At 43.5% G+C, this 72,089-nt stretch overlaps 2 protein-coding genes and 1 long non-coding RNA gene across 3 annotated transcripts in view; 2 read left to right on the plus strand and 1 right to left on the minus strand.

The window, feature by feature from the left end:
- Positions 1 to 1,542: 1,542 nt before the first annotated feature.
- Positions 1,543 to 31,545, minus strand: LOC139359390 (E3 ubiquitin-protein ligase KCMF1-like). The gene is given in 8 exon segments (XM_071082030.1): positions 1,543 to 1,925; positions 1,928 to 2,166; positions 6,952 to 7,234; positions 10,305 to 10,483; positions 12,919 to 13,016; positions 21,933 to 22,072; positions 28,929 to 29,096; positions 31,512 to 31,545. Coding segments are annotated over 8 exon segments (1,161 nt in total). The 3' UTR covers positions 1,543 to 1,905.
- A 1,109-nt stretch (positions 31,546 to 32,654) lies between these two features.
- On the plus strand, positions 32,655 to 40,623 carry LOC139359361 (uncharacterized). The gene is made up of 3 exons (XR_011615279.1): positions 32,655 to 33,016; positions 40,045 to 40,207; positions 40,343 to 40,623. It is a non-coding gene; the product is annotated as an uncharacterized lncRNA (long non-coding RNA).
- A 25,620-nt stretch (positions 40,624 to 66,243) lies between these two features.
- Positions 66,244 to 72,089, plus strand: part of LOC139359541 (TBC1 domain family member 3B-like) — an 11,055-nt gene continuing 5,209 nt past the window's right edge. Inside the window, exons 1-8 of the mRNA XM_071082660.1 lie at positions 66,244 to 66,341; positions 67,301 to 67,454; positions 67,732 to 67,804; positions 67,967 to 68,049; positions 69,340 to 69,379; positions 69,868 to 69,948; positions 70,399 to 70,506; positions 70,836 to 70,945. Of these exons, the coding sequence (XP_070938761.1) occupies positions 67,405 to 67,454; positions 67,732 to 67,804; positions 67,967 to 68,049; positions 69,340 to 69,379; positions 69,868 to 69,948; positions 70,399 to 70,506; positions 70,836 to 70,945 (545 nt within the window). The 5' untranslated portion in view covers positions 66,244 to 66,341; positions 67,301 to 67,404. The remainder of the gene's footprint in view (positions 66,342 to 67,300; positions 67,455 to 67,731; positions 67,805 to 67,966; positions 68,050 to 69,339; positions 69,380 to 69,867; positions 69,949 to 70,398; positions 70,507 to 70,835; positions 70,946 to 72,089) is intronic.

The following is a 72,089-nucleotide window of genomic DNA, read 5'->3' on the forward strand; positions in this document are numbered from 1 at the left end:
TACTGGATTAGAGATATAAAATCTCTGAGTAATGGTTAGGTTAATCCACCAACACCAAAGAAATTCAAGTGGTCAACAGTCTTGAAAATGCTTTATTGAAATGTGTGACTCAGTGCAGATGTGTTTGAAAGACCACAGCTTGAAAACTGGTTTTTGAAACTTCTCAACAACCAATCGAAAAAAAAATGAAAATCCCTACTGGGCTTGACTTCTAGTGTAACCAGAAGCCTGGTGTGAAGTTTTCCTTTAAACATTTTCCATTACAGAAACTAAAGAAAACAAAGCTATGATTGGAGTTTGAAGTTTCAGAGGAGAAGCAACAGTTTTTCAGACATGTAGGGTGACTTCTTTTTCGGTTACATTTGGATGAACATGGACTTCACAGTTCTCGGAAGAACAGCGGAAAGGTGTTCAAGTCTGTATGCTTGTCATGTTGAAGAAATGGAGATACACGGACAGGAAAGGAAAAGGATGACAGGAGAAAGAGAGGAGACTAAGAAAAGGGCTCAGAGAAAACAGAACTGGAATGAGACAGGATTAGGTTAAGTCTGGTTATAAATTTATCAGAAGCTGTGCGCACCTTTTTTAAAAGTCCTAAATTTACATTCCAAAAACTGCCCTCCCAACCCCCAAACCCGCTGTCCCTGCCTTGGAGCTATTGTGAAAGTCTATGCACAAAAACCGAAACAGGAAATCAAAAATAACCCAGCCCTTCCAAACCCCAAAACAAACCCAAAAAAAGCTGTACTTTTTTTTACACATAGGATTGATAATATAGGCATATAGGTGGCATGATTCAATTGAAAGGCTTTACTTTTTATGCCAGAAAAAAAACCCAATAAATAAAAGGTGCTAAAATTAGCATTAAGAATTTGGTTGTAATCTATTGACAAATCTGGGAAGGCAAATCCTCAAAGCTCCCCTGATACTGATCTGTCTCAGCCAACTACAAAGCAAATACATGAATAACGCAAAATATGATTGAGAATGTGAGATTTTTAAAAACAAAGACAACATAATTCAGGTTAACTCTGTTGAACAGTCAATAAATGAAATTCATCTACACCTGAATAAAACATACTTAACAATTGAAAAAATTTTAAACAACCACAAAAAGTAAAAACTTTAAACAAACATGAACAGGATTTGTTTTTAGGGCACACAAAGGCCCCTGCAGCAGCTTCCAACGGTAGCTTTACTGCTGTGTCTTCTACAGATGAGTTAAAGAGACAGGCTGAGCCCCACACAGGCAAGATGACTAACAGGGAGACAGGACAGTCACACAGGGCGGAGTGCCACACCCGGCTACCATCCCCAGATTCCACTGCAGAGCTGGCTTTGTGCGTAGGAGGCACACAAAGAAAGGTGATTCAGGCAGACGTTATTCAAAAGCTACTTCGTAGTATAACCGTTGAATAATGTTTGGGAAAGCTTTGGGCTTTGTATTTTTTTTTTTTAAGTTTTACTCCTTATATTTAATTTTTTAAATAACAAGGTCACTAAAACTCATGCACGCTGCAAAATACCTCATGCAGTAAGTAGTTAAGGTAAACCATCCAAGCAGTTTTTATTCACTAATATTCATAAATACACACAGCAGCTTCATTAGAGATTTCAATTTTCCTCTTCAGTTTGAATGTGGAGTATCAGGAGAGCCTTTTGCAGGTCAAGGTACAGGAAGCAGAGATGACCCCTGCACTGCTACCTACATTTACCTGCTAGAAGTAAAAATTAGTTAAGTGGAAATGATTATCATATATATTTTCTCTCTTCCTTTTGAATGTACACAATGTAACAAGAGTGACAGACCTGAAATTACAATCACCAAACAAACCCAAGATAGTTGTTGTCCACTTTCATTGGCAAATACAGCACAGAGGACATTGTCTGTGAATTGGGATGTCATCAAAGAGGAGGTGGTGGAGCTCATTTCCTTTATTACTCTCTTTTAAATGTAGGTTTTCTAAAGCAACATCTAAAGGCATAATATCTACACAGCCCATAGCACCAAAATCTGCCATCTCCCCCCGATCATCCTCGTCTGAGGATGAGCTCTCTTCACACACTAAAGTGGACAGAAGGAGCTCTTGGACAAACAGGCTGCGGTCTGCACGCTCTCTTTCCATGGACTGGTGCTCCGTTTCAGACATTTTAGGATCATTCAACCTGTGTAAGTTAAAAAGAAAAGACCTTATTGTTAAAAAGTCAATGAACAATGGCATGGCCAATTTCTACAGTGCTCTCCACTGTGCAAGTTTTACAGTTGGCAAAATTCAGAATGAGACATTGCTGGAATATCTGGCTCTAATTTATCCTTAATTGTGTTGAGACGAATTCCCCACATTTGTTGCAATACTGTTACCTGGAGGTGCAAATCTATGCTTTAATTAGACTCAATGAGAAAAAAAAATACATTTAGACTTTTTCCACTCCAGAGAAAGCTAGGTGAAAATTTTCTAAGGAAAACAGGATTTCTTACAGATTAGACGCTTGGGAAAGTGTCTAACCAGAATTTCATCTGGGGGTAAATACAGGAAAATAAAACACAAAAACAAAATCTGCAGTGAACAGAATATTCAACTGAAAAATATCCAAAAATTTCCTCTGACTGTTCTCTATTACTCTATTTAATTCTTCCTGGTATATGCAGAAGCTAGAGAGGGCAAGAAAACACATACAGCCTCCTACAGTTCTTCTACCAAGACCTACCGTGTAGCAGGGCAGACGCAAGGTCTACCTGCCTGACTTGCTCCCCTGACGCATGTACTTATGAGATCTGGGCTATGCTGGGAAACCCGGCTCATATGCACAGAGACTGGACAGATGTTAAGAGCTGAAAATTCTACTTATCACTTGTTACTAAACTTGTTAAATTACTTTAAAATGTCAATCTCTGGCCGGGTGCAGTGGCTCACACCTGTAATCCCAGCACTTTGGGAGGCTGAAATGGGTGGATCACCTGAGGTCAGGAGTTCATGTCCAGCCCGGCCATCATGGTGAAGCCCCTTCTCTACTAAAAATACAAAAATTAGCAGGGCATGGTGGTGCATGCCTGTAATCCAAGCTACTTGGGAGGCTGAGGCACGAGAATTGCTTAAACCCGGGAGCCGGAGGTTACAGTGAGCCAAGATCGTGCCACTTCACTCCAGCCTGGGCAGCAGAGTGAGACTCTGTCTCAAAAAAAAAAAAAAAAAAGGTCAATCTCCAACAAAAAATGATATAAAATTCTGCTTAGTTTCAGTACTGGTTTTCTCTACACTTTCAGTGGCAAAGAAAGGGAAACGAGCAGAAGCAACGGGGCAGCAAAAGGAACAAAGAGGGAGAATATGGGGACACTGAAAGGAGGCCCGGCAGGCATACATGACAGGTCTTCTCCCTGAGTACCCAGAGGCAGCACCCTGAGCCCAGAGACAGATCTATTCTACGCTGCCCTACTGCCTGGCACCTGCTCCCTGCTGTTCTCCCAGCACTGCAAGGCCCATGCCACCACGGACGACACTAACGGCGGGTCAGGCTCTGAGTGCTCTTTGAGTGCATTAGCTCATTTAACTCTCTGAGTTAGGGACTATTATTATCAACATTTTACAGGAAGAGGAAACTGAAGCAAAGGTTAAGTAATTTGCACAAAATCTCATAGGTGCTAAGTTCAAAACCACTAAATAATTAGGTATCTATGACTCAGAAAACAAAAGATCAAATTTCAGAACTGAAAGAACGCAAAAATATCTGAAAGGTAATTACAGAAAAGCCATAAAATCCACATTGAAAGGAAATGACTGATTACATTTATGGTTAAAAAAAAATTAAGGCTATCATAAGAGAGTATCTAATGGAATAGAAGATTGAGTAGACTACACGTTTTCAACCCAAAGCTATAAAAATATTACGAACTGAAGTCATTCCATGTTCTTTGGAAAAGGTCTTTGGTAAAGAAAAAAAATTTTAGAGAAGTTAAACCTTGTAACAGAAAGATAAAGAACGTAAAGAGGACTACCCACGTAACAACGAGGCGAACTAAAAACATACAGCCTGTGGCCTTCAGTCCTCGAGAGAACATGCAGTAACAATATTACTGTTTGTTTTTCAGGGAAATAACTGAGAAGATACCTCATTCCTGAGAGGCAGGTAAAGTCTGCATATGAGGTACTGGTACTAGGTCTTGACTTCCTGATGAAATATAAAATTTAGGATATAAATGAAACTGCAAGGCTTGCGAGGATCTTCAAGTTGGGGTTAGCAAAATGAGCTGGTCCCATTGTCAAAAGATGAGATCTGGCCAGGCACGGTGGCTCCAAAGCTGTAATCCCAGCACTCTGGGAGGCCGAGACGCGCGGATCACGAGGTCAGGAGTTGAGACCAGACTGACCAACATGGTGAAACCCCATTTCTACTAAAAATACAAAACATTAGCCGGGTGTGGAGGTGTGTGCCTGTAATTCCAGCTACTTGGGAGGCTGAGGCAGGAGAATCACTTAAACCTGGGAGGTGGAGGTTGCAGTGCAGCCTGGGCAACAAGAGCGAAACTCTGTCTCAAAAAAAGACCGATCTGACTTACACACTCCAACAATCACTTTCTAAAAGGTCAACTATCTTGGACTCCAAAGAAACTGTGACCTTACCATCAGTTCCAGGGCAACATCAATAGGAACTGCCCCTGGTCAAAGAAAAGACCAAAAATAAGGCTTGGGCCCTATATATATCACATAAGAGCTGAGTGACCAGAGACCAGGATCTCTCCTGAATACACTGCAGCCGTTCTCCTTGCCTTGAAAATTCACAATGCATGTTAATACATTTGAAGTTCTGAGAAGCCCAACAGTAAATAATCTCTTTATTCTTCTTACTTTGCTTTCTCTGACCTTATTAATTGGGGGTGGAATAACATAATTACATATATTCCTTAGAATATATGAAGTTAAGAGAGTATTTCTGGGGAAATATTGCCTTAAATAAATCATATGATACAATAAAATATGTGGAAAGTGGTTTGTAAATTACATGGTACCATACAATGTACAGTATCAGATGACAGAAGGGGAATTTCAAGAAGCTACAACCAGAATTCAGGGAGAGCACTCAGAGATCACTCATACCATGCTCTGAGAGTTGGGTGTGGAATAAATGCACAGACAAGCTCACTGAGTAGTTTGGGTCTTAAAAAAAAAAAAAAAAAAAAAGAGGATAAGGCAAGGGTGGACAGGAAGGTGTCTTTTCCAAAGGGCACTGGCAAGACGTTCCACCCACAGTTCTGTGAACTCTCAGTAGAAATGCACACTAGTAGATCTCCTTTTTGAGGCAGGAACTTAGATGTGGTATGCTACGGACCTGCTGCTGGTCAGTACCTATCGGTAAGGCTACATGGCAGCAGGTAGCTCCATCTGTGGCCCTGTGGTTCTCTTACATTAAAGCAGCATTATCTGCTAATAACCAGGCACAGTTACTGACCTAGCAGAGGTCATTCAAAGGTAAATTACCCATTTACATGTTTTTTCTTGGTTTCATAACAAATAATAATGAATACCATTAATTGGGCCTTTACTATAGGGCAGACACTGAGCCAGACCATACACATACGTATCAGTATTCCATTTCATCCTCAAAATAATTCTCTCTCTAGAGGCAAAACTTCTGGGATACTGATGATAAAACTGAGGTTTGGAGGAGTGAAATGACTTGCCTGAGGTCCAAAACTTGCAAGTGGCAAAGCTGGGGCTCTAGTCCAGGGATTTTCAAGCATTTTTTATTCTGCACCCACACTATGTTATTTATAACTATACACATGCACCACTGGATTAACAGAGGATGAGATAAAAGAAATATAAGTAGAAATTATAATATTTTCTTCTAACCTCCCAATGAATTGTCATACACACTGCATTTTGGAGATAATGATGTATTACACAAACTCTATTCTTCATCTTACAGTTCTTTCTTTATATTCCTCTCTGCTCCCTTAAAAGCCCAAATTAGTCCAGGTTCATTATCTGTTGAGGCTAAGTCTCCACTCATCATTGCTCTTTTTAAAATTCTTTATGTTCCTGAAAGTCACATAAAATGCCTATGAAGTTCTGGCAGACAAATACATACAGCTGCTAACAGTTTCAGAAGCGAACAGGAACTCCATCCAGTAGAGCAGTTTACTGTTGTACTGAATATTATTTATACCATGGGAAGTCATTTTTTTTAACAGTTACTTTTGTGTGCCAACCATAAAAGTTTAAATCTAGCTTTTTTAGAAATTCATAGGAGAAAACTGTCACTGTATTATGAAATCCTTCTTATACCTTTTAATATTTCACAGTAGATTAAAACTGGCAATAAAAAGCAATGTTAATTATGATAAATGCACCTAACATGAACCATATATATATAATGATATAGTGTTTAATGTTTTATGGGTACTATGGCAAAACAATTCATGTTATATGATGATATATACCTTGAGAACAAGAAGACCAGTTATTTTATTTTAGAGACAGGGTCTCACTCTGTCACCCAGGCTGGAATGAATGGCATAATCTTGGCTACTGCAACCTCTGCCTGCAGGGCTCAAACAATCCTCCCGCCTCAGCCTCCTGAGTAGCAGGGACCACAGGTGCGCACCATCACACCTGGCTAATTTTTGTAGAGAGAAGATTTCACCATGTTGCCCAGGGTGGTTTGGAACTCCTGGGCTCTGGCAATATGCTTGCCTTGGCCTCCCAAAGTGCTGGGATTAGAGGTGTGAGCCACTGAGTCTGGCCCAGTATTCTTAATTTATTTAAAAGAATTACTATGTTTCACATTCTTGGGGAAATACTGAATATGCAGTTTTAATCAGAGATTTGTGAGTTTTAATCAAACACAGAATTTTAAAGAAATATATATGCACGAAAGAGAAAAGATAATTCCAGATTGTAGTGGCAATAAAATACTACTTCCCAAACAAAATTCTATCAACAAATGAGCTACCTTGTTAAAAGAAACTGGGAATTCTGGAGAGTCTGCTGACTGCTTTCTGTATTAGCTATGTTGGTTGTTGCTGTGGATTGTGTGATTGCAGTGGTGACACTGCTTGCGTTAGTACGCCGGGTTGCGTCGCGTGCGGTCTCCAGTTGTTGCCGTGCTGCCTGGGCATGCCGCCGTTCTAGCTGCAGCTGCATCTGCAGTTGTTGTAACTGAGAAGCGGAAGGGCCAGAGGAATTAAGCTGTCCTCCTGCAGAACGTCTCACTCCTGATAACTGAGATAAAAGCTCTGCCAATGGAAATGAAGACAATTAATGTCTGCTTAATACTGAGGAAAACAAAACGCTACAGATCACTCTTTGACTGGAACAACATCAAAAGCATTGTGAACAGGAGGTAACCACAGCAGCATACAGTTTCAGTGAAGAGCTGAATACCTTCTAGAATGCCTCCTGGAGGCAGGAGTTACTGTGTACAGAGAACGCAAATGCATACGAATATCAACCCAGACCCAACTATGTTTGCTTTCAGTAAAACTTAAATTGTCTTTAAAATTATCTGCATAATAGACTGATTTAGTTAAGCTTTCTCTTAGTATTTAATGAAGTGGTTTATCTGCGGGCCCAATTATAATATAAGCTTTCTCAATATGTGTTTCATGGAAGCAGGGATGAGGTCTACTGTTGACTATATTCCCAGCTCTCAGAACAGGGCCTGATATAGCAGGAATTCAAACATTTACTGAATGACTGAATGAATTATTAGGATGTAGCCCAAGAGGCCTGGATCATTTCTGATAGTGGCCCTTGAACACTCGCCTCTGGCTTCTCCCTCTAGTACCTTCTGGTACTGCTGTTTCAGAGTACCACTGCAGTAGGTACCACTAGCAGTGCTCAGCAAGGCTGACTGGCTCCTGAGAACCTGTTGCATCTGACTGTACAGCGTACTTAGTGGCCTGTTATGATCCAGACTGTCTTGTGTCCATAAGGCTGTACTCATTAAGAGGTGTAAGCCTTTGTCCATGCACCCTCATCTATGTAAGGTGCAGTGAAATGCCTTCTTCCAAGTGGAGGGTCTACCTCGCTTATAGGGAACCGATGATTGCCTTGCAGACACTCTTAGGCCAGCAAAAACTCTTTATCATTAAAACTCATTAACAGTTTCTGTTTTCTTGTTCACTGTTGCTTTATCCCAGGCTTTTGATAGCACTCTTATACCACTCTTTCATGGAATATACAGTCTATCACTAAAATAAACTAATTTTCACTGACAGAAAAAAAACAAATGAAAATTTCTCAAATTTGAATTTTGCGCCCAGAAACTACTTTAATTTTTAGTGTCTGCCACCAAAATAGCAGGTAAATATTCCCTTTGGATGAAGAAATATTTTTTAAATCCCCCAAACTCAGTTTGTTAGGCTTGTTTTTGTTGTTGCACACCCAAATGTTCAAAGCACATTTGGAATTAAAATTTTATATGGTATATCTAACTTTTTAATAACATGATAGGTGTCACATTATTCTTAGGTTTTTTTTTCTTTTTTAAATTTTTATTTTAGATTTGGGGGTACATGTGAAGGTCTGTTACACAGTTAAACACATCACGGGGGTTTGTCGTACATATTATTACATCACGCAGTACCCAATTAAGTCCAGTACCTAACAGTTATCTTTCTGCTCCTCTCTCTCTTCCCACCCTTCCCCAGTGTCTGCTGTCTCCTCCTTTGTGTTCCTAAGTTGTCATTTAGCTCCGATGTTCTCAGTTTCTATTACAGATTTACACTTACCAGTGTGTCAGGTGTTCTGCAGGGCACCTCATGGCTTCCAGGTAGGTGCACACTTCACCACATGGACACATTTCAGAACTGTTGCTTTAAATGTGTGCACACGTCCCACAGTCTTACCACTTGTCTGCTTGGTGTGTCTTGCAGATTGTCAGGCTACAGTGATTTCTTATATTTTATTCTGACCCTGTGTTCTGCTACCAACTTCCCAGGTTTGTCATGTACTAGACCCAGTGACATGGCCAGGTTCAAAAACTATGTTTTTTTGTTTTTGTTTTTTTTTAACATTTTCCCCAAGCTATTAAACATGTACCTTTCAGTATGTTCTACCACAATACAGTTCTCAAATCAAGATCAGGACATTAAGTCTTACTTTCCTTTCTTCCATGAGAAGAGCTTAATTTTTTAGTCTTGTCAATTAGCTATAGATAACAGTTCTGCAATGTGTCCATGTGGTGGAATGTGTACCTGGAAGCCATGAGGCGCCCTGCACAACACCTGAGATAGGCATAAATCTGTGATAGAATTTTACACATAACATGTTCTTAAAAATGTTAGCTATACCTTATAAAACCTTAATTTCAAATGTGCTTTGGACATTTGTTATGTGTACTTATGGAGGTTTAACCATGAAATTTTGGAGGTATTCAAACTGAAATCTTTTATGATTTCCTTGGGCTTCAATAGAGGCCACAAATACAACATAAAACCATTTTTTATCATCTTATGTCTCTAAGAACAGGAGTCTCCCACTCCCTTTACCTGCAGGAGACATGTTCCAAGACCCCCAGTGAATGGCTGAAATGGGCATCTGGATAACACAGAACCTTATATGTTTTTTCCTATATATACTTATCTGTTGTGCTAAAGTTTAATTTATAAATTAGGCACAGTACGAGATTCACAACAAAATAGAGCAAATCTAAAAATAGACCATGAAAGTTATGTAATGTGGTCTCTCTCCCTCTCAAAGTATCTTACTGTCCTGTACTCACCTATTTTTCGACTGTAGTTGGTTGTGGGTAACTGAAACCCGGGAAAGCAAAACCACATATGAGAGGGGGACTACTGGACTTAAGCGATGCCAGAAGAGTATGAATTACTTTATGTTAAGTATCTGCTTTGAACACATTTTACACTTTTAAAGTATTTGGCAATTTTGTGAAGGAACATGGCTTACGATCAGAGAGGTGAGGCTAAGAACACAAATCTCACAATTTTTTTTTTTTTTTTTTTTTTTTTGAGACAGGGTCTCACTCCATCACCTAGGCTGGAGTGCAGTGGTGCGAGCTCGGCTCCCTGGAACCTCCACCTCCCAGGCTTGAGTGATTCTCATGCCTCAGCCTCCTGAGTAGCTGCGATTACAGGCGCCCACCACCACATCTGGCTGATTTTTATATTTTTAGTAGAGATGGAGTTTCACCATGTTGGCCAGGTTGGTCTTGAATTCCCGGCCTCAAGTGATCCACCCGCTCCCGCCTCCCAGAGTGAGCCACCGCACCTGGCATCACAAAAAGTTTTAAAAGGAGCTCCTCCTTCCCCTGCCATTTCCCTTATGAATGTGAAACTAACTTACCAGCTATAGGAGCCATGGCTTCCCTATTGCTTGGAGAATATGAACTCTGAGAAGAAGAAAGTCCACCAGTAGAACTGCTAGTAAAGTGCATGTTTGATCTACGAGCACGCGGACCTCCTAATCCCCGGCCAGGGAGAAACATTCTACGTACATGTCGAACACCACTCGATTCATCATAACCCAAAAGTTAAGAAAAAAATGAAAATATTTCACAGAAAGAAAAAAAAAAATCACTTGAGCCCTTGCTAGACAGATATAAAGACTTCCTGAATTGTAAGCATTTAAAAACAGCACATTTAACTTAAAGTGCAAATGTCCCAACTCTATCTACGAGGGAGGTCTATTAACCCTAAAAAAAAACACTCAAATATAAGGCAACATGTGAGTGTGTGTGTGTGTATTGGCTGTGTGAGGTAAGAAAGCTTCTCTATATAGCTCATGAAATCTCAAATACCACCTATAATGAAAAAGGAACAATATTGAATTTATATTCAGCAGATCAAAGATTTCTTTTGGATTACTAGTTTTAATCTGTTTTCAAGCTTCTTTCCAATGCTGCTGCTAAGCAGAAAACAGATTTGCATTTCTTGTGTAAGACACACAGACAGATTAACATGACATTTATCACGAAGTCAAATTCCCAGCAGCCTCAACCATCTTACATAGCTGAGTTTGAGTCAAACTGAAAAAGGTCCTGAGTCGCAAATAGCTGTCAAAACTCATGAAAACAACCCTACGTTTCCACAAAGGCAAATGAGAGGTGGGGGAGGCCAGATCATATAGAAGAGATTTTTCCTTTAAAGCACCAAACAGACCAGCTTCATAATGCAGATTCTTTTTTTTGCTGGCTTCTCAGTTTTTCAGCTGATGGTTCTGGAGTTATTTAAAGGACCAGATGGGTAGCTCCAGGAGGCCTTCAGGAGTCACCGTACATGCAGTGTTCCATCATATTAATGAGGATGGTTTGGGTTTTAGAGAAAGTGATGCGATCATATTTATATATTTGATAATTTATATATTATGATTTTTTATATATATATATATGTATTTTGAGACAGGGTCTCACTTTGTTGCCAGGCTGAAGTGCAGTGGTACAACCATAGCTTACGGCAGCCTTGAGCTCATGGGCTCAAGCCATCCTTCTACTTCAGCCTCTTGAGTAGCTGGGACCACAGGTGTGTGCCACCATGGCCAGCTCATTATTTTGGTAGAGACGGGGTCTTCCTATGTTGTCCGGGCTGGTTTCGAACTTCTAGGCTCAAGTGATCCTCCCACCTTGGCATTTCAAAGTGCTGGGAGTGTAGGCATGAGGCACTGTACCCAGCTGGTGACAGTTTTAGACGAACAATTCATAACCTGAAACCAGAAGCAAAGACCACAAAATTAATCACTCTGGTAGGCCAGTAATCTCAGGGAACAATGCCAGCAACTGTTGAGAGATAAGGAAGGGAATGAAGAAATAAAATCAGGAGCTGGGCGTGGTGGCTCACACCTATAATCCCAACACTTTGGGAGGCCGAGGCGGGCGGATCACTGAGGTCCGGAGTTCAAGACCGGCCTGGCCCATATGGTGAAACCCCATCTCTACTAAAAAAAAAATACAAAAACTGGCCAGGCGCAGTGGCTCATGCCTGTAATCCCAGAACTTTGGGAAGCCAAGGCGGGCGGTCAGGAGTTCGAGACCAGATTGGCCAAGAGACCGGCCTGGCCAATATGGTGAAACCCCATCTCTACTAAAAATACAAAAATTAGCTGGGCATGGTGGCGGGCACCTGTAATCTCAGCTACTTGGGAGGCCGAGGCAGGAGAATTGCTTGAACCCAGGAGGTGGAGGTTGCAATGAGCTGAAGATCGTGCCATTGCACTCCAGCCTGGCCGACAGAGTGAGACTCAGACTCAAAAAAAAAAAAAAAAAAAGAAAAGCAGGAAAGGAAATGTAAAGCTGGAGCTGACCTTACGCTATCCTACTCAGGAACTGGGCAGGAAATGGCTCTTTTTGGAGAAGGAGACCCCAAAAAGGAAAGGAACACTAAGATGCACACCTGCCCCCACCATCTCACCACTCCACACCCACAACAGGGTAAGGCAGCAGAGCAACAGAGAGGGAAAGCAAATAATGCCTCTTGATATTTAACTAATTAAATTTTAATTTGGATTAACATTTTCCGCTTTCCATCCTGGAAGACATAATCTGGTCAAACTGCCTTAAAAAAAATCTAATTATAGTGAACTAAAGATGAAGGACAAGTCAACTTTCACTTAGTGAAAATGGTTCATGCAACAGTGATAGTATATAAAAAGAGAAATCAATTGCATCTCAACACTGAGTCACTTTTAGGAAAAGTTCAAATAAGTAAAAATAATTTGGAGATTAGTTTTCCTCTTTTGGGGGATATTATCCTTAAAAATAATCAAAATGACAAGCTGGATGCAGTGGTACTTGTGTGCCTATAGTCCCAGCTACTCAAGAGGCTGAAGCAGGACGATCACTTGAGCTCAGGAGTTTGAGACCAGCCAGGTCGACACAGCGAGATCCTGTCTCCAAAACAAAAAATCAAAATGACAAAAGTTACAAACAACTCTTTTCCTTGTCATCTCTTAAAAGGATATTCAATCTCTAGGGGCTCTGTGTTCACGTGTAAGATGAGCTGCACAGTCTTCCGTGACATGATTAGGATCACCTCCAGGTAACGCTGCACGTATTGGACAAATCTGCAATGGAAGTAAAGAAAGCAGCTTAACAAATGAATGTCAAGAAGACACCTTTCCGGACGAGGATTCTGTTGTTTTACTATTATCAAGTTTTAACCAATAAAAAACTCAGCAGATCCTGAATTAGTGAAAACCAGTAGAAGCCTAAGCAAGAACGGTTCACACAAGGTCCCTCAGGGTCAAACACAACAGTTTCAGACACACCAAACTTGATCTCTGGCAGGGCCTTCTAACAGCCTGCCTGATTCATTCGTATGGCCTAGCACAATAGTTTCCATTAAAAAAACTTTAAAAATATGCTATTCAGTGCACATTTATGTTTAAGTCCAGTCTTGAATGGTAAAGACAGATACAAGCCTAGGGCACACTTCCCCAAAGTAAGCTATACTTGAGAGACAATTCCCAAATAAGACAGCAGAGGTCTGATTAAATGCAACTGTGCAAACATTCAACAGATATGTTGAATGTAAGACAGATTATGATTACTGATAATATGCAAATGTGGTCTATAAATTTATGAATGTGACTTCCAAGGGGCATATTGTATGGAAGTCCATTTTTTAACCTTATTTCCCAAAGAAATGGGTGGTAGGCCATAAGCTTGTAACCAGGTCAGGCTCAAGGAGTAGAAGCTCAACTTTCCATGGGCCTTTTGGCAAGAGACAGGAGAAAGTAGGAATAAAATGATGTGTACACAGTCACGGTTTGGGGAGTCGGTGACAGGTTGGGAAGGCGGTGTTTATAGTTAACAGAATTGGTGAAACAGGGAAGGAGAGGGGAAGGATAGAAAGAATGAGGAGCTTTTTAAAGAGGAAAGGCCCTTTCTCTTCCGAAATTCAAATGGGCAGATAATGTTCTAATAATGGTAGCCAAGACTTGAAGTATGAACAATTTCAATCTTAAAGAACAGGGCCAAGAAGAAAGGTCTGAAGCAAGGGGCATGACCAAAGGGAGCCCCAGGAAGTGCACAGTTCAAGTGGTAGACTTGTGTCTTTATAAATAAATAAGAAGGTTAAAGACAGGATATGTGATTCATCTTGCTAGTACTTGAGCCAAAATTCTTTCACCTAGGCAAAATCTAGGCAATTGGTCAGCCTTATTATCTGCTGACAGCACATTGGGAGTTGGTGGTAGTGCTAGACATGAGGGGAGATGGGAGGGGTGAGACTTGGAAGGACAATCCTGGGGTATGGAGGGAAAACAAACTGCTCTGATTCCTGGAGCCCAAACAAACATAACTTCCCATCATCTAACAACCAGACAGCAGAAGTCCCCTGAGAGTTCAACTCTGATTTGGTATCAGTCTCTCTTATGCCTAATCAGCTGTCCTGATTATGTGACTCAGGAGTCTGAGAAATATCCTCAGGAAAACCTAAATATGTTCATGAGAAATAACATTTAAGCGTGACAGTTTGCAAAAGAACTAGAGAGGTCACAATGGAATGTGATGAGGCAAATGAGAAAAAGAAGTAGATAGACCTGTCTATGCCTTTCTTAAAAGATGCCAAGGAAGGTGGTCAGATTCTTTCCTCTGTCAGTAAAGTAGCTGTATGTGTCACAAGTTTACAGATTATCCACTCTCTCTTTACTAGGAATTTAACTTCTGCTATCTGTACCATTCCTGTACTCTGACATTACCTGGTTATGTCTGATATACCTATTTTACTTTCATGTGCTTCTGGTCTTACCTAGCTAAACTGTAAACTCTTTGAGAGATGCAGCACAGTATGATTTGTCTTTGGTTTTAAACTCCAGACAGATTTGCTTTAAAAAAAAAAAAAAAAAAAAAAAGACCAGCAAGGTTTAGAGAAACAGAAAACAGGTTCCAGTTATTTAAAAATAAAACAAGCTACCTTAGAGACTCATCATTTTGAAAAAGTTAACAAGTGCTGGGTTATAGTCTTATTACAATATTATAAGTCTCTATAAGATTTTTATTTAAAGAGAAAATAACCACCAAAAGGAAAAGGCATCTTTCTTCTAAGATACCTTCCTTTATATTGGCCTTCGGGTAAAATCTATAAACAACTTGAGCTATCCAGAGATTGCTGCAGAGGCTTCGGTACTTGAGGGGACATAAAAATGTTGGTAGATGAGAAAAGTCTCCACAAGGATATAAATTCCTAGAAGGAAAACAGAATGGGAAGCAGAGATACCAAATGTACTAAGAATGTCCTAATAAGATAGATAATTTAACAAGTAGAAAAGTACCTTTGAGAGGAGGATATAAAATAAAGCCAAGATCTTTCCTTATTGTGTATTGACTTTGGTTCTATACTCACAATCTTTTTTATTTCACTGGAGTAACTATGTTAAGATGGCAGGATGAAGGTATTCAGAACTGCTTCATTCATAGAGAAATAATATAAAACCAACCAACCAACCAACCAACCAAACTTCCATAACGTCTAGGGATAAAGAATTACTGAGGATAAGAAATTACTGTGGTGGGAGGATCACCCAGGTTGACAGCTAGCATAGAAAATCAAGAGGCTAGGCAAGGCGTGGTGGCTCATGCCTGTAATCCCAGCACTTTGGGAGGCTGAGGCGGGTGGATCACGAGGTCAGGAGTTCAAGACCAGCCTGACCAACATGGTGAAACCCCATCTCTACTAAAAAATACAAAAATGAGCTGGGCGTGGTGGCACATGCCTGTAATCCCAGCTACTCAGGAGGCTGAGGCAGGAGAATCACTTGAACCCAGGAGGTGGAGGTTGCAGTGAGCCAAGATTACACCACTGCACTCCAGCCTGAGCAACAGAGACTCCATCTCAAAAAAAAAAAAAAAAAAAAAGGAAAAAAGAAAATCAAGATACTAGGTTTAGAACCAAGTGGAAGATGTTGCCACACTTGGGTCACATAAAGTGAACTCGGATGAGGACTTGGAAAGGAAAACTAAGCTCAGATGCTGATGTGACCTCAGAGGCCTGGTCATCTTTTAGGTTTTACATTTTATATTTAGCAAGCTAACTCACGCTTTAAGACAAAAACGCTTGTTCTTAAGACTGTGTTTTCTGAAAGGAAATGAAGGGAACAAGAAGAAGAAAGAAAAAGGAGAGCAAAGCGAGGCAGGAGAAATGGAAAAGAGGTGGTGGGGAGTGGGAGGAAGCAAGCCACTGTGCCACTCATGGCCACAAACACTTCTTAGTTTTGAGTGTGTCTTTCTTTCCACATCATGGTGCCTAATATCTCTTACAGCACAGGAAAACTCAACACAAGGGTAATTTTAGGGTACTGACCCTAAAATTATGACAGCTTGTCAACATTAATATTTATCATACTTCCACTGCCACATGATAGAGTACTATCTATTATTCGTACAGGAAAATTCCATATAACACACAAGCTTAAAATTGTAACAACTTATCAATTAAGATTTACTTAACTGGCTTAAGTCAGTATTTCTTTAATTTGGCTAAGAATATAAATCATCGCCGGGCGCGGTGGCTCACGCCTGTAATCCCAGCACTTTGGGAGGCCGAGGCAGGTGGATCACCAGGTCAGGAGACTAAGACCATCCTGGACAACACAGTGAAACTCCGTCTCTACTAAAAACACAAAAAACTAGCCGGGCGCGGTGGCGGGCGCCTGTAGTCCCAGCTACTCGGGAGGCTGAGGCAGGAGAATGGCGTGAACCCGGGAGGCGGAGCTTGCAGTGAGCCGAGATTGCGCCACTGCACTCCAGTCTAGGCGCGTCTCAAAAAAAAAAAAAAAAAAAAAAAAAAAAAAAGAATATAAATTATCAGGGCCAGGCGCAGTGGCTGACGCCTATAATCCCAGCACTTTGGGAGGCCGAGGCAGGTGGATTGCCTGAGGTTAGGAGTTTGAGACCAGTATGGCCAACATGGTGAAACCCCGTCTCTAATAAAAACACAAAAAATTAGCTGGGCATGGTGGCCGTGCGCCTGTAATCCTAGCTACTCAGGAGGCTGAGGCAGGGGAATTGTTTGAACCAGGGAGGTGGAGGTTGCAGTGAGTCAAGATGGAGCCACTGGATTCCAGCCTGGGTGACAGAGCAAGACTCCATCTCAAAAAAAAAAAAAAAAGAAAAAAAAAGAATATAAATCATCTGGAGCAATTGTTAAAAATACAGTTTCCTAGTTCTGGAAAGAGAGGGATTTAACAATCTATTTTGACAAAGGTCCTGGTTGATTATTAACAAACTACGTAAGTTTGGCAAATACAGCGATGATATTCAAAAACTGTATTTACTCTGTTATACGAAAACACCAAATGTTATTGTTACCTAACATAACAAAAAAATTTGGATTCACAAATGTCCTTGCCATTCTCAGTGTCGTCTCTGCTATTGCTTGAGTTTCCTCTTCTCCTTCACCATGCCACTGAGGGTCACCATCAATCTTGCTTTTTATCTGTAGCCCCTTTGGAAGCCTTTACCAATTGAGATAAGGTCCCATTCCAAGAACATACAGAGTCTCCATTTTTCCATGTGGTTCCAGGGCATGACTGCCAGCCAGCAACCAGTTAGGGCACATTATATAGCACAGTTGCCAATGTCTTTAAAACATACCTTCTGAAGTCGTTACTCCACATATAAACACCGAGTCACTGCTGAATGCACAGAACTTCTCCTCTGTGAAAGCACCTGAAGTCAGCATGCGTGATTTTTTTTTTAAACAACAGTTCCACACATTCTTCCCCATACAGTTATCAACCATTCTAAAGCAAGTTTGGATTTCCTCTCGCCTCTCTCTTGAACTAATACAACCACATCAGACAGCATTCTCTCTCTGGGTACTATGCACAGCTTTAAAAACTATTCTTTATAACCACCTTCCTATTTCTTGTTCAAGGATCTATACTATGAAATCCAGGTAAACTGGTAAAGTTAAAGTTCTGACTGTTAAATTGTATAATTTTGTTACCATGGAATAATCCATTAAGCATTTACTGAGTCCCAAATCAGAACTAACTTAACACTTTAGGTTAAAACATTATCAAGAAATGAGCATAGTTCCAGCCAATATTAAAAGTTCATATGAATTTCATCTCTTTTTAAAAACTGGGGCCAAAATTGGGGCAGGGCACAGTGGCTTATACTTGTAACCCTAACACTTTGGGAGAATGAGGCAGGGGGATCACTTGCAGACAAGAGTTTGAGACCAGCCTGGGCCACCCAGTGAGACGCAGTCTCTACCAAAAATTTTTTTTTAAAAATCGGTGTATATTTTTCATTATTTCTTCAAACTGGGGTACAATTCATGTCTCTGCTTTTGAGCGGCTCTTAGAACTCAGCTACAGAAACACCCAGGCTTATTATGCCAAGGGATTTTCTGATCACCTGCAACGCAATGGGGGGAATGGGGTTTAAAACACTTTCTCCACAGAAGAGTAATGACCCAAAAAGAGTCATCTGAATTTAAAGCCAACACACAAAACCTGTTGACACGTGTTATACTTTAGTGCTTATACAAAAAAAAAAAAAAAAAAAAGAGAAGACAGACATTCTATTGAGCTAACTAACTGCCACGGCCAATGACAACTTCAGGCTTTTGGATCTCCTTCCCAATTAAAAGTATTAGTTTATCCTACAAAATCTGCAGATACAATGAATACAAGACAGAAACTGAAGTTTTGCTTTGAGAATATACATAAAGGACTAGTGGATGATCTATGCTACATGGTCAAGAAACTCCTTTTGGGCCTTGTAGAACCGTCTAGCTTGTAGCTACCTGCACCTTGGCCATCCATTTTGCCAATATAAATAAAGGTCCTTTCAAGAGTTGAGTGAGCGCACTGTTCAACTAGATTACAATCTAATTTTCTGCTGCTGCAGTGAACAGTTAATAAGTGTTCAATTATAAGTGAAATTAACTTACAATTGTGAATTACTTCATATTAAATGATTTTCCCTCTCAATTCCATTCTCCCATAATGCTGAAGTTAGATTTGTCACTGGCTTCTAAAGAGCAGCATCTACATGTAATTTAGGAAGTCCTAAAAAGCAATTATGTTTTACATTTAAACATGGTTCTTGTACAAAAATTTATGTGTATGACGACATCTTGGGAATTCACAAAACTTGAAAGAGTATTAATATAATTTAGCTATACTGAAAAATAATTCCCAAGAAATCAGAAAGCAGCTCACAAAAGGGCTTGCGCTCCTGTGAGAATCTAACGATGTAGCTGATCTGACAGGAAGTGGAGTTCAGGCGGTGATGCCCGCTGGCCCACCGCTCACGTCCTGCTCTGTGGCTCGGTTCCAAACAGGTCATAGACGGGTATTAGTCTGGTCCTGTCTGTGGCCCAGGGGTTGGGGAACCCTGGTCTAGAGGACACATGCAGGTAACGTGGGGCAAAGCAAGACAGCAAACAGAGCATTCAGAAAGGAACATGTTAAGAGGAATAGAAAAGGAGATATAGCAAATTGTTGTGTAGATATAATCCCCCAAACCAAAATGATGTAAATCACTCTTGAATTCCCTAATTCAAAAATGCAAAACATTGAGGGGTGAGAGAGGACACACAGTCTTATCACCTGGACAATTACATGTAACTGTAGCACACTGGAGTTGATAATATGTTTCACATATATACAGAGAGGCATTCAAAACACTTAACAACTGGCATGGCATAGGCACCAATCCTTCAGAATGGACACTAGTCAGCATGCTACACTTGACTGCACCTGCTGAATGCCAGCCCTGCCTCTAGGACTTGACCCACATGACCTGAAGGAATCTTGTACTTTTATATTAAAGATTCTTATCTGCCTGCCATTTTTCACTTTGAAGTGTCTGGGCATATGGGTGGAAAGAGAGGTAGATACATCATTCATGCGAAGATTAAGGGTTAATGAGGAGAGATAAATCCTTAAAATATTCCACAAAAGCCCATATGAAAATAGAGTGACAACTGCCTTGGGCTATGTACCAAAAGCCTGGAAACTTAATGAAGGCATAAACACAACTGACAAGAAACAGACCATGAAACCATTTGCAGGTGGTGGGTATTTAATTTTCAAACTACGTATCAGGTATGCCAGAGTGTAAACAACCAATTTTGAGTATTTACTTTCCGGGGGGTGGGGGTTGGGGAGCAAACCAACCGGAGGCACGGAGGCAAGGTTATGGAAAACTGGGTTGTCTTGCCTTGTGGGGAGATGAGAATACTATACTAGGGACTACTGGCTGATGATAATAATAATATCTATTATTACTTGTTATATATCATTATATATATTTATTAATGATAATATAATGCTATTTATATATTACATATAATATATATAATAATACACAATTTTTTTTGGAGACAGGGTCTTGTTCGGTCACCCAGGCTGCAGTGCCACGCAGTGGCACAATCATGGCTCACTGCAGCCTCAACCTCCTGAGCTCAAGCAATTCTCCCACCTCAGCCTCCCAAGTAGATGGGACCACAGGCATGTGCCACCACGTCCAGCTAATTTTTAAATTTTGTGGAGACAAGGCCCCACTTTGTTGCTCAGGCCAATCTCAAACTTCTGGGCTCAAGCAATGCTCCCGCCTCAGCCTCCCCAGTGTTGGGATTACAGGCATGAGTCACTGTGCACAGTCTGATAATGATTTTAAGGATGCCTAAATTACAATAAGAACTCCATGTTTATCTTATTGTATTTAGGTAAAGGACCCAAACTTAACAGAAATTAAATCAAAGAAAAATGATTCCAAGTTTTCCACAACAACCAGCATGGAGATGCAACTGAGTCAGGATTCTTCATACGGGTATGTGGGACTGTACCAAAAGGAAGCAAAGTCACTTTACAGAATAAAAAGAACAAACTAAGAATAGTAATAAAATGTGACAACAGTAGTCTGAGGCTCTCCTAGGTGCAAGATCAGAGCATTTCTGAGCTGTTAAGACGGTAAAATTTGGCTTGATGTCTATACAAAATAAATTTACCTACTGCTTGATACATGTTATAACAACTTCAAGCATCAAACTAGCAGTGTCAGTGGGAATAAAAGTAACCCTATATTATATGCATAGCTGTAGCAGAGTTAAGTAGAGACTCTGGAACCCAGAGGGACACTAGCTGAGTCCAAACACCTGCCCCTACCCCTGCCCCTTACTAAGCTGAATGTCCTTGAGCATGCTACTTTATTTCTCTGGGTTTCAATTAATTTGTTTTGAGTACATTTAGGGGTTTATTAGTTGATGGAATATGCAATTACTTGTGCCAAAATTCTCCCAATTCAGTATCTATAGTTCCATATAAAGCCTTCACTTTACCTATTATTATCAATGGTAAAGAGGTGGGGGAGAGACTCTTAGGTGTACTTTATCATTTCTTGAAGGTGGATGCATGCTGACTCAGATGTCAAGTAAAAAAGCCAACAGGCTTTCAAGGTAAGACTTTCTTTGTGTATTATTCTGGGTCCATGGCCTTTAGCCACTGGAAAGATCAGGATAGGAAGAACTTCTAGGGACCCCAGAGCTTGACCTAGGAGGCAAGAGATGTGATCTGATGAAAACCAGGTAAGATCAGCGATATGCTACAATGAGATGTGACAATGGATTATTATGATACTACCAAAGGTTTTTAAATTTCCTTGTGAAGTTCCTTGTAGAGGAAAAGTTAAGCAGAGAGCAAGGATACTGTAACAAGAGATGCACTGCAGGTTGCCGTCCTTTTAACCTTTCACAATGCATTGAATAAAGGGCTCCTGAATTTGGTCAAGACTCCATGCTGTGGTTTTAGCTACAGGTTAAGAAACCCAGTGTGAACAGTAAGATGCAAAAATGCAGCCTCCCATGATGTATAAAATTTGCTGTTAAAAGATGATTTTAATAACTATGCAAATGGTATCATTACACTGAGCAGGAAGTAGATGACAGTGACCTAGCTTTATTCATGTTAGAAATAATGCACTTTACAACATCATTTTAGTCATAAGGCTGCTGCTTCACTTACCACTTCTGTTGATGTTTCTGCATGTTCAGAAGTAACATGTTCTTGAAGAGATGTCTCCGTACAGCCCATTTTTCCACAATAGGGACAAGTAAAAGACTGTGGCTGCTCTACAGAGAAAGCTTCCCCACCATAGTATAAATCTGAAAAATAAAGTAGAATTGCATTGAGGAATATTAGTCTTTAAACACATAAAAATGTAATAAAGAAAGTGTGGGCCAGGAGCAGTGGTTCCTGCCTGTAATCCCAGCACGTTGGAAGGACAAGGCAGGTGTATCACTTGAGGTCAGAAGTTCGAGACCAGCCTGGCCAACATGGTAAAACCTCGTGTCTACTAAAAATACAAAAATTAGCCAGGCATGGTGGCAGGTGCCTGTAATCTCAGCTGGTCTGGAGGCTGAGCCAGGAGAATTGCTTGAACTTGGAAGGCGGAGGTTGCAGTGAGCCGAGATCGTACCATTGCACTCCAAAAGAAAGTGTGCCTAAAATATTCGACAACCTCACGTGGTCAAGGAATGCTTAGGTACCTATTTACATTTGTAATATCCTGATTCCCATGAGGACTCCATGTTGTTCCTCCAAAATTCCTTCCCCAGATAGCTACTATATATATAGCCTTAAGAGAGAACGAAGCAAACAACTCCATCCTCCTTCACTTATTTGAAACATTGGTCATTTTACATCTGGCTCTAATTTTATCGTAATTTATTTTTTCCTTATCTGTATACACTGTGGCAACACTGATATCAACAGAAAAAATCAGGAGGGTCTACCAAGAAACAAGGACAAATGTGCTCAGAGGGAAAGACAGACAACCATGATCGATACGAGAACTGCCAGATGTAGTTAGCTGTCTATAGAACACACTGCTCTCAGAGCATGGAGGATAATGCTAACTTAAGATACTACCAACAACATTAAAAAGGTTTTTTTTGAGACAAGGTCTTACTCTGTCGCCCAGGCTGGAGCACAGTGGCATGATCACAGCTCACTGCAGACTCAATATCTGGGCTCAAAGGATCCTCCTGCCTCAGCCTCAGACATAACTGAACTACAGGTGTGTGCCATCACACCCGGTTAATTAAAAAAAAATTTTTTTTTGGCAGAGATGGTGTCCCACCATGTTGCCTAGGCTGGTTTTGAACTCCAAGTCCTCCCACCTCCACCTTCCAAAGTGCTGGGACTACAGGCATGAGCCACCACGCCTGGCCTGTCACAAAATATTTCGCCCAACTGGTTTACTGGAAAACTAACCAGTAGTCTGTGGGAATAATTTGTTCACCTCATAAGTTTATCTCAAGGAATAAACCTATTTTTTCCATTAGGTAATTGCTATGGTTTGAATATGGTTTGTCCCCGCCAAAGCTCATGCTGTGGCTTCGTCTCCAATGTGGTGGTGTTGGAAGGTGGTGTCTTTAGGAGATGATAAGGTTGTTAAGAGCTATTAATGCCTTTCTCAGGAGTGAATTCTCGCTCTCTCAGGACTGAATCAGTTCCCTTGAGAGTGAGTTACTTTAAAGTGAGGCTGTCTGTCACTTACAACTGTTTGGTCTCTTTACACATGCCCACTGCCCCTTCTGCTTCTCTGCCATGTTATGACACAACTGAGCCCTCACCTGAAGTCCACCAGATGCAGATGAACCATCTTGGCCCCGTTAGCCTCCAGAATTGTGAGCTAAATAGACCCCTTTCCTTTAGAAATTATCTAATTTCAAGGATTTTCTTATACTAAGAGAAAACAGAGAGACAGAAACATCAAATAAGATGGAAGTATATTCAGTATGTTATGCCACCACAAGGAATTATTTAATTATTTAGCATAAAACAAACACCAAATTTAAGAGAGCTTTTGTAAGAAAAGAAAATGGAAGAAAGTGTTCATTACATGATAGATTTGTTCATATTCACTTTTAGGGAGATTTAAATGATCATAAAAGTTTTAGGTATCATGTATATATTGACCATTTATTAGGTGTACAAGACTTATCAGGTGGATTTGGAGTAAGTGCGGATAAATATATTAAGAAGAATAGAACTTCCTCATCTGATAAAGGGCATCTACCAAAAACTCAGCAAACATCATTTACTGGTGAAAGACTGGATGCTTTCCCCTAAGATCAGAACAAGACAAGTGTGTCCACTCTTGCCACTTCTATTTAGTATTTTACTGGAGGATCTATCCAGAGTAAATGAAAGGTATCCAGACAGGAAGAAATAAAATGATTTTTATTTGCAGATGACATGACCTTGTGTACAGAAAGTCCTAAGGAATCCACTAAAAAAAAACTCTTGGCGCTGGGTGCTGTGGCTCACGCCTATAATCGTAGCACTTTGGGAGGCGAAGCAGGTGAATCACTTCAGGTCAGGAGTCTGAGACCAGCCTGGCCAACTAGGAAAACCCCATCTCTATTAAAAATACAAAAATTAGGCTGGGCGTGGGGGCTCATGTCTGTAATCCCAGCACTTTGGGAGACCAAGGCGGTGGATCACCTGATGTCGGGAGCTCATGACCAGCCTAGCCAACATGGTGAAACCCCGTCTCTACTAAAAATACAAAAATTAGCTGGGCGTGGTGGTGCACACCTGAAGTCTCAGCTACTCAGGAGGCTGAGGCAGGAGAATCACTTGAACCCAGGAGGCGGAGGTTGCAGTGAGCTGAGATCGTGCCACTACACTCCAGCCTGGGGAACAAGAGTAAAACTCTGTCTCAAAATAAAATAAAATAAAAATATAAAAATTAGCCAGACATCGTGGTGCATGCCTGTGGTCTCAGCTACTTAGGAGGCTGAGGCAGGAGAATCGCTTGAATCCAGGAGGCGGAAGTTGCAGTGAGCCGAGATGGCACCACTGCACTCCAGCCTGGGCAACAGAGGGAGACTCCGTCTCAAAGAAAATAAACAAACAAACAAACAAACAAAACCCTCTTGGAACAAATAAAGAGGTTCAGCAGCACTGTGGGATACGAGATCTATAGGAAAAAAATCAATTGTTTGTCTATATGGTTGCAATGACCAATTCAAAAATAAAATTAGAAAACAGCCGAGCATGGTGGCTTATGCCTGTAATCCCAATGCTTTTGGAGGTAGAGGCAGGAACCACTTGAGCCCAGGAGTTTGAGACAAGCCTTTGCAACGTAACAAGGTTTCACCTCTACAAAAAATTAAAACTTCAGTCTGTTGTGGTGGCATGTGCATGTGGTCCCAGCTACTTGGAAGGCTGAGATGGGAAGATCACTGGAGCCTGAGAGATTGAGGCTGCAATGAGCCATGATGGCACCACTGCACTCCAGCCTAGGTGACACAATGAGAACCCATTTCAAAATAAATACATAAGCTAAAAATTCCATTTAAGACAGTAAAAGAATACAGATGCTCCTTGACTTACAATGGGGTTATATCCTAAAACTTGATGAACCTATTTTAAGTTGAAAATGCATTTAATACACCTAACCTACCAAACGTCATAGCTTAGCCTAGTCTACATTAAATGTGCTCAGAACACTCATGTAAGCCTACAGTTGGGCAAAATCACCTAAAATGAAGCCTATTTTATGAATTTATTGAAGACTGCACTGAAAATGAAAACAGCATGGTTGTATGTCTTTAAAGTTCTGTTTCTACTGAACATATATTGCTTTTGCACTACAAGATTAAAAAATCATAAGCTGAACCATCATAAACTGGGGACCATCTATTCTTAGGAATAAATTCAATGGAAGTGCAAAACTCATACTGTGATAACTGCAGAAGTGTGTCAAAAGAAATTAAAGACCTACATAAATGGAAACATATCCCATGTTCATGGATCAGCAGATTTAGTATTATTAAGATGGCAGTACTCTCCAAACTAATCTACAGATTTGACATAATTCCATTCAAAATCCTAGTTGGCTTCTTTGTAGAAACTGACAAGCTGAATCTAAAATACAGAAATGAAAGAGACACAAAATACCCAAAATAATCTTGAAAAGAACAAAGGTGGAAGACTTAGTCTTCTTGATTTCAAAGCTTACTATGAAGCTACAGAAATCAAGACAGTGTAGTACTGGCATAAAGACAGACATATAGGCTTGGCACGGTGGCTCACGCCTGTAATCCCAGCACTTTGGGAGGCTGAGGCGGGCAGATCACGTTGAGCTCAGGAGTTTGACACCAGCCTGGGCAATGTGGCGAAACCCCATTTCCACAAAAAATTAAAAAATCAGCTAGGCGTGGTGGCTTCCACCTGTGATCCCAATTACTTGGAAGGCTGAAGGTGGAGGATTGCCTGAGCCTGGGAAGCAGAGGATGCAGTGAGCCAAGATCACACCACTGCACTCCAGCCTGGGTGACAGAGTGAGACTCTGTGTCAAAATACAGACAAAAACACCAGGCATATAGATCAATGGAATAGACTGAGAGTCTAGAAATAAACCCTCATTTACAGTCAACCTATCTTTAACAAGAGTGCCAAGACATTGCATTAGATAAAGAATAGTCTTTCCAACAAAAGATATTGGGACAACTGAATATTCACATGCAAAAGAATAAAGTTGGCGCTTTACCTCATTCCATATATAAAAATTAATTCTAAATGGGTCATATATCTAAATATAAGAGCTAAAACTATAAAACTCTTAGAAGAACACATAGGTTTAAATCTTCGTGACTTTGAATTAGGCAGTGATTTTCTAGATACAGCACCAAATGCACAACAAATGAAAAAATACATAAATGGGACATTATCAGAATTAGAACTTTTGTGCTTCAAAGCACACCACCAAGAAAGTGAAAACACAACCCACAGAATGGGAGAACATTTTTGCAAATCATCTATCAGATAAAAACACTTATCTATGGAATAAAAAACTATTACAATTCAATAACAAAGACATATTATCCAATTAAAAAATGGGCAAAGGATCTAGGTATTTCTTCACAGTAGATATACAAATGGCCCATAAGCATAAGAAAATATGCTCATAATTTATATTTCAGATAAATATAAATCAAAACCACCTGAGACACTACTTTACACCTACTAGGATGGCCGAAATAAAAAGGACAAAAAGTGTGGGGCTAGGTAAGAAATTATAGCATGAAGCCAGGTGTGGTGGCTCATGTCTGTTATCTCAGCACCCTGGGAGGCCCGCAAGTGGATTACCTGAGATCGAGAGTTCAAGACCAGCCTGGCCAACATGGTGAAACCCTGTCTCTACCAAGAATACAAAAATTTTCTGGGCATGGTGGCAGGCACCTGTAATCCCAGCTACTCAGGAGGCTGAGGCAGGAGAATCGCTTGAACCCAGGAGGTGGAGGTTACAGTAAGCCGAGATGGCGCCATTGCACTTCAGCCTAGGCGAGAAGAGTGAAACTCTGTCTCAAAAAATAAATAAATTAAAAAAGATTATAGCATGAAACATTTATATATTTTCTTACAATGTCTTCTAATCAACTGTGGAAACAACCTTTTTTTTTTTTTTTTTGAGATAGTGTCTTGCTTTATTGCCTAGGCTGGAGTGTAGTGACACAATCAGGGTTCACTGTAGCCTCAACCACGTGGGCTCAAGTGATCCTCCCATCTCAGCCTCCCATGTAGCTAGGACTACAGATGTATGTGTGCCACTACATCCAGCTAATTTATTGTATTTTTGAGGGGTAGGTGCAGAGACAGTTTTCGCCACGTTGCCCAGGCTCGTCTCAAACTCCTGGACTCAAGTGATCTGCCCATCTAAGCCTCCCAAAATGTTGGGATTACAGGTGTGAGCCACCACACCCAGCCAACAATCTGCTTTCTGGTCATTACAAAAGTTATTACTGCCAGGCATGGTGGCTCACATCTATAATCCCAGCACTTTGGGAGGCCAAGGCAGATGGATAACTTGAGGTCAGGAGTTCAAGACCAGCCTGGCCAACAAGGTGAAACTTCACCTCTACTAAAAATACAAAACAATTAGCTGGGCACAGTGGCACACACCTGTAGTCTCAGCTACTCAAGAGGCTGAGGCACGAGAATTGCTTGAACCCAGGAGGCAGATGCTGCAGTGAGCTGAGATCTGGCCACTGTATTTCAGCCTAGGTGACAAAGTGAAACTCTGACTTAAAAAAAAAAAAAAAAAAGGTATTATTTGTGTGTTAATAGCAAGAACAAAAGACAGACCATATTTCTTCTTTACTGAAGCACTCTTCTATTTCATACCTTGTCAGTGGTGTGTATTTCTGAATGGTTTTTTTAAACAAGTAAACTATGATTAAGACGAACAGACAGAATTACTTGGTATATAAAAGTAAGGCTGGGTGCAGTGGCTTATGCCTGTAATCCTAGCACTTTGGAGGCCGAGGCAGGTGGATCATGAGGTTAGGAGTTCAAGACCAGCGTGGCTAACATGGTGAAACCCCGTCTCTATTAAAGATACAAAAAATTAGCCGGGCACGGTGGTGCACGCCTATAATCCCAGCTCCTCGGGAGGCTGAGGCAGGAGAATCGCTTGAACCTGGGAGGTGGACGTTGCAGTGAGCTGAGGTAGGGCCATTGCACTCCAGCCTAGGAGACAGGGCAAGACTCCATCTCAAAAAAAAAAAAAAAAAGCCGGGCATGGTGGCTCACGCCTGTAATCCCAGCACTTTGGGAGTTTGAGGCGGGTGGACAGCCTAAGGCCAGAAGTTCGAGACCGGGTCTGTTCAACATGGTAAAACTCTGTCTCTACTAAAATACAAACAAATCAGCCAGGCGTGGTGGTGTGCGCCTGTAATCCCAGCTACTTGGGTGGCTGAGGCAGGGGAATTGCTTGAACCAGGGAGGTGGAGGTTGCAGTGAGCCAAGGTTGCGCCACTGTATTCCAGCCAGGGTGACAGAGTGAGACTCCATCTCCCAAAAAAAAAAGATAAGATTTATTTCATGTTTGATGAATCTGGGGCCTCATGGTATGCTGCTGGGGAGTTTTAGAATACTTCGCCTTTCCTTCTTCACACGTACATACAATTCTAAATGATGTAATTCATTAAATTTTTAATTACTTACCAAAATCTACCCTTGTTAATATGCACCGCATTGGGTGGTCAGTTGTATGCCTTGTTGTTGTTGCACCACTTTCATAACAAGACGCACAAAGATCGTAATCGTAGCAAATTAAACACTTATATCTGCGACCTCGAAAATTTCCTTTTAAACATGCATCACAGCTGACACCTATAAAAAAAAGAAATATCTTTCGTTACCAGTTATAAAGGCCACTCTTGATTTCATTTTTATGAATGTTTCAGGTGTTCATTTAACCCCACATATCCTTTCCAAAATGACTAGAAATGACTTAGTAAAATGATATGGGAATTTTTAGCCATGTGCTGGATTCATTACTCTGATTTATATACTCCAGATGAAAATAATTTAAAATGACTGATACAGGCTGGGCACGGTGGCTCACGCATGTAATCCCACTACTTTGGCGGGCCAAGGCGGGTGGATCACTTGGGGTCAGAATTCCAAGACCAGCCTTGGTCAACATGTTGAAACCCCGTCTCTACTAAAAATGCAAAAATTAGCTGGGCTTGGTGGCGGGTGCCTGTAATCCCAACTACTTGGGAGGCTGAGGCACAAGAATTGCTTAAACCCAGGAGGTGGGGTTGCAGTGAGCTGAGATCGCGCCACTGCACTCCAGCCTGGGCAACAGAGCAAGACTTTGTCTCCAAAAAAAAAAAAAAACCAAAACCAAAACCAAAACTAAAAGCAAACAAAAAACCACTTAAAATTAAATAAAGTAAAATGACTGACACAATGTAATCACCCTTTTCCCCCCTTAAAAAATGCCTTGATATAGGCCAGGCATGGTGGCTCAGGCCTGTAATCCCAGGACTTTGGGAGGCCGAGGTGGGCGGATCATGAGGTCAGGAGATGGAGACCATCCTGGATAACATGGTGAAACACCGTCTCTACTAAAAAAAAAAAAAATACAAAAAATTAGCCGGGCTTGGTGGCAAACACCTGTAATCCTAGCTACTCCAGAGGTTGAGGGAGGAGAATCGCTTGAACCCAGGAGGTGGAGGTTGCAGTGAGCCGAGACCAAGCCACTGCACTCCAGCCTGGGCAACAGAGTGAGACTCCATCTCAAAAAAAAAAAAATTTGATAAGCCAGCAAGAAGGTAAAAACCAAGATGAAGAGGGACTGGTGACTGACTGGAAGCACTAAAGAGGGCTTTTCACAATGAGGGTATTTGCCAAAGCAGGTAAAAATCTAAGTTTAAGTTCTACAGCATTATAGGACAAAGGCCTACTAAAGGTGGGATAATTAACAGAAGATTCCTCATAAAACCAAGATCCTAATATACTCTCACAATGCATGGGTGGGCTAGAAATCCTCCCTAGGGGATTACAAAAATTACCCTAGTGAAAGCCCCCAGCCCTGGGGGCACAAAATAACAACAAAAAGCCATAACCACAAACCAGTCCTCATGGGTTTATAGCCCAAATTCTATCAAATGGTTCCAAAGACCTTGGGAAGAATTTTAAGTGGTCTTAAATTAGAATTGACAGCAAGCATCTGGCATATATTAACATCCAAGGAATAAGTTCATAATTTAAATCATAAAATACAGAAAAGCAAAGCACCATCAGAAAGAACTAACAGGAGCAGCAGAATCAGTCCCGAGTTCGTATCAGAACTGGATATCAAATAATTCTTAACCTGTTAAAAGAAATAACCGGGTGTTGTGCCTAACACCTGTAATCCCAAGCACTTTGGCAAGGCAAGGCAGAGGGATGGCTTGAGGCCAGGAGTTCAAGACCAGCCTGGGCAACATAGAGAGATCCTGTCTACAAAAACATTTAAAAATTAGCTGGGCATTGTGGCCTGTGCCTGCAGCCCTAGCGACCAGAAGCTGGAGGAACGGGAGAATGGGGAGTCACAGTTTAGCGGGTAGGGAGTTTTGAAGTCTGGGATAATGGAATAATTCTGGAGATGGACAGTAGTGATGGTTCCAAGAATGTGAATATACTTAATGCTACTGAATTGTACACCTAAAAGGGCTTAAAATGAATTTTATGCTATGTATATTTTACTGTAATAAAAAAATATGCCATTTGCAACAGCATTTTAAAAAAGTGCCTCTGAAAAAATCTAACCAAAGATAGGTAGCCTTTTATGAAGCAAATGAGTAAAAATGTATTCAAAGACACTAAAGGACTTTAAAAAATACAGATACCAACTTCATGGACTGGAAGGTTCATAATAAAATGTCAACTGCTTTGTAGATTCAATACAATTATAACTAAAATTTAAAAAGAATTTTTTTGTGGGACATGGTAAGCTGACTCAAACGCTGATGGACAGTCAAGATGCTCCCAAGAAAAACGAGATAGAGGGACTTGTTTTATATATATATATAGAGCTACACTAATAAATAATAAGTAATACAATAACAAATTATAAAGCTATAATAACTATAATAAGAAGGAATGGCACCAGCATAGAGACAAACTGGCCTATGGAATAGAATGGAAAGCCCAGAAGCAGAGGTTGAAATCTGTTTTACCACAGCAAGGTCACTAAAGAACACTGAGAAAAGAAGGGAGTGGACAATAAATAGTGCTGAACAGGTGATTATCTACATGTGGGGAAAACAGAATTAGATCTCTTCGCCATATCCCGTACACACAAAAAATCAATTCCACATGGTTTAAAGACAGATTCAAAAGAACAATGAAAAATATCTCTAGAAGACCATATACAGTATTTTTATCAGCCTAAAGTAGAAAACAATTTCTTAAATCTTTCTTTCTCTTTCTCAAACACACACACACACAGTCCAAATCAAAAAGTAAGAGATAAATCCAACTATGTTAAGAGTTTGTCTTGGTCTTTTAACAGCCTACACTGATTGGAAATACAAGGCTCAGAAACTGGTGATATGTACAGTACACATGACAGACAAAAGTTTGGTATTCAGAATGCATTCTGAACTCTTACATATCAGTAAGTAAATGATGAATGCTCAATAGAAAAATGGAGAAACCTGTCAAAGGGCACTCAAAGAACAACAAACATAAATGGCCAGTAAACATATGAAAAGACGCTCAGTCTCATTAGTCATCAAAGAAGTGCATGATTAACATCTGTGAGCTAGCATTTTACATTTACCAAACTGGTAAGAAACTATAAGTTTCATGATGTCAAGTGTTAATGAAGATAAAGGGCAGCAGAAGTGCTTATACCCTGCTGGTGGGAGTGTACGTCAGCACAACCACTTTGAAAAATTTGTTCATATTTTAGTCAAGTTAAACACATATACCTCCTATGATACCGTAATTTCACTCTTTTTTTTTTTTTTTTTTTTTTTTTGGAGACGGAGTCTCGCTCTGTCGCCCAGGCTGGAGTGCAGTGGCCGGATCTCAGCTCACTGCAAGCTCCGCCTCCCGGGTCTACGCCATTCTCCTGCCTCAGCCTCCCGAGTAGCTGGGACTACAGGCACCTGCCACCTCGCCCGGCTAGTTTTTTGTATTTTTTAGTAGAGACGGGGTTTCACTGTGTTAGCCAGGATGGTCTCGATCTCCTGACCTCGTGATCCGCCCGTCTCGGCCTCCCAAAGTGCTGGGATTACAGGCTTGAGCCACCGCGCCCGATCATTTCACTCTTAAATACGTTCCCAGGGGGAATCTTTTGTCTGTGTGCCCCTAGAGAATGTAGAAGAATGTTGACGGCAGTTTTTGTAACTGAATTTTAAAAAGGCGACTCAGGGACCGGGCGTGGTGGCTCATGCCTGTAATCCCAGCACTTCGGGAGGCCAAGCGGGCGGATCATGAGGTCAGGAGATCGAGACCATCCTGGCTAACATGGTGAAACCTCGTTTCTACTAAAAATACGAAGAAAAATTAGCTGGGCATGGTGGCGGGCGCCTGTAGTCCCAGCTACTCGGGAGGCTGAGGCAGGAGAATGGCGGGAACCCGGGAGGCGGAGCTTGCAGTGAGCCGAGATCACGCCACTGCACTCCAGCCTGAGCAAAAAGTGCGAGACTCCGTCTCAAAAAAAAAAAAAAAAAAAAGACTATTCAGACTCAAAAGCTCAACAGTTCAATATGCACAGAATGAATTGGAAAAAGAATGAATCAAAGCAACAGGTAAGAACATCTGCCTCAGATGAATGAAAAAAAAGTCTCAAAGAATACATATAGTATAAAGTTGAAAACCAGTATCTAGTTTAGGAAATCAAACATGTAGTAAAACTATAAAAGGAAAATGAGGGAATGATAAAATTTTGGTCAGTGGTTCCCTCTGGGGGTTAAGGGGATGAGGAGATGAGTGTGTGAAGCTTTTAGGGATCTTGAAATGTAACATTTTTACATCTGGCCAAGAGGATCTGTAGTACCATTCTTCTCCTTTGCATTTATTTTATGAAAATTCTCATATATCCAACCAATATTTTATTTTTAAAAGTTCTTTCCTTCCTTCCAAACAAACAAAAAAACAAAAAACAAAAACATAAAGCAAAGCTGGAATTGTTTACAGCAACCTTTGGGCTGTCAGTTCAAGGTGGAAAACGGGAAAACTAACATAGTTTTGGCAGACTGTAGATTTTTTTTTGAGACAAGGTCTCACTGTCACCCTGCCTGGAATGCAGTTGCATAATCTCGGCTCACTACAGCCTCGACCTCCTGGGTTTAAGCAATCCTTCTACCTCAGCCTCCTGAGTAGCTGAGACCACTGGTGTGTGCCACCATGCCCGCATAATTTTTGTCAGGATGGTCTCGAACTCCTGGACTCAAGCAATCTGCCTGTGTCAGCCTCCCAAAGTATTAGGATTACAGGCATGAGCCACTGAGACTGGCCTAGGTTGTAGATTCTTAATGTTTGTTGAATGTTTTTATTAAAAAACAAAAAACACCAAAAAAAAAAAAAAAAATCAGGCCAGGCACAGTGGATCACGTCTGTAATCCCAGCACTTTGGGAGGCTGAGACAGGCAGATCACAAGGTCAGGAGTTCAAGACCAGCCTGGCCAACATGGTGAAACCCCATCTCTACTAAAAATACAAAAATTAGCCGGGCGTGGTGGCAGCCACATCCCAGCTACTCGGGAGGCTGAGGCAGGAGAATTGCTTGAATCTGGGAGGCAGAGGTTGCAGTGAGCCGAGATCGCACCGTCGCACTCCAGCCTGGGGCACAAGAGCGAGACTTCTCCTAAAAAAAAAAAAACAAAAGCAACCACCAAAAAAAACCAAAACAAAAGGCCAGGGGCGGTGTCTCAAGCCTGTAGTCCCAGCACTTTGGTAGGCCGAGATGGGCAGATCACGAGGTCAGGAGATCAAGACCATCCTGGCCAACACGGTGAAACCCCGTCTCTACTAAAAAATACAAAAAACTAGCCGGGCATGGTGGCGGGCGCCTGTAGTCCCAGCTACTCAGGAGGCTGAGGCAGGAGAATGGCGGGAACCCGGGAGGCGGAGCTTGCAGTGAGCCGAGATCCGGCCACTGCACTCCAGTCTGGGTGACAGAGCAAGACTCCGTCTCAAAAAACAAACAAACAAACAAACAAACAAACAAACAAAAAACCGAAACAAAAAAAATGGAATTCCCTGTTATTACTTAGCCATTAACAATAACCACTTAGACAAATCACTTAATGTTCTCTGCTCAATCTTTCTTCATCTATGAAGTTTGCTACGAGAATCAAATGAGGATTAAAATATATGAAAGTCCTAAATTCTAAAGTGGTAATATTAACTTATTCAGATGCAGTAAGATTTTTTTTTTTTGAGACAGAGTCTCGCTCTGTCGCCCAGGCTGGAGTACAGTGGCACGATCTCGGCTCACTGCAAGCTCCACCTCCCGGGTTCACGCCATTCTCCTGCCTCAGCCTCCCGAGTAGCTGGGACTACAGGCACCTGCCACCTCGCCCGGCTAATTTTTGTACTTTTAGTAGAGAGAGGGTTTCATCACATTGGCCAGGATGTTCTTGATCTCCTGACCTCGTGATCCACCCACTTCGGCCTCCCAAAGTGCTGGGATTACAGGTGTGAGCTATAAGATGATTTTATTACTTTCCTAGAATACAATTTGATCTCAGTACTATACAAAACCTTGTAAATTAGTTTTCAAAATATCCTTCGAGATCCTTGATCTCAAAAGCTTCAGTGAGACTCCCTGATCAACTTACAATGGTAGCCAAATGATGGCATCATGGTGGCAATTTTTCAGCAAATTCAACAAATATTGATTATCTAATATGTAATATGTTTTAGATGCTGAGGATATAGCAATGAACAAAACAAAGCCCTGCCCCCAAGAAACTAACATTTAGTGCGTGAAGACAAGCATAAAAATAAAAGTTGGCTAAGTGTGGTGGTGCGTGCCTGTAGACCCAGCTTCTCAGGAGGCTGAGGTGGGAGAATTGCTTCAGCCCAGGAGGTCGAGGCTGCTGTGAGCTATGATCGTGCAACTGCACTCTAGCCTGCAGACAGAGTAAACCCTGACTCCAAAAAAAGAAAAAATGTTGCAGAACATGGTGGAAGTAAGTGCTATGGAGAAACATAAACCAGTGAAGGACAGCGTGGGCAAAGAAAGTATTACTAAAAAAGATACTTGAGCAAAGAGAGGGAATACTTAAAAATTTGCTTATTCAAAATAGCTTCCAGGCCAGGCGCAGCAGCTCAGGCCTGTCATCAATACCAACACTTTGGGAAACCAAGGCGGGCAGATTGTTTGAGTGCAGGAGTTTGAGACCAGCCTGGGAGACATGGAGAAACCCCGTCTCTACAAAAAACATACAAAAATTAGCCAGGTGTGGTGGTGAGCGCCTGTAGTCCCTACTACTCAGACTGAGGTAGGAGGATCACTTGAGCCTAGGAGGTTGAGGCTGCAGTGAGTGGAGATTGTGCCACTGCGCTCCAGCCTGGGTGCCAGAGTGAGACCCTATCTCAAACAAAAACAAAATAGCTTTCATGCATGATGATGCTTTAAGCACAACACTGAAAATAATGAATGCGGTGGGGGGGGGGGAATACCTATGATACCTATTTAGGTTCACAAATGAAAGTTTAATATGATGGTATGATGGTATAATAATATTGACAAACAATTGTACTGTGAATTTAGGTGCCAGGAAGGTAAACCCAGCTCTGAACTTTTTGGTGTGTAGCCTGACATTATTCTGTAGGCCTGCCTTCTCTTTCTAGGTGGGGATGCCTCCTGGCAAGTATAGATGAACAAAGCTTAAGGCAACTGTGCATGGTGATATTGATAAACACTGTATCTTTCAGTAAAAAGATGCTGATACTTATCCCTTGCTCACTCTACTCTTGCGATTTAATTCAAAGCTACCTAAATGGTTCACATAAGGGATAGGGGGTGGTAGCCTCAGGCTTCACTTAAACCCAGCTAGAGTTCCGTAACTGTAAGCCCTTTAAAAAGGAAACAGGGTTTGTTTGTTTAAATTTACTGTCTATTTGCGATGAAATCATTTCTGTAATATATATTGTTTAGCTTCTCAAATACTGAAAGGCCTTTTATGATTCAAGATCAGTATTTCAAATACAGATACATCATACATATTTATAAAATATTTAAGTCAAACTTTAGGTAAGTTTACAGCAGGGTTTCTTACAACATAAGATTCACTTTATTAATAATCTCTGTGGCGGCCGGGCGCGGTGGCTCAAGTCTGTAATCCCAGCACTTTGGGAGGCTGAGACGGGGGGATCATGAGGTCAGGAGATAGAGACCATCCTGGCTAACACGGTGAAACCCCGTCTCTACTAAAAAAAAAAAAAAATACAAAAAACTAGCTGGGCGAGGTGGCGGGTGCCTGTAGTCCCAGCTACTCGGGAGGCTGAAGCAGGAGAATGGCATGAACCCGGGAGGCGGAGCTTGCAGTGAGCTGAGATCCGGCCACTGCACTCCAGCCTGGGTGACAGAGCCAGACTCTGTCTCAAAAAAAAAAAAAAAATCTCTGTGGCAGGCATGCTGCAGAGGGTTTTTTGGTGATTAGCATACTATGAATAAGAAGTTGAGGTAAGTAAAAATGTTTTATAGCATACAGTTTTTCCATATAGTCTGCTATCATCCTTTCTCATTGTTTTGTGTACGAAAACTCTGTCCTTTAATTCCTTCTGTTGTCATAAACTTGTTGAAGTTACTATTTAATTTGATAGAACATTCCATACCACCTAAGTCTCTAAATAAAAGTATACAAGCACAGACTTTTTCAGTTTCTCAATAGTAGCCCATTGTCCGCCTTAGAATGACTCTCACTCAATACAGAGGACCTCCTAAGTATATCTGTCAGAATTTGTATCATTTTATGACACAGATGAACAAAACCTGCTCCGCTACTGTCAACTACAGGTAAGCGAACGTTCCTATGGGAGGAAATAAGCTAGCTCTTTGCTGCAGTCCCTTGGTTAACAATAGTGATTCTACCTGGTATCAGGAAGTCGGAGAAATCTGAAACAGAACAGATACATGGCATAGGTAAAACTATCCATTCCTTCACAGGAAGAATGAAGTTGCTTCTGATGAGGTATCAGTACACTGTATTTAAGATATTAAAAACTCAAAGTTCTGGCTGGACGTGGTGGCTCACGCCTGTAATCCCAGAACTTTGGGAGGCCGAGGCGGGTGGATCACCTGAGGTCAGGAGTTCAAGACCAGCCTGGTCAACATGATGAAACCCCATCTCTACTAAAAATACAAAAATTAGCTGGGAGGTGGAGGCTGCAGTGAGCCAAGATCACACCACTGCACTCTGGCCTGGGCGACAGAGCAAGACTCCGTTTTTAAAAAAAATCAAATCAAAGTTCTGAAAAGTATTATAACAGAAACAAGAGTTCAAATATTGTAAAATAATGTCTTGAGAGGCAAAGCTGAATAACCACTAGTTGTCTAGATAGCACTGATATCCATTACATTAAAAAACATTTAGGTTTCATTTACCTTACACTACACATATTCTGCAAAAACTGAGTTAACCAAATAATAACATGTGCAACCCATTACTGCATAATCTAGCTTAGTCACGGCTGGGCACGGGGGCTCACGCCTGTAATCCCAGGGCTTTGGGAGGCCGAGGAGGGCAGATCACCTGAGGTCAGGAGTTCCTGACCAGCCTGGCCAACCCAGCGAAACCCCATCTCTGCTAAATATACAAAAATTAGCCGGGCCTGGTGGTGCGTGCCTGTAATCCCAGGTACTCGGGAGGCTGAGGAAAAAGAATCATTTGAACCCGGGAGGCAGAGGTTGCAGTGAGCTGAGATTGTGCCACTGCACTCCAGCCTGGTAACAGAGCGGCACTCCGTCTCCAAAAAAAAAAAAAAAAATCTAGCTTAGTCATACTGTGTCATAAAGAAGTTGAGAAATCACTAGTTTGTAAAATGGTAACTTGGACAAGCTACATTATAAGGTTAAGGTGTTATATTTGTGATCCCCCATCCTTTCTCATTGTTTTGTATATTTAGAAGTTCTGGAAAACAAACGAAAGCTATGAACTAAAATTTTAAGGAGAAAAGGATGCCTTCTAGTGGGAACACTTTTTTTTTTTTTTTTTTTTTTTTTTTTTTTTTTTTTGAGAGGGAGTCTCCCTCTGTCGCCCAGGCTGGAGTGCAGTGGCCCAATCTCAGTTCACTGCAAGCTCCGCCTCCCGGGTTTATGCCATTCTCCTGCCTCAGCCTCCGGAGTAGCTGGGACTACAGGCGCTCGACACCTCGCCCAGTTAGTTTTTTTTTTTTAATATATTTTTTAGTAGAGACAGGGTTTCACCGTGTTAGCCAGGATGGTCTCGATCTCTGGACCTCGGGATTGGCCCGTCTCGGCCTCCCAAAGTGCTGGGATTACAGGCTTGAGCCACCGCGCCCTGCCTGGGAACACATTTTTAAAAAGCCACTGAAATAATATGTAGTCTTTTCTTTCTTATTTAAAAGAAAAAAAAAGGTTTCTAATATTCGTTTACAGCTTTTTAAAGGAGAAAAATCTCAGGTTGGTATACCTTTTACTTTTTAATAAAATTAGTTTTTAGCTAAGGAATAGAGAGTTGATGGGAAAGAAAAGGTCAACAAAGGGCAAGTTACCTTCAAGAAACACAGGGAAAAAAGAATACAACAGGAAGTCGACCTCATCTGGAATTTGAAGGCCTTGGATTACACAGTACTTGCCATTGACAGCCAATTTTGACTTCTAGCTACCACGTGATGGGGCGGGGGTGGTGGAGAGAGGGAAGGCCTCTTTTCTACTTCTGTGAAATGTCTGTGTATTGTCTTTTCAAGGCCCATGCATCTCTCCAAGTGTGACTTTTTGAAAAAAGGGTATGTATCATATAGGCTGTACCATTTTGACACTGAGAACTGCACAAAGAACAATACTATTAAATGATAGACCATCTCCAAGAAGAGACTCTGCATTTAAGCAGTTGAAAAATTGTGCAACCCTTAGAAGAGGATCTCAGATGAACACAAAACCAAGTAAAAAAGATGAACTTGGCTGGGCACAGTGGCTCATGCCTGTAATCTCAGCACTTTGGGAGGCTGAGGTGGGAGGATCACGTAAGGTCAGGAGTTCGAGACCAGCCTGGCCAACATTGTGAAACCCCGTCTCTACTAAAGATACAAAAATTAGCTGGGTGTAGTGGCGGGTGCCTGTAATCCCAGTTACTTGGGAGGCTGAGGCAGGAGAATTCCTTGAACCCGGGAGGTGGAGGTTGCAGTGAGCCAAAATTGTGCCAGTGTGCTCCAGCCTGGGTGAAAGAGTAAGACTCTGTCTCAAAAAAAAAAAAAAAAAAAAAAAAAGACAAACTATAGTATAAGTAACTCAATTAAAAGTAGAAGTAACCAGAATTATTTTGCTTAAAGAAAATGGTCAAAGGATACTTCCAGATGTGAAACTGCTGGAGGAAGGAAATCTAAGACAAAGTTTATAATGCTTCATAAACTGGGAGCCTACGTCAAGAATGGAGAGTTTTTTCATCTTCTACTTAAGAATCACAGAGGAAATATAAATCATCCCTTGCCAAAACAAAAAGAAACTCTCCGATTTGTCTGTGTGTTTTTTTTTAAGAGCTTTCCTTAGTTATTTTTAGAAATAGGAAGAGAATAAAAAGGTATATTAAACATACATATAACTCTATATATGCGTATTTTTTAAAACCTATGCCCTGTGTTTAAGGGACAGACTCAAGAGGAGAAATGGGGTATTGAGACCCATTCAAACAGACTCTTCAAGAGTAAACCTATAGCTAAAGAGATTCCACAGCAGAGAAAGAGAAATGAAAAACGGGGAGAGGATGATCCAGAAGCAAGATCCAGAAGAAAGAGAACCAGGAAGCTCAGTAAGTAGGTTTTGCCATGTGTACTCCTCACACAGTAGTCTTAATTGAATGAACTATATGTTCATTCAGCATTTAAAACATTTAAAACAACCCTTTCTTACTGGAAATTGGCTTTTCTACTTTTTTTTTTTCCAGGTGGAATTCTGCGAGTTCTGTGATACGTAACAACAAGGAGAATCCACCCATCCTTTCATTATTTATTATCTATTATATGCCAAGATACAGCAGTGAACAAAAATATTTGCTGAGGATACAACAGTGTATAAAAATTCTTGCCACACGGAGTTCCTTCTAGTGGTTTAATAGCAAGTTCCTTCACTTTTAATTATGTACCTAATGACTTACATATATTACTTTGCCAATCTTCACAAAGTCGTGAGGTAGGTGGAAAGTGATAAAACTTCTTTTGTGGCTATAGCTGATTTAAAGCTGGTTCAAATCTGCCCAACAAAGTGAATAGAAACATGGGTGAAATACTGTATTTAAAGAGTTCTTTATGAACTTTGTGAAAGACAGAAGATTAATTCATTTCTAAAAGTTTTCAGTATAGAGGAACTTGGTCCTCTCTGGAATAACTGATTGGTTTGCCTGATTTTAAAGAACTGATCTACACTCTTTTATTTGTTCGTAGAAATGCATCCCTGTTTTGAAAACAGAAACTTATCTTAGCAACAATGGACTTGCTCATGAGTGAGCTTAGGAACAGCCTTTCAGAGTCTCTTATCTGGAAATAGAGAAGCTTCTATATTACTCAATCTACTATTATACTCTGCCATGATTAGAGCTGTTTTCTGACTCATAAAATGAAGGAAGAGGGTAAACAGTGCCTGGGACAATGTGGGAATTCAATAATATCTATTGAATGAATGAAGTAAATGAAAAGAAGGGGATGTTTTCCTAGGGTAATTAGATAAGAGCTCAAAAAGAGAGAAGGGAAAGGGGGAGGGGATTAATGTGTGTCTATAACAGACTTTTTTTTTTGGAGATGGAGTCTCACTCTGTCGCCCAGGCTGGAGTGCAGTGGCGCTATCTTGGCTCACTGCAACCTCTATAACAGACTTCGTGATGTAAGAACTACTGAATAATGAAAGTAGAGGGGGAAAAAGAAGGCCCTGAACAAGTACTTGTTTTCTATAGCAGAAAAAACAATTAAGTAGATAAAAATGCTATACCAAATACCTCCAGGAGTAAGCCACCAGGTGGCAACAACAGCCCAGGAGAACTAGGTCGCAAGTTTTAACAGGTGGTTAGTGGGAAACAGGTTTTGAAGAAATGAATCCTGTCAGCCATGGTTTTGTGATAAAAAGTTTATATGTAAAAACCAAAAATAACGCCGGGTGAGGTAGCTCATGTCTGTAATCTCAACACTTTGGGAGGCTGAGGCGGGAGGACTGCTTGAGCCCAGGAGTTTGAGACCAGCCTGGGCAACATAGCGAGACCTCATCTCTATTTTAAACACACACACACACACACACCCCAGTATTTCCATATACATTTGCAATTCAGTTTAGTTGCTTTAAACAATGCACACTAGATAGAAACTGCTCTGTTTTGAAAAGTCTGCAGACAGGTCTGTGGGAGCAAGGCAGAGAGAGCTTGGTTTAGGCTCCAACTTTCCCCAAAAAAGAGCTCTTTTAAGGGAAGGTGATGATTTTTAATCTGCTAAAGACTTAGTCACTGAACTGTTGATTCTTTTACAGATGGATAAACGGAGGCACACAGGCACTAAGTAATTTGCTCCAAAGGCAGAGTCATTAAGTGGCAAACCGATGATTAAGGGTTGCCTACTGAAGCATATCTTTTGATAATAATCTTTTTTTCCCCAGAAGTAGATGCCTTCAGAACTGTATTTATTACGATATGGAGATATATATTTCATGCCTTGTTTATTGTTTTTCCCTTGACTTATTTTTTAAGAAGATTCTACCAATTACCTAACTTCTCTGGAATGAAATCCTGAAATTGAGGAATTACTCTTGAGGCAGGTGCTTATAGATATTTATTTTCAGAGGTTTATCACCAAACAAAGCTCTACTTAAAGTCACTATTTTAAGTTCTTACTCTAATGTAGTGTTTTCTCAACTTTTTGAAAATTACAGATACAACTTACAGGCAATGCAAAAGACTATGTACTACTGGGCGTCGAAAACAGAGTCTAAGAGTTGTTTAGAAAGCCTTCCCATCATATACTTGGCTAATAATGTATGCACAGCAACAGGTGACCTCTGGCCTGAAAAGACACGCTACATGTAAGAGAATAATGTCATTTCAAACAATGAAAGGGGGGAAACACATTTAATGTCTCCCCTCCCCCACCCCACTTGCTCTGTCGCCCAGGCTGGAGTACAGTGGCGCGATCTCGGCTCACTGCAACTTCTGCCTCCAGGGGTCAAGTGATTCTCCTACCTCAGCCTCCTGAGTAGCTGGGATTACAAGCGCAGGCCACCATGCCTGGCTAATTTTTGTATTTTTAGTAGAGACGGGGTTTCACCATGCTGGCTAGGCTGGTCTGGAACTCCTGGCCTCGAGATCCGCCCACCTCGGCCTCCCAAAGTGCTGGGATTATAAGCATGAGCCACTGCACCCGGCCTAAACACTCTTATACTGACTTTCTGCAACTGTTTGAGGGAAAGGAGAACTGGAAATCCTTAATGTACCACAAGATGTATAAGGAGGGAGCAGAAAACATACTGTTTGCTAAATTTTTTTTAATGTTATCTAAACTAGAAATGTCTGCACATGTAATTGTGACAGATTCCCAGTCAAGTAAGGCACATGACAGCTCCTTGTATTGAGGCAGGAAAAGATCTGCCCTGGATCTGTATTTTAAGACCATTTCTCATTGACTTAACATTACTATTTCTAACAACCAAAATTTTTGAGCACTTATAATACCCACTTAGTGCTTAGAGCCTAAATGGGGAATAAGGATAAGTAAATAAGCATTTAAAACAGTATGAAGACTAAGGGATAGAGGTCTACAGAAACACAGCCAAACATATGAAAATGATGAAAGATGACTTGTTTTAGTTGGGGAAGTACAACAGACTCACCCTGACACAACTCTTCATACCAAGCAGTTCCTGAAGTCCTCTATAAGACACTGAAATACAACTTCAGGTCCCTTTGTTCTAATGTGCTCTACATACAGAGCAGTTATTCTAAATCCAGTCTCAAAAACTCACCACAGACATGAATTAAGTCACTTTCCCGTTTTGCAGGCTAACCAATTTAAAATGTTAGTAAGTCCTCCAAAATCTTACCTTCAACTGTTAAATTACATTTCTTTATGTCTGCGCCAGTTTCTTCAGGGATTTTAAAATAAAGGGACCTCCAACAAACATCAAACTCTGGATAGGAGTAGGAATAATTAATACAAAGTATAGAGAATACCCTAGTCCTGGGGGAAAAGAGATGTGGTTTATGTCTAGTTTAGGAGGCATGCAAGTCTGATTTTAGACATGTTTGGTTTGAGGTGATGAGACTTGCAAGCTGAAAGATAAACAGTTGGTTAGGATGAGCTGATCTTTGGGAGACTTTCTCTGAGAGAGGATGTCTAAGAGTGATATATGGTAGTATGGAAAAGGAAGAAGGAAGGGACTAAGCATAAAGATAAAATGAGGAAAATGGATAGGGCTTATACAGTTTGAAGTGAATCTCAAATAAACCAAGGTATACAAACACAGTATAATTACAAAAAATGTAAAAGGTTGTTTTTTTTTTTGTTTTTTTTTTTTTTTTGAGACAGTCTCGTTCTGTCGCCCAGGCTGGCGTGCAGTGGCGCGATCTCAGCTCACTGCAAGCTCCGCCTCCAGGGTTCATGCCATTCTCCTGCCTCAGCCTCCCGAGTAGCTGGGACTACAGGCGCCCGCCACCACGCCTGGCTAATTTTTTGTATTTTTTAGTAGAGACTAAAAAATTAGTTTCACTGTGTCAGCCAGAATGGTCTCGATCTCCTGACCTTGTGATCCGCCCGCCTCAGCCTCCCAAAGTGCTGGGATTATAGGCGTGAGCCACCGTGCCCAACCAAAATTTAAAAGTTTTTAAACACTGGCTTTAATATTCATTTCTTCTTTCCTCCACTTACAATGTCTAGCCATGAGCCTGAGCAGTATGACCCTAGCAGGGCACCATCCAGAAAATGCATTCATGTTAATAATGCATCAAGAATGACTGAAATGCAATACACAAAAAACAGTTCACTCATGTAAAAACAGTATGGCAATAACTCCAACTCAGAAAATTCAACAACACACTTTAAGAGCATGTAAACAAATATCAACTTCATCAGGATTTGAATCTTGCCTGTCTATAAAGAGATTGCTTACCTGATCTTTGCTTGCCCCGTCAATGAAAAAAAGAAAAAGCATCATCTCTCTACATTACAGGACCATCGCAGGCCCATAAACATAATCCCTTTGCCCTTCCTCTACATTTCAAGAACATTTGAAGTAAAGTAGGTTGATGGTTGGTTAGTACTACCGTTTCTCAGCTCCAAGCCTGCTCTGCTGGGTCTAGGAAATGGGTCTCAACCAGGTGCCATGTTGCCCCCTAGGGGTCACTTAGCAATGCATGGAGACACTCTCAGTTCTATTAGTGGGACAGGGAGGGTTACTGGCATCAATTTCGTAGAGGCTAGGAATATTACTAAACATCCTACAAAGCACAGGACGGCTCTCTGGCCCAAAATGTCTACGATGCCAAGGATGAGAAACCATGGTCTAGGAAGTGCCGACTCATTTATTCAGAATCCCTTAGCAGCTTGCTTCTGGTTTACACTGTGCCCATGAGAGGCTTCACAGGGAGAGAACAAAATGGGAAGAGGTTAGCATCCTTCTAGCAGCAGGGCTTCTTCCATCCAGAGCTCCAACACTAGCATCTTCGGGCACTCTTATCACCAGCTAGTTGCATCCTGCTCAGAAGGCCAAATACCAACTGTGCAGAGATGTGCAGGTGAAACTTTGAACCCCTAAATTCTAGCAACTTGTTTTTCCTTTTTTGCAATGATGGTTTTACATCTATACTGTCCAGTAATAGCCATTAGCAATTAAAATGCCTTGTCAGGTGACAGGACCTAGAAGCAGTGATACAACAAGTTTACCAACCAAGTACCAAGTAAGTCTAAAGAGCATCCTCCACTAAGAGGAACCAGGGCTCCTCACAGAAATGAAGGATTCTATGGGCTGGGCAGGGCAAATACATGAGCCTGTAAATATATCCAGTTCTAAATGAATCATCTAGAAATGTCTGAGGAAGGATGGGGACATATCAAAAGTACACAGAAGAAACTTTAAAGGGGTTTCACCAGCCAAACCTGGGACAATTTGAGCATCAGGATAAATAATAAAAGTAACAGACTGGCCGGATACGGTGGCTCACGCCTGTAATCCAAGCACTTTGGGAAGTCGAGGTAGGCGGATCACAAGACCATCCTGGCCAACATGATGAAATCCCATCTCCACTAAAAATACAAAAATTAGCTGGGCGTGGTGGAGTGCACCTGTAGTCCCAGCTACTCAGGAGGCTGAGGGAGAAGAATCGCTTGAACCCGGGAGGTGGAGGTTGCAGTGAGCTGAGATTATGCCACTGCGCTCCAGCTTGATGATAGAGTAAGACTCCGTCTCAAAAAAAAAAAAAAATTATTTTCTCCCTCATGGAAGTTAGAATGAAACTGGGAATATAATACAAGTATGCTAAACCATTTAAACCAAATGAGAACTGGGGAGAAAAAAGCCAAACTAATGAGGGACATTTTTAATAAAAATAATACCATTTTATTATCCCCAAATGAAAAATTAACACTTCAGGCCAGGCGGGGTGGCTTATGCTTGTAATCCCAGCACTGTGAGAGGCCGAGACAGATGGATCATAAGGTCAGGAGTTGAAGACCAGGCTGGCCAACATGATGTAACCCTGTCTCTACCAAAAATGCAAAAATTAGCCGGGCATAGTGCCAGGCGCCTGTAATTCCAGCTACTTGGGAGGCTGAGGCAGGAGAATCGCTTCAATCTGGGAGGTGGAGGTTGCAGTGAGCAGAGATCACGCCACTGCACTCCAGCCTGGGTGACAGAGCAAGACTCCATCTCAAAAAAAAGAAAAGAAAAGACAAGAAAAATGAACACTCCAAGTTACTCCTCAAATGTTTCAGGAATGAATACCTGGGCCATCAGCTGTTTCATGTAAGGATGGAAGAGGAAGGAAACAGAAATTTGTGTTAAAAGGAAGGAAGCTGGGGCCAGATGTAAAGAAAGTGAGGGACATACCTGGGCAGGAAGAGAGGAAAAAACATTCGATGAGGAAAGAGAGACCAGTACCAAAAAAAGAGAAAGTAAAATTTTCCTATCTGAGTGAAGAATATTACGAAAACTGGCCAGGTGCTGTGGTTCCCACCTGTAGTCCTAGAACTTTGGGAGGCCGAGGCAGGAGGATCACGTGAGCCCAGGAGTTTGAAACCAGCCTGGGCAACACAGGGAGACCTCGAGCTACAAAAAATGAAAACATTAGCCAGGCGTGGTGGTGCACACCTGTGGTCCCAGCTACTTGGGAGGCTGAGGTGGGAGGATCACTTGAGCCCTGGAGGTTGAGTCTGCAGTGAGCCATGATCATGCCACTGCACTCCAACCTGGGCAACAGAGTGAGACCCTGTCTCAAAACAATAATAATAATAATAGTAATAGTAATAGTAATAATAAAAGTTTAAAATAATATTAAGAAAATAATATCCACAATTTGGAAATGAGCAGAAGAGATGACTGAGTCTCTTCCACGGAATGCAGGATGTTGTGTAGACTCTCTGGGAATTGTCTGATTATGTAGGCGTGTGCATCGTAATTGGATTTTCATTTTGTTTTCTTTTTCTGAGAGGGATCTAGCTCTGTCGTCCAGGCTGAAGTGCATGGTGCGATCACCTGAGCTCAGGAGTTCAAGACCAGCCTGGTCAACGTGGTGAAATCCCGTCTCTACAAAAATACAAAAATTTGCAGGGCATGATGGTAGGTGCCTGTAATCCCAGCCACTAGGGAGGCTGAGGTGGGAGAATTGCTTGAACTCAGGAGGCGGAGGTTGCAGTGAGCTGAGATTGCACCATTGCACTGCAGCCTGGGTGACAGAGCAAGACCCTATCTCAAAAATAAAATAAAATGAAATAAAATAAATGAGTTTTAAAAATAAAATAAAATAGGCAGGGTGCAATGGCTCATGCCTATAATCCCAGCACTTTGGGAGGCTGAGGCAGGCAGATCACTTGAGGCCACGAGTTTGAGACCAGCCTGGCCAACATGGAGAAACCTCATCTCTACTAAAAATACAAAAATTAGCTGGGCTTGGTGGCACACACCTGTAATCCCAGCTACTCGTGAGGCTGAGGCAGGGGAATCACTTGAACCAAGGAGGCGGAGGTTGCAGTAAGCTGAGATCACGCCACTGCACTGCAGCCGAGGCGACAGAGTGAGACACCGTCGTACAATACAATACAATGCAATACAATACAACAAAATAAAATAAACAAAATCAAAATTGTCCCTGCTGACATTTCGTATAGTGAAAGAGACATACATTTAATGAGTCATTTAAGAAATAAGCTGGATGTGTTGGCTCACACCTGTAATCCTAAGATTTTGGGAGGCCAAGATGAGGGGATAGCTTGAGGCCAGGAGTTCAAGAGCAGCCTGGGCAACAAAGCAAGACCCCATCTCTATAAAAAATAAATTAGTGGGCCAGGCACGGTGGCACACTCCTGTAATCCCAGCACTTTGGGAGGCCGAGGCTGGTGGATCACTTGAGGTCAGGAGTTTGAGACCAGCCTGGCCAACATGGTGAAACCCTGTCTATACTAAAAATACAAAAAATTAGCCAGGCATGCTGGTGGGGGCCTGTAATCCCAGCTACTCAGGAGGCTGAAGCAGGAGAATTGCTTGAACCCAGGAGGCAGAGGTTACAGTGAGCCGAGATCGCAACATTGCACTCTAACCTGGGCAACAAGAGCAAAATTCCATCTCAAAAAAAAAAAAAAAAATCAACTAAAACTAAAACTAAATTAGTGGATGCAGTAGTGTGCACCTGTTGTCTCAGCTACTCAGGAGGTTGAAGTTAGAGGATCACTTCAGCCTGGGAGATTGAGGCTGCAGTGACAGTGCCACTGCATTGCAACCTGGGCAAAAGAGTGAGACCCTGTCTCAAAAAAAGAAAAAGAAGTATAACTATTTTAAGACTCCAGTGCCAATCAACATGGAGTAGTCCACTATAGCTTATTTGTATTGCTGGTTATAACTAAACACTCTGGAATAAATACAAAAAGCAACTACCTGTGCACTCTGAAGAGTAAACAAATGCAGAGTCAAACTTGGAGAAAGGGGTCCACATGGGAGTGAGCTTCCGTGTGTGTGTGTGTGCGCGTGCGTGTGTGTGTGTGATCTGAGGATAGGCACGCAGTGAGCTGTGGCAGTGCAGTGTGGACAGCTAAAACTCCCAGAGAAGCCCTGTCTGTGTAGATCGAGGAACTCAGAAAGTGAGTCCCTGGGTCTCAGAGCTGGAAGGGAGAAATGTCCATTTATTCCCTCTCTCTCTTGCTGTGGCAGTGGCATGGGCAACTAACCCTCCTTGAGAAGCCCCATCATTCTGGCCCTAGGACAGGCAGGAAGTTGAGAAGAATCCCAGAGAGGAGACCTAGAGAAGCGTTCTCCTACTTCTGTGCACGAACAAGCATCTGTCCAGGGCTCATTCCTGAGGTGCATAGACACAGAATACCCCAAAGCAGCACAGCAAAAGCCTCGAAAACCGAACAACGACATAAGGCACAAGTCCAAGTCTAACCCCCAAAGGGCACAGATAGACGTAGGATGATCTACAGCAGCACAGGACAGGCTTTGAAAACTGTCGTGACATTGGAATCCACAGGGAGAAAAGAAGGCGAGACAGACCTTGCAGTCTGAATCCAAGCAGGATGACCGAATGCTGAAAACAACAACTAAAATCAGCGTTCTCTGGAGGATTTTAATAGAACCAGAGAGTCACAAAGGAATATTCCAACTTTTCAGCATACAAATTATTCAACACACAAAGAGTCGTGAAAAAGTGACCATTCTCAAGCGAAAAAGATAATCAACAGATACCAATGCCAAGACGATGGAATTACCAGACTTTAAGACAGCTATTATCATCATGCTCTATAAGTAAAAGTGAGCATGCCTGCAGTAAACGTTAAGATACAAGTTCTCAACAGAAGAAAAAACTATGAAAAAGAACCAAACAGAATATAAACTGTAATGTAAACTCAATGTAAACAGAATGTAAACTGATAAAATATATCCGAAATAAAAAATTTTACTAGATGGTATCAATAATAGGATAAAGATTACCAATAGAGCAAAGAGTTAGTGAAGATGGATCAAGAGAAATTGTCCAGGCCAGGTATGGTGGCTCATGCCTAGGAGGCCAAGGTGGGTGGATCACCTGAGATCAGGAGTTCAAGACCAGCCTGGCCAATATGGTGAAACCCCATCTCTACTAAAAATACAAAATTAGCCAGGTGTGCTTGCAGACACCTGTAATCCCAGCTACTGGGGAGGCTGAGGCAGGACAATCGCTTGAAACTGGGATGTGGAAATTGCAGTGAGCCGAGATCACACCAATGCACTCTAGCCTGGGCGACAGAGTGAGAATTCATCTCAAAAAGAAGAAACAGCCCAGGCGCAGTGGCTCACACCTGTAATCCCAGCACTTTGGGAGCCAAGGTGGGTGGATCACCTGAGGTCAGGAGTTCGAGACCAGCCTGGCCAATATGGAGAAACCCGTGTCTACTAAAAATACAAAAAAATTAGCAGGGCGTAGTGGCAGCTGCCTGTAATCCCAGCTACTTGGGAGGCTGAGGCAGGAGAATTGCTAGAACCCTGGGGATGAAGGTTGCAAAGGTTGCTGTGAGCTGCGATGGCACCACTGCACTCCAGCCTGGACGACAGAGTGAGACTCCGACTCACCAAAAAAAAAAAAAAAAGAAAAAAAAGAAAAAGGAAACAAACAAATGAACTGACATACTTAACGGTAAAAGGCTAAATGTATTCCCCTTAAAATCAGGAGCACGGCACACATGTCTACTGTCACCATTCCCATTTAATGTATTAATAACATCATATTGGCCGTTACAGTTAATACAATAAAGCAAGAAATAGAAGGCATAGGCATCAGAAAGGAAGAAGCTGTTTCTATTTGTAGACAACACTGTCTACAAAGAATCTACAAAAAAAGGCTCTGAAAACAAACGCATGAATGAGAAACGGGCAATGTTATTCAAAGCCACAGTTTTTACTTCAAATCTTCTAGCTCCAGATCCTTATATCAAATTACCAACTGGATATCTTCACCTGTATGTTTCCCAGGAACCCCTAAGACTCAGTATTTCCAAGCCCAAATTATTGATGTCTATCCAAACTTGGTCTTTCAAAAAAATTCCCTATTCCTCTGGTAATGCCACCGATTTACTTATTCTAGTATAGCGTCCCAATATTGACTCACCCATCTATCCATGCTGAAAAATGAAGATTTGTCTTAGACTATTCCTCTTACCTGCCCCATATACTTGGTCATTAGGCTATCAATTAATCTTGTTATGAAACCAACTGCCCTAAACCTAGAAGCTTAAAAGACAATAATCTATAGGCAGGGCGTGGTGGCTCATGCCTGTAATCCCAGCACTTTGGGAGGCCAAGGTGGGAGGATCACGAGGTCAAGAAATCGAGACCATCCTGGCCAACACGGTGAAACCCTGTCTCTACTAAAAATGCAAAAATTAACTAGGCGTGATGGCGCGTGCCTGTAGTCCCAGCTACTCAGGAGGCTGAGGCAGGAGAATCACTTGAACCCAGGAGGCGGAGGTTGCAGTGAGCTGAGATCGCGCCACTGCACTCCAGCCTGGTGACAGAGCGAGACTCCGTCTCAAAAAAAAAAAAAAAAAAAATTCCCCTGCTTATGTTAGGAGTACGAAAAATAGGGCCAGGAATGATGGCTCATCCCTATAATTTTGGCACTTTGGGAAGCCGAGGCGGGAAGATAGCTTGAGTCCAGGAGTAAAATAGTGAGACTCCGTCTCTACAAAATAATGAAAACTTAGCTGGATGTGGTACACACCTGTAGTCCAGGTACTCACGAGGCTGAAATGGGTGGGTCACTTGAGCCTGGGAGGTCAACGATGCAGTGAACTGTGATCACACCACTACACCCTACCCACAGCCTGGGCTACAAGATGAGACCCCATCTCAAAAAAAGAAGTACCAAAAATCTACAGCTGTTTCAGGAATAAAATACATGTAATTAGTGAGGTTTTTTTCTCCCACTGCTATGACTAATTTTTGGCTGAGACGCTAAGCCAGACGTCATTTTAAGTCTGTGGCCCAACCAAAAAAGGGAATCATACTCTTCAAAGAATGGTACTTTCCTGCTCTGATTGCTAAAATAAAATGTTGTCTTATGAAAATCAATTCTGTAGGTATCAATAAGTTATAAAAGCATGGCTTATTAAAAAAAAATAGTGGGCCAGGTTACTTGCATAAACTGCAAAGCAAGCAAACTGAATTTTCTTATCCAAGAGCCGTCCTCATACTTACAACTTCCCATGACTACATGGAAATTCTTTCACTTACCAGAATGACCTGACTGGCACTTTCACTGAGAGTTGAGTCATCTGGGCTGTCGACAGGTGTCTGATGTGTAGACTTGGAATCAAACTGACTCACATCCTCTTCAGATTGCTTTATACAAACAAAATAATTTAGAAAATAATAAATAGTCCATATGACATCAATCAAATGCACCATAAGCTCTAGGAGCTCTTTTCGCAGGGGTTAACTATAATGAAGTATTAGAATAGTCTTAGCAGGCACAGAATGAAGAAAAAAATGCAGGTGGAAGTACTGAGTCAAATTACATCTTCAAATCTTAAACATGCACTCAAATAGATTTTAGTATACAATTATTCCTATTAAAAATGTAAATATAGCAATTAATATAGCAACTGGACATGGTGGCTCATGCCTGTAATCCCAGCACTTTGGGAGGTTGAGGCTGGCAGATCACAAGGTCAGGAGTTCAAGACCAGCCTGGCCAATATAGCGAAACCCCATCTCTACTAAAAATACAAAATATTAGCCAGGCGTGGTGGTGGGCGCCTGTAATTCTAGCTACTCGGGAGGCTGAGGCAGGAGAATGGCGTGAACATGGGAGGCGGAGCTTGCAGTGAGCTGAGATCCGGCCACTGCACTCCAGCCTGGGCGGCAGAGCGAGACTCCCATCTCAAAAAAAAAAAAAAAAAAAAAAAAAAAAAAAAGATGCTTGGCTGGGTGCAGAAGCTCACACCTGTAATTCCAGCACTTTGAGAGGCTGAGGTGGGTGGATCACTTGAGCCCAGGAGTTCGAGATCAGCCTGGGTGACATGGTGAAACCCTGTTTCTGCAAAAACTTAGCCAGGCATGGTGACACGTGTCTGTAGTCGCAGCTATTCTGGAAGCTGAGGTGAGAGAATCACTTGATTCTGGGGAGGTCAAGGCTGCGTTGAACTATGATCGTGCTACTGCACTCCATGCTGGGTTCCTGGGTGACCGAGTGAGACCCTGTCTCAAAATAAAACAAAATAAATAAAACATAAAAACAAATTTTTATGTTTATCTGCTGAAGAGAGGATAAACCAAAGAAATAAAAATGTTTCTGTCTGCTCTGAGATTTTTCTTTCTTTTTTTTTTTTTGAGACAGAGTTTCGCTCTGTAGCCCAGGCTGGAATGCAGTGGCCAGATCTCCGCTCACTGCAAGCTCCGCCTCCTGGGTTCGCACCATTCTCCTGCCTCAGCCTCCCGAGTAGCTGGGACTACAGGCGCCCGCCACCGTGCCCGGCTAATTTTTTGTATTTTAGTAGAGCCGGGGTTTCACGTGTTAGCCAGAATGGTCTCCATCTCCTGACCTCGTGATCTGCCCGCCTCGGCCTCCCAAAGTGCCGGGATTACAGGCGTGAGCCACTGCGCCTGGCCGCGATTTTTCTTATTCTAAAAAAGTCTCAAGCGATCCTCCTGCCTCAGCCTCTCAAGTAGCTGGGACTCACAGGCACATGCCACCACACCCAGCTAACTTTTTTTTTTTTTTTGAGACGGAGTCTCGCTCTGTCGCCCAGGCTGGAGTGCAGCCGCGCGATCTCCGCTCACTGCAAGCTCCGCCTCCCGGTTTCGCGCCATTCTCCTGTCTCAGCCTCCTGAGTAGCTGGGACTACAGGCACCGCCACCACGCCCGGCTAATTTTTTGTATTTTTAATAGAGACTGGGTTTCACAGTGTTTGCCAGGATGGTCTCGATCTCCTGATCTCGTGATCCGCCCACCTGGGCCTCCCAAAGTGCTGGGATTACAGGCGTGAGCCACCGCGCCCGGCCCAGCTAACTTTTAAATGTTTTGTAGAGATGGAGTCTTGTTATGTTGCCCATGCTGGTCTTGAACTCCTGGCTTCAAACAATCCTCTCACCTTGGCCCTTTAAAGTTTTGGGATTACAGGCATGAGCCCCTGCACCCAATTATATGCTTTCATGTATACTTACCAACAGAGGTTTTGGGAGGGGTGGGCTCCACATTTCCAGCCAGAAGTTCTTCCCAGTTAATCTGTCTAAAGAATGGATGAGCCTAGGGGAAAAAAAAGCAGAAAGAAAAGTTGAGGGGAATAGACTTTGCTGGATTGAGAAATTAATCACCTTTTTGAAGTTACAAGTCACAAAATAAGCTAAACTTATAAGCAACTACATATAACCCTGAGAAATACATAAAACTAGCACTATCTTCCCCACAAAACACCAAACATGCCAATCCCTACTTGAACTTCTCCAGCGTCCCCAGGACCAGCTCCCAGATGAGAAGCAGCTTGAAAGAGGAAAAAAAAAGCCTGGATAAAAAACCTTAGTCAAACTGATTTTTTTCCTTTTTAGACTTTGCTTGTCTACTTTGCCTTGAGAAAATATAGTTTATTGGCCAGGCACGGTGGCTCATGCCTGTAATCCCAGCACTTTGGGAGGCTGAGGCAGGTGGTTCACCTGAGGTTGGGAGTTCGAGACCAGCCTGGCCAACATGGTGAAACCCCTTCTCTACTAAAAATACAAAAATTAGCCCGGCATGGTGGTGCACACCTGTAATCCCAGTTACTAGGGAAACTGAGGCAGGACAATCACTGGAACCTGGGAGGCGGAGGTTGCAGTGAGCCAAGATCATGCCATTGCACTCCAGCCTGGATGACAGGGCAAGACTCCATCTCAGAAAGAAAAGAAAATAGAGTTTACTAATTACTACTGAATAATTGCTTAAGGGTCTGTAATCCCAGCACTTTGGGAGGCCAAGGCAGGTGGATCACCTGTGGTCAGGAATTCCAGACCAGCCTGACCAACATGGTGGAATCCTGTCTCTATTAAAAATACAAAAATTAGCCAGGCGTGCTGGCGGGCGCCTGTAATCCCGGCTACTCCAGAGGCTGAGGCAGGAGAATCGCTTGAACCCGGGGGCTGAGGTTGCAGTGAGCCAAGATCGCGTCACTGCACTCCAGCCTGGGTGACAGAGCAAGACTCTGTCACAAAAAAAAAAAAAAAAAGAATTATAAAAAACAATATGAAAAGAAAGTCATTAGATAAATCTGTACTTCGCCTTCAAAAACTGAAGACTTTTTTTGTTCAATATGTATTATTCAAAATATACATTAAATTCTATCTAGTTAAATCCTAGTCATTGAATCTTATAGTGTTGGTGACCATTTAAGAACCTTACCTTTTTAAGCAGATCTCTGGCTTCTTGTGTGAGGTAGGGAGGCAAATTGAGCAAATTGAGTTTACATTTGAGGATGTTGTCAGTTGTTTTCTTTCTATTCTCCCCAGTGAATGGGGGGCTAAGAGTAGAAGACAAGTGAAAGATATTAGCAGGGAGTGAAAAATATTAGCATATAAGAAACAAATTTTACATAACAATATTATCTATTTCCTGAATTAGTTATGCATGGAGATCAGAAATGTATGCTGTGAAATAGGCTAACTGCTAAAGACCTTTATTTTGTTTTAGAGACAGGGTCTCGCTATGTTGTCAAGGCTAGATTCTATTAATAATCCTTGGCTCCAATGATCCTCCCGCCTCAGCCTCCTGAGTAGCTTGGGCTACAGGCACGCACCACTGTGCCCAGCAGAAGTGCAGTTTTTAAGCAACAGGACAGAGGAAGCAGCAGTGTCCTGGAAGGAAGCCTGTGTTTCCACCATTAACTTATTGTGTGATAATAAGTGAGCTATGTGATTTTATGCTTCAGTTTCTCCATTTATAAAATAAGGACTCCCGAGTAGCTGGGATTACAGGAGCACACCACCATCCTCGGCTAATTTTTCTATTTTTAGTAGAGACGGGGTTTCACTATGTTGGCCAGACTGGTCTCAAACTCCTGACCTCATGATCCACCCACCTTGGTCTCCTAAAGTGCTGATAGGCATGAGCCACTGAGCCTGGCATAGAAATTCTTTATACTACTCTTGAAACTGTTTAAGTATGAAATTATGTCAAAATAAAGTTTTTCCGGGCGGGCGCAGTGGCTCACACCTGTCATACCAGCACTTTGGAAGGCCAAGGCAGGCAGATCACCTGATCAGGGTCAGGAGTTCAAGACCAGCCTGGCCAACACGGTGAAAGCCCAGCTCTACTAAAAATATAAAACAATACGCCGGTGTGGTGGCGCATACCTGTAGTCCCAGCTAAATGGGAGGCTAAGGCAGAAGAATCGCTTGAACCTGGGAGGCAGAGGTTGCAGTGAGCCAAGATCACACCATTGCACTCCAGCTTTTGCGACAAGAGCAAAACTCCATCTCAAAAAAAAAAAAAAAAAAGTAAAAAGAAAGGAAAAAAGAAATAGATACCTGTGATCTAGAAATGATATGGAAGTAACAAGTTCCTACGAGGTGGTAGGCCCTGGGAAATGTGGATGATCTCCATTGTAAGCTATATACCCCATCACTAAGGCTACATTAAACTAAAAAGTCTTGTTTAAAGATCCAATTCCAAAAATAGTCAGTATGTTAAATAACCCTCCCAATGATTTAAATTACAGTATCTTACCCCAGTACAATTTGATGGCTCTGCATCACTTAGGTATTTGTTTTTCTGTTAAGTGAATGATTATAAAGGAATTAAAATAAAATTTTACAGATGAAAGAAAAAATCTTAAGTTTCCTCCATATTTGTCTGCCAATAGAAACATGTGGTCACATCTGAATTTTGTCCTTCAGTGTACTCATCAATTTTAAGCACTATTTGCTCATAATGGGAAAAAGTATTTTTCCATTGAAAAATAACATTTTGACCCAGTTTCTGGAGTCAATGCAAATAATTACACCAAACTCTGTGTACTGACCACTGAGATACTCAAGGATGAGATAGAGTTTTCCACCAGTCTCAAAGGCATATATTAAATTCACTTTACTTCCTCCAGAATATTCCATTCTGTTTTTGTGAGAGCTCTGTCTTTGGCATTTCTTACTATCATTGCCTAAAGGAAAAGAGATAATCTATAAGAACAAAATAGTGAATACTTTTATTCTATAGTAACTGGAAAATCTATTTTGTGTTTTTCTTGCCAATATTGAACTATTAACCATAGTTCCCACTAGAGAGTGAGATGGGGTAATGGAAAACGTTCATTTTATATATGCCTCTGAGCAGTTTGGATTTTTTGCAGTGAACATGTAAATGAATACCTAAAGAGACTTTTAAAAAAAGAAATCTGTAATCAGATCAAGTTTATTCATATATTCACAAACTATTGAGTGTCTGCTATGCTCCAGGCTGTGCCAAGAAAGCAGAACAGAAGGAATGCCCTGTCCATAGGAGCCCAAAAGTCCATAGGAGCCCAAAGCCTCAGGGGAAAAAAGACAAGTCAATGTAGGTAAGCGCAGGATGGTGAGGGTAAACAGGGGAACTACATCTGACCTAGCAAAAAGTCTTGTTTGAAACTTATTAAAATGAAATGTGGCCTGGATGTGGTGGCTCATGTCTGTAATCCCAGCACTTAGGTGGGCAGAGGCAGGAGGATCGCTTGAGCCCAGGAGTTCAAGATCTGCCTGGTAGCAAGCATGACTCCATTGTCCACACAAATGGTTTAAAAAAAAAGAAAGAAACAAAGAAAGAAAGAAATGTAGAAGGTAAAAAAGAGGCATTCCAGTGCAAAAGAGGCTTGATAGAACAGGATGTGTCTGGGGAATATGCAAGTAGTTCAGTATGGTTAGAAGTAGTTAGAGAGGAGGCTAGAGAAGTAGGTAGAAGCCAGGAAATGGAAGGTCTGGGCAAAGGAAGGTCTGGGTGAAATGAACAAACCTTTGGCTTTACAAAAGACACATCTAGTAGCAGTAGGGAGTATTAGGAAAGAAATGAGACTAGTTAGGAGACTATTATAATAAACCAACTAAGAAGATCTGTAAGAAAATGAAGGTAGAAAAAAATGAAAGGCTAAGAATGCATAATTTGCATTTGCCGACAAACTACATATGAGAGGAAATGGTGATCCCTTTATTTCTGTGTAAGTAATAGGATAGATAATGGTGCCACTCAACATCGGCAAATGAAAGTGAAAAAGTTTTGGGAGGACGATGCCCTGTTTTAGACATGCCAGGTGTAAGTTCCAGGAAGTTCCCCTAATGGTACATCTCCATAAGCAACATGGAAAGCAAATACACAGGTTATTGGTTGCAACATTATCTGTGAAAGTGAAACACTGGAAACAGCCTAAATACTCAGACACAGGATGTTGGCTGAAAACCTATGGAATCTACACAACATGTAACAAAGCTATAAAAATCAGAAACATCTCTATAAAAACAAGATGCAAAAGAATATTTAAAAGTACAACAGCATGGATACTACACTATCTTTTGTACAAGAAAGGGGAAAAGAAAATATATAATACATATATAAAATATGTATCTGCTTATACCTGCAAAAATGAAGACAACTAAGATAAACTAAAAGCTAATGATAATGGAAGGGAAAGACAAGAAATAAGACTTTTGAGTATGACTTCTGGGTAAAATATTTTATCATCCACTTTTTTCTTTCCTAAATCAAATATTACTGCAATTGTAAAATGTAGATTTTTCTTTTTGAACCATATTAATGTTTAATATATTCCAAAAATAAAATAAAATCAACAAAGATGAAGGGTGGGAAGTACAACTAAATACAGTAGGAATACATCAGTTTAATTGACTATTACACCAATAGCTTTACCACAGAAAGAGAAAGAGAAAAAATACATAAGAGAAAAAGATATATATTTTTTTAGATGAAGTCTCACTCTGTCACCCAGGCTAGAGTGCAGTGGCGTGGTCTTGGCTCACTGCAACCCCCGCCTCCCAGGTTCAAGTGATTCTCCTGCCTCAGCCTCCCAAGTAGCTGGGACTACAGGTGCCCACCACCGCCCCTGGCTAATTTTTGTGTATTTAGTAGAGACGGGGTTTCACCATGTTGGCCAGGATGGTTTGGAACTCTTGACCTCATGATCCACCCGCCTTGGCCTCCCAAAGTGCTGGGATTACGGGTGTGAGCCACTGTGCCTGGCGAGAAAAAGATGCTTAAGTAATTTTAGACTGCACGCCCTTAGTGGCCTATGTGTAAGCACACAAGAAATTGCAAAGAAATATTAAATCAAACTTAGTAGGTTTGTAGCTGGAAATACTATTGGTATTAAAATTTTCATTATGCATATACTGTACAACTGAACAAATGAGGGCATTCATTTATGTTGTTACTGGAGTTCTCACTGCAGAATAAAAGGAGATCCAAATATGAACTGAAAGAAGAATGTGGCCGGTACAGTGGTTCACGCCTGTAATCCCAGCACTTTGGGAGGCCGAGGCGGGTGGATCACAAGGTCAGGAGTTCAAGACCAGCCTGGCCAAGATGATGAAACTCCATGTCTACTAAAAATACAAAAATTAGCTGGGCATGGTGGCAGGCACCTGTAATCCCAGCTCCTCAGGAGGCGGAGGGAGAGACTTGCTTGAACCCGGGAGGTGGAGGCTGCAGTGATCCGAGATCGCACCACTGCACTCCAGCTTGGGGGACAGATGGAGACTCTGTCTCAAAAATTAAAAAAAATAAAATAAAATAAAGAAGACGAATGCTATGGAATTGGGCTAGAATTAGGGCTAACAATACGAAGCACTTTGGGAAGCCAAGGCAGGCGGATCACCATGTTGGCCAGGAGTTTGAGACCAGCCTGCCCAACATGGTGAAACTTCATCTCTACTAAAAATACAAGAATCATCCAGGTTTGGTGGTGCACACCTGTCCTCCCAGTTACTCCAGAGGCTGAGGCATGAGAATCACTGAAACCCAGGAGGCAGAGGTTGCAGTGAACTGAGGCAGCCTGGGGTCCAATGCTGTGATGAGCCATGATCACACCACTGCACTCAAGCCTGGGCAGCAGAGGAAGACCTTGTCTCAAACAACAAAGGGCAAGGTGCAGTGGCTCACACTCGTAATCCCAGCACTTTGGGAGGCTGAGGCGGGCAGATCATGAGGTCAGGAGTTCAAGACCAGCCTGGTTGACATAGTGAAATCCCATCTCTACTAAAAATACAAAAATCAGCCGGGTGTGGTGGCACACACCTGTAATTTCAGCTACTTAGGAGGTTGAGGCAGGAGAATTGCTTAAACCTGGGAGGCAGAGGTTGCAGTGAGCCAAGACCGTATCATTACACTCCAGCCTGGGTGAGTGAACCTCCAACTCAAAAAAAAAAAAAAAAAAATTACAAAAGGAGTATAGGGCCAGGTACAGTGGCTCATGCCTGTAATCCCAGCACTTTGGGAGGCCAAGGTGGCCGATCACTGGGTCAAGAGATCGAGACCATCCTGGCCAACATGGTGAAACTTCGTCTCTACTAAAAATACAAAAAATTAGCTGGGCGCCGTGGCACATGCCTGTAGTCCCAGCTATTCTGGAGGCTGAGACAGGAGGATTGCTTGAACCCGGGAGGCAGAAGTTGCAGTGAGCTGAGATCACACCACTGCACTCCAGCCTGGCAACAAACAAGACTTCATCTTAAAAAAAAAAAAAAAAAAAAAAGAGTATAAAAAATCTTTACAGAAGAATGACAATATAGAAAAAATACAGAAAAAGTAGAAAAGTCTCCATTTTATAATCACTATAGTAATATATGATTTGGGCAAGAAGCAATCCAGATGAAACCATTAAGTAAAGATTATTATGCAACAGAATATTCACAATGTTTCTATCATTCTATAGATCGCTTGTTAATTACGAAAGGAAAAAGAGGCCAGGAATAGAGGCTCACCTCTGTAATCCCACTTTGGGAGGTCAAGGAGGGCAGATCACCTGAGGTCAGGAGTTTGAGACCAGTCTGGCCAACATGGCAAAACCCCATCTCTACTACGATTACAAAAATTAGGCAGGCGTGGTAGCAGGCACCTGTAATTCCATCTACTTGGGGGGCTGAGGCAGGAGAATTGCTTGAACCCAGGAGATGGAGGTTGCAGTGAGCCAAGATTGCGCCACTGCACTCCAGCCTGGGCGACAGACTGAGACTCCTTCTCAAAAAAAAAAAAAAAAAAAAAATCCCTTATTGTTAGGAGATATATAGAAGAAATTAGGGGTGAAGTGCTGTGAAATCTGCAGTTAACTCTCAAATTGTACAGGAAGAAAATTTATTAAAGTTAAAAAACATGAATATTCATAGATACACATATATGTGGGAACAGGTAGAAAGGGAGGGACACACAGACAAACAAAATATGGCAAAATGGTAACAACTGGTGATCACTGAACTATTCTTGCAACTATTTGAAAAGTTTAAAAAATGTCAAAGGTATATAATTTTTGAACTACTCAGGAGGTTTAAATTTTTGTTTTTAAAATAAGCAATCCATCGTGAGGAAGTCTGAGAAGCCACAGACTGAGATAAGATGAAAAATAAGTAAAGTAGAATCACAGTAATAAAAGGAACAGAGTTTCAAAATGCTGTGGTCAGCAGCTTCAATGCAAAAGAAAGTTAAATTAAGGACGAACTCAGTAAAGACAACTGGATTCAGCAACTGGGAAGTCAGTGATGACCTAGGGTATGGGAGCTTCGCTCAAACAGCAGAGTTGGGCCACGTGCCGTGGCCCACACGTATAATCCAGTACATCAGGAAGCCAAGGTAGGTGGATCTCTTGAGGCCAGGAATTCAAGACCAGCCCAGCCAACATAGTGAAACTCCATCTCTATTAAAAATACAAAAATTAACCAGATACAGTGGCACACCCCTGTAATCCCAGCTACTCAGGGGGCTGAGGCATGAGAACTGCTTGAACCTGGAAGGCAGAGACTGCAGTGAGCTGAGATAGGGCCACCGCACTCCAGCCTGGGTGATAGGGCAAGACTCTGTCTAAAAATACAAAAAATAGGCCAGGCGTGGTAGCTCATGCCTGTAATCCCAGCACTCTGGGAGGCCATCAGTGCCCTGGCACCATGGTCCTCTGGTGAGAGTGCAGCCTGAGCGATCTACAAACTGCCTTCAAGGTCTCTCTTCCATTGTCCTGGTGAAGAGCACAGCCCTGATCCACACAGGCCTCCTGACCCACACCCTCGTGTTCTCTCCCAAACACACTTTCTTATCTGTTCAATATGGACAGGCTGAGAAGGCTAAAAATTTCCCAAATGTTTAAGTTCTACTTCCCTTTTGATTATAAGTTCTGTCTCTAAATCATTCCTCTTTTCTTTCATTTTCCTAGAAACATTCAAGAGAATGAAGCTGCTCCTTCAATACTTTCCTTAGATATTTCTTCTGCCAAATTTCAGGTTCATCACTCGCAAGCTCTGCCTTCCAGAAAACACTAGGAGCACAATGCAGCCAAGTTCTTTGTCACTTTATGACAAGTGTCACCTTTCCTCCAGTTTCCAATAACATGTTCTTCATTGCCATCTGAGACTTCATCTGGATGATTTTTCCCTTCCATGTTTCTATTTTTTTAAGAGACTGAGTCTCCCTATGTTGGCCAGGTTGGTCTTGAAGTCTCATCCTCAAGCGATCCTCCCGTCTTGGCCTCCCAAAGTGCTAAGATTCCAGGCATGAGACACCAGGCCTGACCCCCTCCATATGCTACCGACATTCTGTCCAGCTCTCCTCTTCTGAGCCCTCACCAGAGTCACCCTTAACCAAGAGTCACAGGGAGAAGACAGCCACCCACATGCCAAGAGACAGGCCTGGAACAGAGCCTTCCTGCACCGCCTCAGAGGGACCCACCCTGCTGACACCTTGGGGGTGGACTCATGGCCTCCAGGATTGCGAGACAGTAAGATCTGTTGTTGAGGGTGCCCAGTCTGTGGTCCTGTAAAACAGCCCTAGGAAACTAACGCAGCCTGTTAGCCCACAGATAGTGGAGAGGCGGAATGAAATAATACTAGAAATATATGTGAAATAATAATAGAAATAAAGCACACAATGAATGTAATGGGTTTGAATCATCTCCACATCATCCCTTCCCCTTCTCCCGGGTCCATGGAAGAGTTGTCTTCAAGAAACCTGGTCTCTGGTGCCAAAAAGTTTGGGGACCGCTGGTGTAAATGTTTCTAAAAATAGTTAAGCAACATAAGGTTTACCTGCTACAAATAATGCAGATTTAAATGCTAATAACAATGGGTGCAAATGAAAACACTCTTTCTGTGGTCCAGGGAATCTTAACCATTCTATCAGAAAGACTTGTAGCTTGGAACTGCAGCTGCCTTCCCACATCCTGTCCACTGTAAAGCCCTGCAACACACACACATGCACACACGCACGCACACACATGCACACACACGCACACACATACCCTGTGCTTCATGCCCTCACCAGGGTGTCCTGGGAGAGAATGCATGTTTTTAGGAGAAATGAAGACAACTCAGGCCCCTCATTCTCCTGGTGATTGCACAAGTGCCTTCTCTGCAGACCATGCTTCAGTGCCTTTCTTGGTTCTCCCTCTTACTGAAAGAGAGAAGCAGAGACCCCTACCCCTGTCACCCACCACCTCCACCCCTAGGCTGCCCCAGGCCCAGGTTCCAGAAATCTCCCAGGATCCAGGAACTAAGGGCAACCACTGGGTTCCACAGCTGCTAGTCCATGGGTCAGGCGCCTTTCTGCGAGCTGACAAACCTTGGCTCTCATGCCCCACACCAAGCCAGCCACACCGCCGTCCCCCCACCAGCATTATTACTGCCTCCTGATGTTAGCCCTGACAACCCTACTTGCTGATAATCTTGCCCCTCACACGCTGGTCCAGGCAAGCCCAAAGGCTAGTACCCTCCACCCACCCTTCCTGGGGGCCACTCTACTTTCTGCTTGCCCAGATGTCTTCACCTGGCTTTACCAAGCTAGAACAGATAACAGGGATGAGCCCCCGGCCTCTACTAGGAATATTTGCCAAAATGCTCTCCATTTAGAAGGAGGAACAGTGATGGGGCCTACGAATGACCCCAGGATGGTTACCCAAGCAACAAGAAGGGCAAGGAGCCCAGTTTCCTGCCCTTTCCCTGGGAGGATGTGGCCAGGGCAGCACAAGGCTCTGGAGACGGGTAGGTAGGAGAGCAGATCCAACCTCCTCTTGAGCTAGCAGCCACCACCCCAGGAAGCAGCAGATGGGGACGCACAGGCAGAGCCCCCAGTGCTGTAGAGAAGGGCCAGCAGATCTGTACTCAGCCTCAGCCCCAGGGAGCTACAAGACAGGCTGAGACCCTGATAGGTTTGGATCTGTGTCCTCACCCAAAACTCATCCCTCCTGTGTCAAGGGAGGAACCTGGTGTGAGGGGATTGGATCTGGAGGCAGTTTCCCCCGTGCTGCTCCCCTGAGAGTGAGGGAGTCCTCAGGAGAGCTGATGGTTTCAAAGTGTGGCACTTCCTCGTTCTCCACTCACTCCCTCCTGCCGCCTTGTGAAGAAGGTGCCTGCTTCCCCTTCGCCTTCTGCCATAATTGTAAGTTCCCTGAACTGTGAGTCAATTAAACCTCTTTCCTTTATAAACTACTCAGTCTCAAGTATTTCCTTTTTTTTTTTTTTTTTTTAACAGAGTTTCAATCTTGTCACCGAGGCTAGAGTGCAATGGCACCATCTAGGCTCACTGCAACCTCTGCCTCCCAGGTTCAAGGGATTCTCCTGCCTCAGCCTCCCGAAGTAGGTGGGATGACAGGCGCCCGCCACCACGCCCAGCTAACTTTTTTTGTATTTTTAGTTGAGACAGGGTTTCACCATGTTGGCCAGGCTGGTCTTGAACTCCTGACCTCAGGTGATCCACCCGCCTCGGCCTCCCAAAGTACTGAGATTACAGGTGTGAACCACCATGCCCGGCCTCAAGTATTTCTTTACAGCAGTGTGAAAACAAACTAAAACCCCTTCCCTGAGGTGCCTTCTGCTTAGGCAACCAGCTGCCCCATGCTCCTCCTCTGCCCCCTGGTCTTTCTGTTCCCCTGATGAGGGCCAAGTGATCCACATGGCCAGCCCCAGAGCCATCCTACTGCAGCCCGTGTGGCTGCTGGAGAGGCCACGCTCCTTTCCTCACCCCAAGGGGCCCTGATACGCTCTTTGGATCCTGGAGGAAACTGATCCCCCATTCTCACACTGGTGCAACTTCTTCCAAGACCTCAAAGCTGGACAACGTGAGCCGGTCTTTTTAAATGTCTCCACTTGCTAGGGCTGTCACTGGGACAGCACTAGAGGGTGGTGCCAATGGATGAATGGATGGATGGATGGATGGACAGTAGTCCAGGGATGATGTCCCTGTCTGAACTGAACTGGGCCCTTCCTCCAATGAGCAGCCTTCCTGAGTGAGTTTATACAATTGTCCCTTGGTATCCATGGAGGATTAGTTCTAGGGTCCCGGGGATGCCAAAATCCATGGATGCTCAAGTCCCTGATATAACATGGCCTAGTATTTACATAAAAGCTATGCACATCCTCCAGTAGACATTAGACCATTACTAGATCATTTATGATATGTAATACAATGCAGATGCTACCTAAATGGTTGTGATACTGTATTCTTTAGGGAATGATGACAAGAACAAAGTCTGCACATGTTCAGTAGAGACATAACCATGCAATTTATTTTCTGAATATTTTCCATCTGCTGTTGCTGAATCCACAGATGCAGAGCTCCCGGATATGAGGGCCAAGTGTGCTTTGAGAGTAGGGTGGGTGAGGTTGCTAATGAGTACAGGGGAGCAGCTGTCGATCAGAGGTCCCTGCATTGAGGCATCTGGACGCCCTATCTTGGGACTTGAGACTCCGTTTGAGTGGCACAGGCAGACTGAGTCCAGGTCAAAGTTCACCCCTTGAAGCTTCATTTTATCCCAAGCTCTTTCTGGACCCTGGAATTTGGCATCCCCTAGGCCCTGGCAGGAAGGACAGATGAACCAGATTTTAGATAACATGTCTGGAATAGAGTGAGGCCCTACTGTGTGCCTGGCACTTTCCCCACAGGATCCTCTAGCTAGAACATTCAAGGGTCATGGTGAGAAATACTCAGTTAAAATATCAGAAATTTTAAAAAAAAGATACCATTAGAGACACGAAAATACCATTAAGTAATAGCAGTAGCATTTGTATTCTGAGATTCAACAGTAGTGGTCACTTCCCTCCATCCTTATGTGTATCCCACACCACCCTGGGTGAGGAGGGCTGAGGTGAGGGAACACCCGTGGATGCTCTGATACTGGTCCTGGGCCTCGGGGGTGACAGTGATGAGGAACTGGGTGCACACATGAATGGGGCAGCCAGGCCTGGCCAGAGAAGGCACACACACGTGCACAGATGTGTTTACCCATGTACAGGTGTGCACGCATGCACACAAACACATTGCAGGCAGGCATGTGGCCGCCTCAGGCAGCGGAGGACCCTGACTCTGGGCCCTGCTGACCCGGGCAAGGCCCCACTGTGATGTGTGCCATGACCTCAGAATGTCACTGGTGCTTAGCACCAATCCGCTCTCCGGCCTGCCTCTGTGTTCTACGGCAGTTACCCACGCACAGTGGTATCAGCTACACACGCACGGTGGTATCTGGGACCAGTTTTGTGGACTCAAAGGTTTTCTACCTGAGAGGCATAACGCAGGCCAACTGATTCATCGGAATCAGGTGAGTGCGACCTGCTCTCTTCCCTCCAGGCTGACTTGGGGACAGTGGCTATGCTGTGGGTGGTGTTGGCCTCTGGGCAGCTACCGAGGAGGGTCATCCCTGAGCACTCACCGGGCGCCCGTTCTACACTGCCAGTGTAGACGATTGGCTCTTTCGTCCTCATGGTGGCTTCATAGAGTGAGTGCTGTTCCCTAGTGTACCCATTCGACAGGTGAGACGTCTGGGGTCAGGGAGGCGGTTACCGGCCTGGGAATCCAGACAGGACCCTGGGTTTTGCTCTCAGCCCTGCCGTACGCTGTGCTGGAATTCAGGCCTGAACCCTGTGACCTCCCTGCCCTAGATCCCAAGTCTTCCCAGGTTTCCCATCCTGATGGGGCAGAGCCTGGCCCTGGCAGAGCCACTGGGATAGATCCACTGTGGGTGGGGGAATAGGAGGGTCCTCAGAACACCTCTGTGCCCTAAGCTGGGTCCTGATGGTGGCTGTGGGCCTCACTGAACACACATGGTCCCTTGTCCTGGGGAGCCTTCTGTCCTTGGGTAGCTGTGGGAGACTATCTTCTCTTCTGTTCAAAGGGGTCCGGGCACTGGGGTTCTCTCCACATATTTCTTGCTCTGTCTGGTCCTTTCGAGGCCTCGCCCTCCTTTTGCCCCAAGTGTTCCCAGGAGGGATGGTCCATCCAGGTGTTCTCTGGGGCCAAGGACCCACTGTCCTTCCTCAGCGACCTGGGAAAATGAAGCCCCCTCCTGTAGGGACAGCTCAGAATGGTGGAGTCCAGTCCCTCCCCGAGTGAGGGTTTCCACTAGCACAATAGATCATTTTCATCCCCCAAACCGAACACCCTCCTGCTCAACTGGCATTATTCCTAAAGTGGCTTCACTGTTCAGACTCAACAGCCACGGGAGCCAAAGTGATGAGTGGAGAAGAACAGAGCAGTCAGGAGAGATCTTGTTCCCTGTAGGAAACTGGACATCTCTGTGGTCCTGAGCATCCCAGGAGGCCGATTGTACAGAGACCTCTGGTCGCTGACCCCAGTCTCCCTCCATATCCCTGGAATAGCCCATCATGGGCCCTTCACCCTTGGCAGGTGGACACTATTCAACCTGCTGGGGCAGGTGTGCCCCCATTTCATGGCATTTGGGGATGATGGGACTCTCTGTCGAGGTCGCACTGTCCTCAAGTCCTTGGGATGATGCCCACCCCTGCTTGGGACTGGAGACTGCAGAGACTCATGCATGTGTGGGACACTAGGTCTGGCGCCTTTTTACCTGGGGGCGGTGGTGGAATGGGGGTTACGCAGCCAACCAGCATCTGGGAGCCTGGCGGGAACGGTTCAGGTGTTCTCCGAAGTTCTCAAGTACAATGTAACTTTTAGATGATTTTGTCTCACAGGATGGTAATCGTAGAGGATGCAGATAGTTTGTGGGCACAGGAGCGAGAGAATATCATCATGAACTATGAGAAGGTACAGGTCGGTCTGCTCCTTGGAGGGAGGCCTCTTCCAGTGCGCCCTGGTCAAAGGGTCCTGGGCTCCCTAGGAGCACAGAGTGGGCACGGGTGGCCACTACCCCCAGGCCCTTGCACCCTTTGCCTTGGACCCCTCACCAAGCCTCCCTCTGGGTTACAGGGACACCGAGCCGGGCTGCCAGAGGACATGGGGCCTGAGCCTGTTGGAATCTACAACAACATTGATCGCTTTGGGATTGTGCAGTGAGTCCTCTGTGCTCCCCTCACCCCTGAAGCACCTTTCTCAGCTCAGGGATGGGTTTGCTTTCAGAAAGGCCTTTCTGAGGCAGGACTGCCTCGCCGGGTCAGGCCAACCTCCTTTCCAGGGTCAGAACTCCTCCCTGACTCCCCTGCAGGTCCAGCCCGAGGTTGCTGTTAGGCCAGAGGGGCGGGGCCCATCTAGGGAGCGAGTGGGAATGGAGACTGGCCTAGGTCAGGCCCCTGGACTCTCAGCAGTTCTGTCCCCAAGTTAGCACAAGAGAAGCGGGGTAGCCTGAGGGTCTGGCCATGTCTACTTGGAAACAACGCCAGTGAAATCCAAGGGTTGTGGCTACAGGGTGAGGGGACGCCTGGCCCAGCCTCAGGGCTGTTGTCCAGCAGGTCTCTGAGGGCCCACCTGCCCCTGTCCTCCCTCATTTCCCTAGAGCTACAGCCCTCACTGTCCCCATGGGGAAGGGGGAAAGGTATGGGAACGATGGGAGCGGTGGCCCTAGGAGAATGGGGGAGAAGATGGGCAGGGCCCCGTTCTGGGTATTTCATGGTGAGGCCAGGGAGGCAGCAGGGCTTGTGGCTAGAGACCCTAGGTCTGGTGCTGGGAAAGGACCTGGGGCCATGTAAGAGGAGCCCAGCCAGGAGTCCATCCCTTAGGGTTCATAGGATGGAGGGACAGAGGATCCCGGGGGAGGTAGGGTGGCAGGGAGCTGATGAGCCGTGCCACTTCTGAAAGGCAAGGTGTGTGGGTCAGGTGCAGGGAGAGGCAGGTGGAAACTGGGAGTCAGAACCTGCAAGGGCCTTGGGGCTGTTAAGTGGGATGGGGCCCTGGTACACCAGGAGTACACCGGGAAGGTCTCAGGGCAGGCTCCCTTGACCCTGGTGGTGTGATGTGGTCACTCCCTGAGGGACTCCTGTCAGGGCCCAGTCGCCCACCCTGGGCAGCCCCCATCCCACCTCAGGCCTGACCTTTCTCAGCTCCAGCAGAAAGCACCCCCTCCAGTCCAGGACGGGCAGCCCCATTGTGCAGCCTGACCACCCCCCACACCAGGGGCCCCAGTAACCCCGGCCAGGCTGGCCCCGCACTCCCTCTTCTCCCAGGTCCTGCCCCTCCTGGGAGTCAGCCCCACAGGAAGGCCCTTGTCCTCCCTTCCCTGTGTCTTTTCCTGGACTGAGCGCTGAGCTGGATAGGGACAGAGCCTGTCCTTTCTGGGGGTTGGGTCCCAGTCTCGGGGAGCTCCAGGCCCTGTGCAGGTCCTCAGTTCTGCCTGGGTTGTCTTACAGTGAGACAGAGCTGCCTCCTGCCACTGCTCAGGAGGCGAAGGTAAGAGCCTGATGCATGGGGAGGGGGCTGGTCCAGGGATGTGGGGACTGGGCGGGTGGTCGGTGAGGCAGAGGAGGCAGCTGGCCGGGGCAGTGGCGGGTGAGGGCAACACGATGTCCCTGGGAGGGGCAGCACTCCCTGCTGGAACTGACCCCAGGTTGCTGTAACTTTGGCAGCTTGATAAGATTCCAAAGTGAGAACCACAGTTGTGGCTTGGGGGTGGCTGCCCGCCTGTGTCAGGACCCCACGTAGAGGCTGGGACCTGACCTAAGACTGGTGTGTCTGTGGCCTGAGGATGGCACGTCCCGGGGTCCCAAAGCCAGCCCACTGGCGCTCATTTGCTCAAAGGCTCTCAACCCTTAGGGTCTGCCCTTCCCTGGCTCTCTCCAGCTGGGTCCACCAGGGATCCAGAGCCCAAGATCCAGCATCCACGGGCGGCTCTGGGAAGCCTGGCAGCTCCGCTAACTCCAACATTCCCCATTTGACAGCAAATGCGGCGGGAGATAACACGAAAGAGCAAGTGGATGGAAATGCTGGGACAATGGGAGACATATAAGAACAGTGAAAAGGTAATGTGTGGAGGGAGAGGCCCCGGGAACCACTCTGCAGAGACAGGGGACGGGCACCCATGGCTGTGGCCTGGCACCGTCAGCCTCTCAGAGGGCGGGTGGCACACTGTCCTCACCCAGAGGACTGCAGGCCTGGTCGGTGATTTGCCTGCCTATTCGTGCAAGCGTCACCTTGCCGGGAGGGAATCTGAATCTAGGGCTGGGACCACCCGGAGCTCAAGGCTAGGGATGCCCTGGTGACCCAAAGGAAGGAGAATGTTCAGATCAGAGTCCCAACTCTGAGTGTCTATCCACTCTTTCAGTCCTGGGAAGGGAGACTGTCTCCCAGCTTAATGTCACCTCTAACGAGGAATCATGGGGCCAAAACCAACCATTTCCAGAATCCTCGGGCTCTGGTCCTCACTGGGGTCGCCCCGTGGCCTGTGACACCAGGTTGTTTTCTGCCCACAGCTGAGAGATCGAGTATATAAGGGCATTCCCATGAACATCCGGGGCCAAGTGTGGTCAGTCCTGCTGAACATACAGGAAGTCAAGTCGAAAAACCCCAGAACATACAAGGTACACTCAGCCGGAGCACGACAAACAGGACAGGCCGTGTCAGGGGCTCAGGTCTCCAGCTGGAGGGAGCATCAAGCCCAGGCTGGGGGGTGGGTAGGATGGTCAGATGCACATCCTGGGCACGGACGGTGACATAGTCGCCACAGACAAACTTGGCTCTGGTGACCCTCCCCGGCTTCAGTAACAAGCCAAAAAGCAGCTTTGTGCAGAAGGAAACCTTCCTGCTTTCCTTCCTTCCCGGAGTGCTGACTGTGGGCTGACTGCCATTTGGGGTTGGGAGTCTTCCATCCGTTCTGAGGCTGCTTCCTCCTCTTGGCCCTGCCCTACAGGTCATGAAGGAGAAGGGCAAGAGGTCATCTGAACACATCCACCAGATCGATGTGGACATGAGCAGGACATTAAGGACTCACATCTTCTTCAGGGATCGATACGGAACCAAGTAAGCCTATGGGAGCCACAGGGTCTCAACAGAGATGGAGTGAACGAAAGGGATGGGGGCTTCCCCGGAGAAGAGGCCAGGGTCACCCAGGAGGGATGACAGAGCTGCCAAGACCTCCCCTGACCCAGGGAGCAGCCGGCACCATGAACTGAGCACCTGGTTCCAAGCCCTGGGCCAGACTGGAACATGTGGGGCCAGAACCCAGGAGGATCCTGAGGAGACAAAAGGCAGCAAACAAAATCATGCACAATGGTGAAAGGTGCTCTCCCGGACCCACGGGGACCCATGGTAGGACTCACGGGAGGGTGGCAGGATGGAGGGCCCATGAGCCTCTCCAGGCAACACTGACAGCACCAAATGCTGGGGCAATTAGGGGTCCTGGAAACTGTCATCCTGGTCTGCTGGGAACAGGACATGGCACAGCCACTTTGCCAGCCAGTTTGGCAGTGACTCACAAAGCTCAATGGACTTGAACCACGTGTCCCCAAAGTATCACAAATATTGAACCCACTGATTTGAAAACTGATGTCCACATGAAACCTGCATGCCACGTCCGCTGCTTGATTCATCGTCACTCACACAAGGAGCCTTCGGGGACAGTCTTCAACATGGGAAGGGGGAGAGCAAGGCTGGTCCTCCCTTCAAACGGAAGACCCAGTGAGAAAAGGGAATGAGCCAGTGATGCCCGCACGAACGCGGGTGGATCCTAGATGCATTTTGCTGAGGGAAAGAAGCCAGACCCAATAAGCTACCACGTAGGATTCCCATTCCTGGGCCATTCTGGAAAAGGCCAAACCATAGGGATTGAGAAGCAGTCTGGGTGGCCGGAGGCTGAGGGATCAGGGAGAGGCTGGGTGCATAGGGGCCACCCTGGAGACTTGGAAGATGAAGGAGTCACTTCAGGAGGGGCTGGAGCGGTCGCCAGGAGACTCTGCCCATTGGTTTACAACCGTGGAGGAACTGTACACCCAAAGGCTGAACTGGCGTGTGTGCAAACTGAAAATAAATAAAGAAAATCATTCAGAGTGAAAAGGATCAGGCAAGTCACTGTACAACTGGGCTATCTGCATGTCACAGATGTGGATTTTCCTGAAACATTTCCTCAAAGTCAAAGGCCCTGAAGAGCTCACTGCTTATCTGGTGA

Source organism: Macaca nemestrina, chromosome 17 (assembly GCF_043159975.1).
Source record: "Macaca nemestrina isolate mMacNem1 chromosome 17, mMacNem.hap1, whole genome shotgun sequence".
Classification (NCBI taxonomy): Eukaryota; Metazoa; Chordata; class Mammalia; order Primates; family Cercopithecidae; genus Macaca; species Macaca nemestrina.